The sequence below is a fragment of the Crocodylus siamensis genome, chromosome 4, assembly GCF_052110815.1.
Source record: "Crocodylus siamensis isolate JL-2025a chromosome 4, ASM5211081v1, whole genome shotgun sequence".
NCBI lineage: Eukaryota > Metazoa > Chordata > Crocodylia > Crocodylidae > Crocodylus > Crocodylus siamensis.
In genome coordinates this window covers 141557018-141627811 of record NC_143398.1, presented here as the reverse complement: position 1 = coordinate 141627811, position 70794 = coordinate 141557018, and the positions used below count along the sequence as shown (strand labels likewise).

The 70794-nt window shown below is 47.8% G+C and overlaps 2 protein-coding genes across 3 annotated transcripts; one reads left to right on the top strand and one right to left on the bottom strand.

Moving 5' to 3' along the window:
- Positions 1-28154: 28154 nt before the first annotated feature.
- Positions 28155-32833, top strand: LOC149866618 (homeobox protein NANOG-like). Its single transcript, XM_090041149.1, has 4 exons — positions 28155-28317; positions 29042-29310; positions 29980-30069; positions 30846-32833. Exons 1-4 carry the CDS (start codon positions 28155-28157, stop codon positions 31266-31268), a joined length of 945 nt encoding a protein of 314 aa, XP_089897275.1. The 3' UTR covers positions 31269-32833.
- A 9085-nt stretch (positions 32834-41918) lies between these two features.
- LOC149866617 (homeobox protein NANOG-like) lies at positions 41919-50615 on the bottom strand. Of its 2 annotated transcripts, XM_090041147.1 has the most exons (4): positions 50288-50615; positions 44962-45236; positions 43137-43226; positions 41919-42570 (listed from the first exon to the last, which is right to left on the bottom strand). In XM_090041147.1, exons 1-4 carry the CDS (start codon positions 50466-50468, stop codon positions 42208-42210), a joined length of 909 nt encoding a protein of 302 aa, XP_089897273.1. In that variant the 5' UTR covers positions 50469-50615; the 3' UTR covers positions 41919-42207. The 2 variants fall into 2 exon arrangements, with proteins under 2 accessions (XP_089897273.1, XP_089897274.1); XM_090041148.1 differs by lacking the exon at positions 50288-50615 and having other exon boundaries at positions 44962-45264.
- Between the last annotated feature and the right edge of the window lie 20179 nt (positions 50616-70794).

The following is a 70794-nucleotide window of genomic DNA, read 5'->3' as shown; positions in this document are numbered from 1 at the left end:
GCTTGTGGAATGAGGGGAGGGGAAGGAGCAGGAAGGAAACCAGGGTGAGAGGGGGAGGGTTGGAGTGACTAGGGTTAGTCAGGCTTGATCTGTTTCAAGTTCCTCAATCCTAATAAGTGTATCATTATCATTATTACTGCTACTACTACCACTAGGCTGCCCTTCCCCTAGCTTCCTTTTGCTGAGAATCTGAAAGCCCTCTACATGTACTACATCTGGTCAGCCCAGAATAGTCCTATTTCACTGGTGGGGAAAATGAAGCACAGAAGTATCTGGGTATAAGACTGACTACAGGATCAGTGGCAGAGCTAGTCGTAAAACCCAGAAGCCCTGATTTCTACTGCTGTGCCTCAGTCATAAGATCATGCCTTTAATTCAGCTAAGGGAAGCAGACACTCAGCAGCTGCACAGCTGATTTCCTCCCAACCATAACTCCCAGTAAAAGTTCAGACACTTGTAAAAACTGATTCACAGACACATTTTTTACACAGAGCAGGCTGGGGCTGGAAGCACATGAGTGTTCCCAGTGTTCAAACCACTGCTAGGTCGGTTGCTAAAGCATGTAGCCATCTCTTGGCTGCTTACTGCACTGTGCAGGGCAGGCAAATGAAAAGGGAAAGGTAATTGTCATTTTACAGATGGGGAAACTGAGGCACAGGCAGCTTGTGACTTGCCCCCTACAAGGGCAGAAGAACTCATTCATAACAGACCAGAACTCCCAAATTCCTCACGTTCGGTCCTGTGCCCAGAGCACGTCTACCACATGTTCAAATTAAAGCTGGGTGGAGACTAGCTATGGAGTTGATATTCATTTTCACACACTAGCTGTACAGGTGGTTGGCTCTTTTTATAGCCAGATGGACATTTTTATGGTGTAATCGCTTCTCGGCCTCTTGAAGGCTCGGATCGAAAACATTACTCTGTGCCTGTGGCCAGTCTAAACATATTATGAAACTGAAGAGTCAATTGCACAATATATGCAGCGTGGCAAGGGCATTGGAGCTGCACTTGTCACAGTGATAATGATGTAGAAGCACTCTGGTTTTTCAGGTCCCTGGGATCTTCCATGTTGACTGCCCTTAATGACCATGCCACTCTACTGCAATGAGGCCAGCAGGCAAGCAGTGCAGTAGCCCTGGCCTGACTCTGAACTGTGATCGTGTCCTTATGGGCCAATCACCTAGCTCCATACCTTCCCAACACCATGTCCCATGCCTCGCAGGTGGCATCCTTACAGATGTGCTATTTATTGGTGATACAGTCCCTCACTGGGCCTTCCAATCCCTTGGCCTCTCTCAGCCCCACTCTGGGCCTTCTGACCCCTTTGTCTCTCTCTCAGCCCCACTCAGGTTGCCAGACTCCTCGATCTCTCCTCTGGCCTCTCAGTCTCTCACAACCATTCTCTAGGCTACCAGGCCCCTCGGTCTTTCTCCCAGCCCCTCTCTGCCTGCCAGCCCCTTCTGGTCCCCTCATTCTGGACTCATTCATTTCTCCACTTTCCCGGATACTTCTAGGCCCTCAGACCTGTCCAGTCCTGCACTCTATTCCCAACCCCTCATTGGGCTGCTGGACCTCTCTGGTCTCACTGTGATTGTTGGACCCCACTAGAGGCCTCAGGCTATTCACTGGGTCTGACTAACCAGCCCTTTGTGACCCTCTGGTCCTGCACTTCATTCTCAGCCCCTCACTGGACCACTCTGGTCCCGCTATACTTGCTGGGCCTCACTATAATCCATAGACCCCTTGCTGGGCCTCTGGGCCCACATGGTCCTGGTAGGGTACAGTTTCAGGTCTTACCCAGGGCTGGTCCTCAGGCCTCAGGCTTGTCCCTCTCAGGGCTACCCCTAGATGTCCTCTACCCATCCTGGGCTTGAAACCAGCAGCCCCCTGGCCCTGGCTTCATCGCCACTCTGAGTCCCCCCATCTCTGGCCCCAGCTCACCTTTGGACCCCTGTCCTTGATCCCTCTTCCTCAGATGGTCTAACTTCAGCCATGGTTGACCATCCCAGGCTGCACACCCCTTCACCCCTTACTCTGAGCCGTGGCTACACAAGGACCTTCAGCCTCTCCTAGGCCCTGGCCCTGCCTTGAGGCAGCCAAGAACTCCAGACTGTCCTGTCTCTGGTCACCTCTGCCATGGTGTATTTCACTGCACAGGCCAACTGAGGTTCCCAGCCCTCTCATCAGTGTGGGTCCACCCTCTCAGGCCCCTCCATAGATCTCTCCCTTTCTCTGGGAGCACCTGGAGCCCTCTGGAAGTCTTCCTACACAGTCCCTCCTTCTCTGGGCTCATCCAGACCCTTAATAGGCCCCTGTATTCTGCCCCACTCACTGGGTTTACACAGACCCTCCACTAGTTCTCTCAAACACTCAGCCCCTCAGTCAGGGCTCATCTGGCTCCTCAATAGACCCATAGACACTCAGGCCCTCTCCTGGAGCTTGCCTGGCAGATCACCAAGGCCCCACCTCTCTCTGAGCTCATCTGGCCTCCCAAGAGGCGCAGGCATTCAGCCCCCTTCTCAGGGCTCTGGACCCCACACTGGGTCCTCAGGAACCTCCCCCATCATCTTAGGTCCTACCCAGACCTCCAGATGTCATTGTCCTTGCTGGCATTCAGGAATAGCAACTTTCGTGCTAAGTGATGTTCCTTCACCAGCTCCCAAAATGTTATAGCCAGCCCTAATCTCAGGCTCTGGGCTTATACCCTGTTTCCATCCAGCCCTCCTTCAATCAGGAGACTCCCTTAATCAGCCCATGCCTCACCTGCCAGCCCCCTGGGTCAGATGACTCTGCAATAAGCCCTGATCTGCCAGCAGGCTGCCTGGCCTCCTGAACTGACAGGTATGTCAAGTGCCCTGCCACAAACTTCAGTGCTACAGATGCTGTGCCTGAAGGCAGCAGAGACAGAAGAACATCAAGCAGACTATAGGAAGGGTAGTGACCATGTGTGCATCCTGGATGCTGAGGTCAAATCCTGTCCTTGTGGAAGTGCCAGGGTTTCATTGAATAAGTAGGTGGGAGTGGCCTTGTTGGTACTTTCTGTCTAAAAGAAGGCAGCTGCAACTGCACCAGCCTGTTCCCCCCAGCACCTTGCTGTCACATGGGGTGGTGAGTCTACATGTTTATTAATGCACTTTTGCTAATGTGCATTACATTTAGTACCTCCATTGTGAAGTACTAGAAAAAGGCGCATTAGCCTATTTGAATGAGCATTAGAGAAAGTGAACGGCATTTTCTGTGACATTTTAATGCACATTCAAATAGGCTAATGTGTATTACAGCACACATATAGACATGTCCACTGGAGTCAGGACCAAGTCAACAGCAGGAGCACTCCATCCCCCTGCCAACTGTGCAGTATTCGTGGTACCGCTCTGGGGTCACTACTGGCTCTGAGGAAGGAGCTTCACCAAACAATACCAGCCAGTGTTTCTTATGCCAGTACCAATCAGCACAGCATCCCCAGGGGCTGTGAAGCACCAGGTCAGTTCTGTAGCACTGCTGATGTGTGCATAGCCCACAAAGTATGACTATACTATTGAGAAAACTAGAGGGAGCCCTGTATAGTGTGTCACACCTAAACCCTTCCAGGGACAGAACCTGTAGTACTCCCACTGGTTGCTTGGTTATACATTACACTATAAGCTGTCTTGCACATAGATGCTGGTAATAGACTGGCCCATTTCTACACTGTCCAGTGCTACGTACACAATGGGCATTTACCTTGGTTCCCATTTTCTCTCTTCCAGCCCCCAGATCCCAGTCCTCTCTCATGTGCTGCTTGGCTCTAGGGGTAGTACTGGTAGTCTGGAGATCGAGTAAGTGTGCAAAACAGCTCTGGGCATCAACAGCATGAAAGTGATGGGAGGTCTCTTCTCAGTTTACTTATGCAGAGAAGGTTGGATTCTGATCCCCATGACACTGGCATAAATGTGGAGTGATTCCCCTAGAGGAGGCTGGGGTTACTCTAGCTAAGCACCAACATAAACCACAGTCCAGTCTTGCCTGTTGAGTACCTGCATGTTTCTTGGGGTAATCTGAGCCTCTCTACCCAAGCTGTGCTCCCCAGCTACAGGAAGACGGGTGCTGAAAGATCCTTGCAGACTTGCCTGCTTTGCAGACGTTAATCCAGGAAATACAAATATTCCGGGTGTGACACTGAGTGCAGTATACAAAGAAGGTGCTAAACCATATCAGTGTCTATACCTTATGTAAAGGACTGTAAGCTGTGATCACAGCTGCCTCATACCTCAATCACTGTAACAATCACACTGTGTATTTTACCCCCACCCTTTTTGCAGTCCCTCTCTTGCTTACTGAGTGCAGGTTCTGCTATCTCAGCTCTAAGTAACTCCACTGACTTCCATGTGGTGAAAGTCAGGGGTAACCAGGGCTGTCCCTGGGGGGGAGGGGGACAGGGTAAATCAGGGCAATGGCTCTGGACCCTGCGCTTTGGGGGGCCCCATGGACAGTGCTGTACAGGCCCTGCTGTGAGCGCTGCCGGCTGGCTCTGGCCATTCACCCCCTCCCCCCCAGACCCACACAGGCTGATATGCCCCAGGCCCTGCACACCCCTAGGTACAGCTCTGGGGGTAGCAGTAAGCACACAAGTTCACAAAGGCCCTTGTGGAGGCATTTACACCTTTGCTCCCAACTCCGTTTCCTGCCTTAATCATAGTCCTTGCTCTCTGCAGTTGTCACCTTCTACCAAGGGGTGGCTCCACATCAGCAAGCAGATGTGTAATTCCTGAACTATCCAGGCTGCCACATTCCCTGAGTTCCTACAGAGGGGAAAGTAAAACAACAAAGCCATTGTCATGATTCTTTACAGGTGACTCCTGTCCGCGGTGCCCCGAGCTGTGGATGGGCTACGGGGACAGCTGCTACCTCTTCTCCAAGGAGAGAAAGGACTGGAATTCCAGCCAGGAGTCCTGTGCTGCAGAGAGCGCTCGTCTCCTGGTGATCAGCAGCACCCAGGAAATGGTTAGCATGACAAGGCTTTTGCATTGCTTTGGAGAGGCCTCTGCAGTCTGACCCCCCGGGGGTGCTGTTGTGCCACTTTAAGACCAGTAAAAGCCTTAAACATAAGGATGGTCCCAAACTGGGCTGTGCCTTACAGTTTACATGCAAGAGGCTCCCCGGTGGACGGCTTGGGGGCCACATGAATGATCACTCAGGAAAGGACCCCCAAAAAAGAAGCTGGGAAGGACATTTCGCAGTTGCTATTTTCTGCCTCATCTCCCCCACCTAGACACCAGCAGAGCTGAAGGCAAGGGATCCTGAGCAGGAGGTTGGATGGGAGGGTACCCATGAGAGTCAGCGACAAAATCCCTGTTATGCTGCAGCCTCTGTGCTAAAATGTTCCCCAGCTTTGGAGGTGACATTTCATGCTACCCTGGCAAAGCTAAACCTTCTTCTCCCCCCTCAGCTGCAGCTGCTTGGACTTGTATGGATCTTTGTGCATTGCTAATGATTTCCTTATAAATGCATGCTCTACAAATGCCTAATTCCAGTCCCTCCTGGTGCTTGGTTGGAGCAAATCAGGGATACAGGCAGCATAAGCTCTGTACCAGGCCCTGGTTACTATGGGATGGCTCCAAGCCTGTTGAGCTTTGAAATCCCATTTTTTTGGATGAAATAAGCAAGTGGGAGAAAAAGTGGCTGCAAGATGATAACAGCTGTCTGAAATATGTGATTGGCTAAGTGATTGTGAACAAAGAAGGTATAAATGAAACACTAACAGGTGAGACTGAGCTTGCTCATTAAAATAGTTTCAGCACCCCAAGACACCCCGGGATGGCAGCTTCAGGATGAACCCTGGTCAGTTTGGCTTCCTGGACCTTTTCTATGAAATAAGAAAGAAGGAGTCAATCCACTAACATCTCCCAGCTGCCTTTAAAAATCAGGAGAACCAGGCTGGGGAACACCCTTCTTGTCAACACCGTGGCAGACAGGGATCTTGGAGTTATTGTTGACTCCAGGATGGACATGAACCGCCAATGCAAGGAAGCAGTCAGTAAGGCTAATGGCACCTCGTCGTGCATCTACAGATGCATCACAAGCAGGTCCAGGGAGGTGACCCGCCCCCTCTATGTGGCGCTGGTCAGGCCGCAGTTCGAGTACTGTGTCCAATTCTGGGCGCCGCACTTCAAGAGGGATGTGGCTAGCATTGAGAGGGTCCAGAGGAGGGCCACTTGCACGGTCAAGGGGCAGCGAGGCAGGCCCTACGAAGAAAGGCTAAAGGGCCTGAACCTGTTCAGCCTCCACAAGAGAAGGCTGAGAGGGGACCTGGTGGCCGTTTACAGACTCACCAGGGGGAACCAGCTGTAACTGGGGGAGGCTCTGTTCCCCTGGGCATCACCCAGGGTTACTAGGAATAATGGCCACAAATTGTTAGAGAGAAGGTTCAGGCTGGACATGAGGAGACATTACTTTACAGTTAGGGCTGCCAAGCTCTGCAGTGGGCTTCCAAGGGAGGTGGTGCCCTCTCCTACCTTGGGGGTCTTCAAGAGGTGGCTGGACAGATATTTGGCTGGGGTGATATGACCCTGGCACCCGTTCCTGCCTGGGGCAGGATGCATGACCTGATGATCTGTTTAGGTCCCTTCCGACCCTAAGTACTATGATACTATGAGAAGCAGGATTTGTTTGGTAATAGCTTTTATTAGACCAACTCTAGAGTTAGGGAGATATTAGATGGGCTTGTGGGCATAAAATGTCCCTGTTCCCATCACCTCACGGGTCTTACTCTATCCTCCAGGATCCGCACATTGGAGTTCTCCCCAGCAACAGGAGCAATGGGGTACCCAGCCCAGTCTCCACAACTCAGGAGCTCCTGGTGTCTTAGGGCTGGGGGTGGATCCAGGAGCAGTAATAGCAGCTGAGCATCTCTCTCTGCACAGCTATGGAGCTCCGAGTACAGCCAGTCAGGCCTCAGCTCTCCTTCACAGCAGTAACAGCAGCAGAGCATCCCTCTCTGCAGGGCAAACAAATACTGCCAATCCTCTCAGTTCTTGACCTTCATGTTCCTCAGACGTAGTAGGAGCAACCGCCAGGGCTCCAGCACCCCCTGAGCAGGGCTGTCTGGGCACTCAGCAAGGATGTCAGCTGTGAGGAGACAGCTCACAGAGTCTTCCCACTGGCAGCTGATGTCACAGCCCAGCAATACAGTGTCCTTGCCTGCAGGGACTTGATGAAGAGGCTGAGTGGAGGATGCATCCAGTGCTTGGGTCGGGTAGACCTCCTGGGGCCAGGCTGGCAGTGCAGGAGGACTGCAGGGAGGGACTGAGGTTCTGCTGGAGGCAAATGTCACTGAAGGATGAGCTTCCCTGAGGAGTGTTGTGGGAGCATAAGAGCATTGGATTAGGAGCTTCCCCTTCACAGAGGTGTGAAGCAATGTCCCCACTCGTCACCCCCACAGCCTTTCAGCATAATCCCTTGTCCCTCCCTTGCTTCTGGGGACTGCAGAGCAGTTCTGGTGCTCCTTACAGCAGCCATTCTTTCTGTTACTCCCCGCCTCCTCAGACAGCCCAACAGTATCAAGTACAGTGAGGAGTTTAGATTCAGGCTGCAAAATCCCTTGCTGATTTGCTAACAAATGTCTCCCACAAAAAGTATTGACCCCATTGCTCCAAGGAATAGCTGAGAGAGCTCCCACAATCCACCTGAAAAATGAGCTAGAGGGCATCTATTCTCCTGTATTTATATATTGTCAAAATATCAGTGTGTTATCTGGAAGGGGGTGCAAGTGCTTCCCTTGTGACAGCCCCCCATGTCATGGCTTTCTGATGATTTCCCATAGCCTAAGCCTTGCTCTGACATGTCCACACCACAACTCTGTGTCCATCCCCCTGCTCCCTATAAGCTCCTCCATTCTGGGATCTGTTACCAGGTTGCTTTGCAGAAGGTGTCATGCTTCCCTCCTCTTCAAATGCTGAGCATTGCTTTTGTGTTCAGAGGAGTAGCAAATGGGAGCCAATCCAACAGTACATCTGTATAGAGTGTATAGTACTGTAGTATAGTACTATAGTGCTGTACTTCACAGGGCCAGACAGTACATCTGTATAGAATATGCATCAGAGTGGCAACAGCTCTCCATTCCCACTGAGGCAGCATCCTGAGACCATGTGCCAAAGAGGCAAATATCCAGGGCCCCTTCATACCAGGCACACAATGGCATGATCGCAAACAGAAACAATGGCAGAGGAAGCACAACCCTCCTCAGCAGGAGACAGCAGTGACTGGCCCTTCCCAGGAACCTGCCCAGCAGGTCCTTCAGTGCCCACCTTTGCTTCAGGAGAGCCCAGCCATCCCCAGAATCTTTGGGTGTTCGAAGAAGCATTGGCCACCCTCCTGCAGCAAACTTCCTGCAGGAGGCTTTGGCTTCTTGTTGCAGGAGCTTCTGCTAATCCCATCTGCATTTCTCCCCACCTCCCTGCCTCAGGGCAACAGGCACTGATTCCAAGGTCCCCACTCAGAAACTCAAGGTTTGTCCCTCAGTAGAGTTATGGCCACTGAGTTTAAGGCATGAACCAAATTTCATCTAGTCTGGGCAGAAGCTCTGGAGAGACTCTTACTGCAGTTTCAACCAGGTTTAGTTGAGCCTATTGGTGGGGCAAAATAATCCCCTCTTAAACAAAATAGGAGCATCTACATTACACAGGGGTGTGAACCACTTTAATTTGTTTGCCTGTTGAATGCCTGTGCCTGTTTCTGGCTACATGAAGCAGGGTGGAGAGTGCTGTGCTGCGTGAGAAAGCCTGTCTGCCTTCCAGGGGAGGTGTAGCTTTATCACTCTTCTGCCCTGCCCCCCCTGGATGCCTAGGGCTGATGTTGTAGGGTGGTGCTAGCTAGAAGAGCATGAGGAGATATGGTTTGTTGTACAGGTGGAAAGGCAGTCATTGAAGACTTTAAAATGTTTGTCTGTATTTTGGAGGACAAACAGACTAAATTGGACACACAGAAGTGACACCAAAGGGCTGTTCTGGTGGGTGACACACTGCCCCAAGGGTTTCAGGAGTCATCCATTAAAACCTTCGCTGTCCTTCTCTTATGCACTGTCCAAAGGGAAGTTCACCATGCCAGCATGCCCTCTGAAAGGGAGAACACCAGTGCCGCAGCCTGCATCCCCTCCCTCCACCTCCCATGCTGAGGAAGAAAACAGCTCCATGGACCTAACTCCACAACTGCTCTTCAGAGGACACATTCCTGAAGTGCAATCAGTCTGCCAGAGCTTCATCCTTCGTGACACAGAGAATGCAGTGTGCCTATGGCACCATGTCTCTGGGAGGGGGCTGTGACTGGGGAGAGGAGCATTTGGCTTCTAGGCACAGCACTACCACAAAGCCTCTGCATACCCTTGTGCCAGGACCTGTTTCCCCTTCTATAAAAGGAAGCTACTAACCTTCACTCACTGCTGCAAATTGCTCTTCAATTTGTTGGATGGAAAAACACAGTGCAAGCAAGAGGTGATTAGTAGTATTGCAACATATTTTCTAAGATTGTTGGTAAGAAGGGAACTATCCACCATTCCTCAACCTCCCATTAATCAAAAAAAACATAGGCACTGTCCTACCAAAGGACACTAGACCATTGGTTACTCCTGTTAAATCTCCCACCTCCTCCAGTACCAGGTACGAACAATGGGTCACTTAAGAAATGCTCCACTGCAAGCACACACAGTTCAGGCACTGCAAACTCTGTTGCTGTAACAGCTCATGGCTTAAGTCAGGTTAATTACTGGAGTACTTGCCCAGCCCCCCAGGTGGGTTTTACAGCTGACACTAAGATCTGCACTGTCACAGGTTCACTGCTACAAGTACGTGAGCCAAACTATTTAAAGAAAAGCTGGGTGTATCTGCCCCAGCAGTGAAGCATCAGATTACTCATCTATCTGGTCTCTACAGTCCTTCCTCTAGAGATACTTGGATCTGCTGATTCAAATTAAGAGAATGCCCCTCCAAGCCCCACACTGCCATGCACTACACAAAATCATGCCATCCCATTTATGGGGGCAGGGCAGGGTTTCTTTCTCCTTCTCCTAGCTATCTCTGAAAGTGCTGACTTGCTCTCCAATGAAAGCCAATATTCTAGCCAGGGGTAGGCACCCCCCGACACACATGCCAGACCATGGCTTACAAAGGTATTTTGCTTGGCATGTGCGCCTCAATGAAAGGGAAGGATTTGTCCCCTTGCAGGTCCCCCGCTGTCTGCCACTTGCATGCCAACATCTTACAAGCTGAGGTTGTGGGTGTTTTTGGCACTCTGCCCAAAAGTGTTGCCAACCCCTATTCTAGGCCCAGCAGAGTCAGGAGTCAGGGTAGGACATGGGACAGGGGAAGGATTTTTGGTGCTGATAGAGGATATTCCTGCTATCAGTGGATGGAGGCCACATGTCCCTTGAACAAGGAATGCCTAGTCCTCTCTACAGCATTCAACCCCGTCAAGCATAAAGTTTCACCAGCCGTCCTGTGAGTCTGAGGGATTCACTGAAATGGTTCCAGTCCAGTCTGTATGGAAAATGACACCTCCACCTTGTGGCCCCTCCTTTCTGGAGTCCCATGACAATCAGGTTTTCTCCAGTCCTATTTGATACCTATGCACTGCCTCCAAGGAAGAACTGGTTAGATAACACAGATTCCAGTGCCAGTGGGTGAGTCTACATGAAACGCTAACTGTGCAGTAGCCTAATAACACTGCACAGTAGTGTGCCGGACAAAACCCATGCTAATACACTACTGCACAGTTAGAACCCCAAAAAACCCATGTGCTGACACTACTGCACAATAGTGCGAGTTACTGCACATTGAATTTTAGTACTTGTTACTAAGTAACTAATGACTGTGTAGCCACACCCAATAAGAAGCAAATGACACCCAGCTCTGCCCTTCGTCACACCCCACTGTGCTCAGATCCCAATCCTCAAGGCATTCAGGCATCTTGCTCTAATTGATATCAGTGGCAGGGAGGCACTTATATTGCCTTGAAGTTCTAAGCCCTAGTGCTTGGGAAAGGATGCATTTGTGGAGGCAGAACAGCTGGTTGTGGCTGAAATCAAATAAGGTGGAAGCTAAGTTGATGGGTAGAGGAAAGCTATCTAAGGAGCCTGTAGATACTGAAACTTTGGCATTGCCACATTTAATCAGACACAAGTTCTATCAAGTGTAGTATCCAGTCTCAGTTGGTGGCTTGCGTCCCCCCCACAGTCAATCAGTCCACGTATTAGGGATGTCACTTGGATCACTGATGCCAAGTTATCACATATAAGCATGCAGGATTAACACTACACACACCCCCTTTGGTTGGCTAGTGAACTCAGCCCCATCCTAGCAAATGTTAACCTGACTTCCAGTATACACAGCTTTATCATCTCTCACCTGGACTTTATCAATGCAATATACCTAGGCAGGTATCTCTCAAGCCAGAGGAAACTCCAGATCAGTGGTTCTTAACCATTTTTGGACTTGAGCCACCCCTCATTGGACTCAAGGCACTCCTCCATTGGGTACCCAATTTCAAAAACAAATGTATATATTATATATTTATATAATATTACCTCCTGCCAAGGGGCCGGGCAGTAGTAGTGGGGGATTGTCTAAGCAGGGACAAGCCTGAGACTGTGCTTCTCTCTCAGCTCATCTGTTTATCTCCTCATATTTCACTTATGTCCTCACATTTTGCATCACTCTTCAAAGGATCTGGTGGCACCCCAGGGTGCTCTGGTACCTTAGTGGACAGTGAGTACTCCAGCTGGTATAGAAACTGGCCATGAGTCTCATCACCAACACTGAATATTGCCAGCTCATCCAGCACATTTACTCTCCAAAGCTTGCTTCCCGTAAACCAGAGGTGTCAAGCCAGAACCAGCCTATGGAGCCTCTCCATCTGGCCTGCCAGGCTACTGGTAATGGGGAGGCATAGTCTTCTGCACAATCTGAGGCCATTTGGCCACATTGGACAAGGCCATTGGCAGTGAGTTTGGCTCACTGCCACCACCCCTGGACTTGATCCCCTCAACCCCTCACTGCTGCTGTCACTTCCAGACTCCTCACTGCCGCTGGCCCACTCAGTGCCACTGGACTCATTGCCACCACTGCCAGACCCCTTCAGGGATTCATTTGGGATTGTATGTGTACAGAAATTGGATTTTATATGCAAAGGGCCCAATTCTGACCCCACAGGCTTTGCTTGCAGCAGCATTATTTCATCAGCTCTTCCACTTGGGCACTATTAGGGCTGTGGGAACAATGACAGAAGCACTAATGAGGACAGGCCTCCAGCATGCCTCAGTCTTTTACACACTGAGTCCTCGAGATCAGCTCTGCTCCTTGGGGCTCGGTGACTGAAATGGCAGTGGGCAATTTACTGTTGTGCTGTCACTGAGGGGCTGCAGTAGGGAGTGGGCAATGCAACAAAACCTGAAAAAACACACTAGTGGGGACATAAGCATGCTGCAGGAAATCTGGATTCAGGCCACTGCCATCAGCTGATGTACTCCAGTGATGCTGAGGGGAAAATCCTGTCCTCTATTTCTCTGATCCTATCTACTCTCTTGTAGAAGAGTTGGAGCATTGTTGTAGCTGTGATGGTCCCAGAAATGTCTGAGAGGGAGAATTTTTTGTGATATCTTTTATGGGACCAACTGCATAGTTGGGAGAACTGTTGGACAGGCTTTCAGGACGTTGAGTGCCTTTCCTTAGGTCTAAGCTCCAACTTGAGGAAGGGCACTTGATACTCGAAAGCTTGTCCAACAGCTGTCCCAACTATACAGTTGGTCCAATGAAAGATACCATAAAAAATCCTTGCTTCTCCTATTTACACTATAAGAATGGCCCTGTTTATACATGTTTCTTCCCACAACATGTTATAACCCGGTTGGTTATTTTCCCCTGTGAACAGTTTGCAATTTTGATATACAACTATGCTATAGACCAGCTGTGACTGGAGTTAAAACAAGACTCACTATAACCTATCTTGTGCTGATACAACTCTTCTGCTTTGGGCTATAGTTTCTTACTGAAACATTTGTAATTGAACAAACTCCCCCCAGAGGTGGTGCAAGCACCTACTCTGGACAAAAAACATGTGGATGTATTTCTTGCTGGGGTCACTTGATCTCAGCTGACTCCCTGCCAGGGGTGGGGCTGGACTCAATGAACTCAGGAGGTCCCTTCCAGCCCCTAATGTCTATGAAATCTATGAAATTCTACCAGCACAAATCCTATAGTTTTAACATCCAGTATAAAAGGAGTGAGTGACACTGATATAAACACTTGTACGCACTGATATAACTGTCTGTAGTAGTGGGCTGTATTGTTTCCACTATGCCATTATGTGCCTTACTCTGTCCACACAAGCAAGAAAAAGACATGCCCACTAATGTTCTAATCTCTCTCTCTCTTTAGGGCTGTCTTCACTGCCCAAAAAGTGGTGTGTTTACACACCCAGACAGTTCTTGCTATAGGCACCAGCTTTTATTTTTACCTGGGGGGAGGAGGAGGGAGGTGGTAGCCTAAAATTTCATAGATTTCATAGACATTAGGGCTGGAAGGGACCTCGAAAGATCATTGAGTCCAACCCCCCGCCTGAAGGGCAGGAAGTCAGCTGGGGTTACAGGATCCCAGCAAGATAAGCATCCAATTTGCTCCTGAAGGTGTTCAGAGTAGGTGCTTGAACCACCTCCGATGGCAGGCTGTTCCAGACCTTGGGGCCTCAGACAGTAAAGAAATTCTTCCTTATGTCCAGCCTGAAACGGTCTTGTAGTAGTTTATGACCATTTGACTTTGTCATTCCTTGGGGCGCTCTGGTGAACAAGCGTTCCCATACTGGTGGTCACCCCTGATAAACTTATATGTGGCCACCAGATCACCCCTGAGCCTGTGCTTTTCCAAGCTAAAGAACCCCATGGCTCTCAGCCTGTCATCGTAAGGTCTGTTTTCCTGACCTCTGATCATGCGCGTGGCTCTCCTCTGGACTCTCTCAAGCTTCTCCACATCCTTTTTGAATTGTGGAGACCAAAACTGGATGCAGTACTCCAGCTGTGGCCTCACTAAGGCCGAGTAGAAGGGAAGAGTGATGTCCCGGGATTTGCTTGAGAAGCATCTATGGATGCAAGCCAGCATTTTGGTCGCTTTACTAGCCACAGCATCGCATTGCAGGCTCATGTTCATCTTGTGGTCAGTGATGACCCCCAAGTCTCTTTCTTCCATAGTGCTAGCCAGTGTAGCACTGCTGAGCCTATAAGGATGCTGCAGATGTGGAACATGTGGAAAGATGCTGGACATGTGGAAAGTTTTACACATTTCAGGTGACAGCCCGAGGGAAGCCAGGGCCCTTGGGCCGCCACATACTTGGCACCTCTGGTTCTTGCAGTAAAATTCCAAAAGTAGCGTAGCCTACACCAGTGTTTCTCAACCTGTGGGTCGTGACCCAAAAGTGGGTTGCAAGAATATATGAAAAGCCAGGTCATGAATGAACTTTAAAAATTAATCAAAAAAACTTTAAAAATGGATAATCTTTTAAAGGAGAAAAACATGGGAAACTGTGGCTTTTCCTTTGTAGGCTGCCAGAGTTTCCAGCCTGCAAGGGGTTGTTTGCTTCCCCCCTCCACCTGCTTCACACACTGGGGGCACTGGGTCAGGAGTGAGGGGCACTGGGTTGGGACTGGCAATCACTGTTTACAAATGGGCCCTGGTACAAAAAGGATTGAGAACCACTGGTCTAAGATCATTCTTATCTTGATGTCTCTCGCTGAGGGCAAAGCTATACCTCCCCCTTCCTACCTGGGATTGACCTCAGCTAGCAGGCAAAAACTTCAGGCTGGTAGTCTCTCCTCATCTTTCCCTTCCCCCAAGCCACCCATCTAAATATCTGTAAACAAAAGCAGGTAAATCTCCTTCTTCCTTCAGTCCCAGACAGGTCCACCTGCTGAATCCATTCCCCAGCCCCCTGAGTCTTACCTTTCCTCCAGGTCTCCATTCAGATGGAGAACAGGGGTAAGCCAAGGCTCCTCCGCCCCCCCAGGCTCTAGCACTTGCTAATCCTTCAGGAATGCCTGTGGAGGAGCCAGGGGTGGGCAAGGCCGGGCAGTGTGGGGGACCTCCTGCAGGCTCAGGGGGAAAACGGGCATTGTCTGCGGTTTAAACCTCCAGGCTGGCACAGGACAGGCAATATGACTAAAGTATAAGGCAAGTGGAAGGTGTTCGACCACCACATAGGGTCAAATATAAATGGGTACAATGTGACTCGCAGACCCATTCCATCTGTGCCCAAAACACCAGGAGTCAAGTCCACCCTACCTATTCCTCCTTTCTGCTCCTCAGGCCTTTTTCTGATATGCATTAGCCCTCACAAGTGGAAGAGGATCAGCCTGGGTCAAGGCTGGAGTGAGAGATGCAGGAAAAATTACAGGATTGAGGACAAGTGACTCAGAAAGAGGCATGCTTCCTTCTAAGTCGATATGGGGATCCAGGCCCTGATCCTGGGCAAGGAGTGCTGCAGGGAGAGGCAGGGCTGATTCAGGAGAGGGGAATGTGTTCCTCTGAAGCAAATGTGATATGAAATGCCCCTGCGGGGAGTAAGGCTTGCGTTAGAGAGACATGCTGGATTTAAAAGGAGATGCCAGAGCTTTACAGCAGAACTTGGTGACTCATGTTTTTGAGAAACCTCAAGGTATTTCTCAAGACTGTAGGATGGGCTGATATTCCAACAGGACATTAGTGCAAACCAGGGGTATCAAACTCATCCCACCCCCTTCTGCTGGACATGGACATGGCGGTGATTGTGCAAGGAGTGACAGGGTGAGCAGCAGTGGCAGTAGGACAAATAGAGATGGCAACAGGGGGTAACACAGCCATCACTCATCTCCTGACATGTATCTCCAATAGGCCTTCAAACTCTGGATTTGGATGACAGGCCCAACCCCGGCTCACTCCACTGCCAAATTTGAAGCTCCTCTGGCTCCATATGCCATATGCTTGGCACCCCTGATAGAAACAATTGTTTCCCTATCTGCTGCAGTTACCTGCTGTCTAGTATTGCCCTATGTTGGCATACCACTGAAGAGAAGGCCTCCTCTGGGGTGGGTGAATGGTCTTGATCCGAGGTATTAGAAAGGCTGCCACAGAGTTCTCAGAGCAGAAAGTCCTGGAATCGAGCACTATGTTTTTGTCTGGGTAATACAATGGCCTTTGAGCAGGGTGGCCAGTCTCCAGACTGAAGCCCTTCTATTCCTAATTTTTTTAAGGAAGGGACCTGGAGACTGTGAGGAGCTGAGGAAATTCCTTCTTTACATAGACACACACAGTAGTCCCGCTGTGACCCAACTATAACACTGAGGTTTACTACAAATGTTAGCTGCACAGGTACTTTTCCTGCCTGGAGAACAGTTCAGAAAATGGCCACATCATTATGCCACAGTCAGATTGGCATGGACTGGGTGTCTTGCCTGCCTCTAAAGCAGGGGGTATGATCCTCTTCCTTGGCTCTCTCAAGTGTATTTAAAAAAAAACAACTATTTCCTGTCCTTGCAGTGACAACACAGAGAGGGTACCTTCATTCCCCTGCTTTACCTGTGCCAAGTTAGGCTGTTCTTGGTGTTTTGGGGCATTGTGCCTGGTAGTTGTACGAGAGGGTTGTTTGCATAGCTGCAAACAACCCTCTCGTACAACTACCAGGCACAATGCTGTGTGTGTCTATGATAGTCACAAGACTAAGACAGATAAACACTTGTCTAGGACAGTTTAGATAGGGGTGATCCTGACTATCAGTGGTTCTCAACCTTTTTTGTACCAGGTCCCATTTGTGAAGATGGATGGCAAGTCCCGACCCAGTTTAAGTAGGAAACACACAAGCATTTTGGCCCCCAAATACTTATTACACACTACAAATTAAAGCTCGCCAGTCTTATAAAGACAGAAATTAATATCAAGAGGAAAACATTAACAGCAATATCAACATGCGACCCTACACTGCTGCCAAGTGACATGCATATTTTTCTACATTTTTCCGTGATTGTTTGCAACCCTTTTGTATATTCTTGTGACCCACTTTTGGGTTGCAACCCACAGGATGAGAAATGCTGAACTAGATGACCTCCTGAGGGCCTTTCTAGCCCTACTTGTCTTTAATTCTAAGCACCTGATAAAAACACTATAGTTTAGTGCCATGTATTTAATCAGGACCCTGTGTAAGGGTCCTCAGTGCAGCATGCCTAGGGTATATGAGGCAACCCCCCTTCATGGCAGTAATACAGGTTAAGGATTATGTCCTGGGTGAGAGCTGGAGCACCTGTGGGGTCTTTCTACATGAGGAAGGGAGGACCCACGATTCCCCACAGGTGCTGCAAGTGGTAGGAGCTGTAGCTAAGAAAGAGCTTGATCAATTTTCTGGCTATGCACCATCCAACCCTAAGTAGAGAAAGTCTCACAGATCCAGTAGTTGCACTATTGGTCTGCATAAACACACCCAGTGTTGCTGTCCACAGTGATTCCAGGTTGGAGAGAGGAGAAGGGATCGGGAGAAGGGGCAGAATTTCAGGAAATCCTCAGTGTAGACTGACAGAGAGAGATCACATCATAGCATGCTTCTTGCCTACAGCCAGTACAAGACTCCTTTCTTATATGCTGTCCCAGCCTAGGTCCAAGCAATGCTGATTCTAAGCATTCCTGGGGGGAGACTGTTCCATAGCCCAGCTGATCGCACCTCACATGTACAATCAAACCACTTGTGTGGGTGGGGGTAGGGTCAGGGTGTCAGGAAGGATGGCAAGAAGAAACCACCCCCCAACCCCTTGATCTTGTAGTCCATTTATTAACCCCCAAGCCCACATCTTTTTCCCACTTTGCTTTTCAGGCCTGCCCAGGAAGGGCTGGGTTTCATGCCCCTGACTCCTTGCCTGAGTCTGCATCCCCACTGCTAACAAAGGGCCACAATCATCCTGCACTTCTCAGGTGATCAGGAGACTGAGATGTTAATGGGAGGAAGAACTTTGTCCTTTCTCTGACCTGCTCCCTGAGGAGTGAAGAGAGGGGAAAATGGGATTTTAATATGAATGAGTGGCTAATTTGTGTTGTTCTTTCTTGACTGCCTTCCAGCCACACGTATGGCTGCACAGTTTCAGACTCAGGCTCCTGTAGCCAGGCCCTGGACCAGGTAGGGAAAGGGGGGCTTGAGAGAGTCAAGAGCTAAAATAGGTGGGGGAGGACTGAGTTAGCATGGAGTTGTATTAGTAAAGCTAGGGGTGGAGAGCCCCAGACTGAGATAAGAAGGTTGGAGGAGGGAAAAAGTCTGCAAGGCACCAGGAAGAGGCAGTAGCAGAGCTGTGGGAGAAGTCCAGGGCTGGGATAGCTGCAGGGCAGGGCTAAGGTGTTTTCCTTAGAAATCAATTCGTAAGAGAGTATGACTTTAATTGTTTGACAATTTATGGCCTATGAAACGCACAACTTGTCTTTGCAGGTATATTTTATTGTATATGATTTTATGCTTCTTCTGGTAAGTGTTTTTTTCCCACAGAAACAGTGGATCACTGCCTTAAACTCCTTGCATACTTTCCTAGTCACGCACTCCTTGTTTAGGCCAAAATCCTATTCCAAAGGCAAGGGCAGCTGGATTGGTTAGAGCTGGCTCTAACCCCTGTACATCCAAGTTTTAGCATTTCTTTACCTCATGCAGATTTGGCAAGTTGGGAAGTTCTTTCCTACCTTGGCAAGACTCAACATAAAACCCAAGAAATGATTCCTCTCTCTGCTAGAGCAAAGCCCTGCACGCATACATGCCAAGTGAAACTGTGAAATCATTTTGCATTCACAGCTGTAACTACCCAGACTGCAGTCATGTGAAAACAGATTATTGTCTTGGACCAGTGGCATCAAACTGACCCCATGCCCCCAGCGGGATTGGATATGGTGGCAGTGCGGCCAATAGCTGCATCAGTGGCAGCAGTGGGACTAGTGATGTAGCCAGTGTAGCAAGCGGCTGCTGCCAACTGGTTGCAGGTAAGTGGGACTGGGTTGGCACAGTTCTAACTTGACCCTCTTGCCACCAATGGACACATCCAACTAGACTGCATAGCCCTGGATTCAGTGGCACGGATGTCCCCTGCCCCCCCCCCCCCGCCATAATTCCTTGGCCTGCCAGGAGCCCCATGAAAATGGCTGCATGGGCCACAGGCTGTATGGTTGACATCCATGTCTTAGACATATAGGAGGAAAATGAAAGATTGTTTTACATGAACTCCAATGCTGAGCCCTGTTCAGGTCCTTTGTGTTACAGAAGATCTACTGCAAGGTGGCACCACCTCATACACTGAACACATGACTCACCCTTTGCTCCTGTCCCTCCTACCACTGAGCCATAGGCCCTGATATACCATGATTAAAAAGTTATGGTTTCATTAGGACCTCTGCATCCATAAAAGATTGTCTCTTTTGGAAAATCTTATTACGTTCATTGGCAACTGTGAGCACTTGAGTTTGCTGGCATGGTTAACAAGTAGGTGGTTGCCTACAAAAGCTTACGCATTCCTGAATGAGGTAGTCACTAAGGTGCCACGCTGCCCTGGCTTCTGCTTGACTTCAGACTAACATGGCTACCTCTCTAGCTCCTCCTGTGTAAATTCTAGACTAACCCAACATTCATTGTGGTCTATCCTGGTCTACCCTGCTGCACAGTTATGATGAACCTGGAACCCACTCACACAATATACCACACTGTTGTGTTCAGATAGGTCAGAACTAAATACAACTTTGGACACTTAAGGTCCTTGGATCTCTGCTGCACAGCTCCTCACTGTGGCTGGGGTATCTTTGCAATGTGGACAGGCCCCTGACTTGGGTCCAGTGGTAATGTAGATAAGTCTTTTTCTAATGGGTTATAGATCTAGTGGGAATGATCAGGTGAAGGTCCAGTTCCAGATATGAAATTTTGAAGCTGAGCCCATTTCTGGCCATATATGAGGGTCTCCAACACTGATTGTCCTAAGCATGCTAAATTAGCAGATATCAAAGATATTGGGGGTGGGAGGGGCAGATTGGCTGCAACAGGCTTCAAGGGCTGGGGTGGGAGGGAGCTTCTGCATCCCAGGCCCACCAGAATCCAGATGCAATCACTGCTAACAGCCCTCCAAGAGTGGCTTTCAGTTCTATTCCCCTTGTTGCTGAAGCCAACAAGGTGGGACAAGGCTTGTTGCTGTGTAGGATGTGGCTCATGATGTACTTTCACTTACTTGTGTTATATACCAGACTGCTGCAATTCTGGGTCCCGGAGCCTCAACATGAAGTGATCCCATTGACTTCAGCTAGAAACGCCTGTGTGTGGGGTTGTTGGATCAGAACCTGCCCCACACTCGACAGCTTCATCCTGCTGCACGGAAGTCAAGGAGACATTTGTCTCTCATGTTAAATTACTTTGGATTGAGCCTATTTGGGGCTTGCTTCTGACCCAGGGACAGTCCCATTGACATTAGCAGAGCTATCTTGGTTTTCCCTAAATGTTTACACTGAACATGCTTTTTCAAATTGCATTTTAAACTTTATAGTTTAATTGATATGTAACAAGAAATATTATTTCTTTTAAATCTAATGCACATATAATATGTCCATCATCGTGGCTATCATGACTTGCAGCATGACTTGTAGCTGGTGCAGAACATGGCAGCCCAACTATTGGGGGTTGCCAGGTATATATAACTCCAGTGTTGCAGTGTCTGTGTTGGCTTGCAGTAGCTTCCGGGGTGCAAATCAAGGTGCTAGTTTTAACCTATAGGGCTCTAAATGGTCAGGGCTGTATGTACTGAAGAAGCTGCCATATCCTTATGCCATATCACAGCCGGAAGCAACCCGAATTATCAGCTTGTCAAATCTGCTTGACAAAAACACATGGGAGGTGTTCTGTGCCAGAAGTGTAACAGAGCAGCTGGGTATCTGAGGCAGTGACAAGGCACAGGGACAGCAGTGAATTTCTGCTGCTGGCAAGCCATGCAGCTGTATCAGCATAAGCATTTTGCCTGATGGCACTCTAAAGAGCCATATGTGCCTGTGAAAGTAACAATCCAGACCCAAATACATGAGGCTGTTTGGGCATAAAGCCTTTTGCCAATTATTGGTGTTGTTTCTTTTACTGATACAACTCTTTCAAGTTTCACAGGCTAACATTTTGACAATACATCCTTAGTGGGGTTGAAACAGCTAGAGTCTTATTCTTTACCAGAGTAGACCATTGACATAGCTGTACATTGGAGATAATGTGTACCTTTTTATCTTATCCTGCTGTTGTGTTTTCAAACTGTAGCACATCAGGATAACAAGGACTGCTCCATTCGTGTGGAAAATATGTGATGATAAAAGATTACTGATGATAATTAGGTTGCCTGTTTATTATTAAAAACCCTTGAAGTTCAAGGGAACTGTGACTTTAATGAGACTAAGATCAATGCTCCCCAAATAAATTTATTTAGATCAGGAATGCAAAGAATCCCTCATGGGGACTCATCTGGAAGGACTGTGGAGAACAACTCCTGTGCTCCATGTCTTTTGCCTGCCAAGGTGTCCCCTAGATTCCAAGATCTCTGTTCCTCTGGGTCCTGTTTTAACTTTAGCAATCCAATTTACAAACACATTCTCAATTAAGAGATCAAGATCATCAACGTGGACCAGATGAGGACCCTTGGCACCAAGAACACCAGCACAGGGTTTCTTAAAGCTTGTTAACATTCTGCCTCCCTTAACCCTGGCAACATATCTGATGTATTTAACACCCTTTCCTGGAAACCATTCTCCACCAGAGCCCTGTATTAGTAGATTCAAACCCCTCCCCGCCCAGTTGCCTGCCTTAGTACTTGAATGAGCTGCTGTTCCAGGCTGGCTCAGCTCCACAAAGGGCTTGCCCCAGCATCTTGGTGGGGGTTGTTTATGTCTGGGACTAAAAGGGGGCTCCCTTTTTTGTTGTCTTCCTCCATTTCTAGGGTGGTGGGGATACCTAGTACCAGCTTGGGCTTATACTCTCCTTGAAATGATTTGTTTGGGAGGTAGCTGGGGAGGGCATAAAATATGCGCTGCGGGAGGGAACATGACATCAGAAGCGACTGTGTCTGATTCTGGGCCAGCTGAAGTCCACAGCACTGATGTCAGGCCTGCAGCGGTTTTTATTTTTCCTGCAGATTTTCCTTGGGTGTGGGGTTTTTGAATGTGTAATGTCAGATTAGTCTTGCAAGGTTTCTCCCAAGAAGTCCTGCAGGAAATTGCTCCATAGTTCCTCCCCCACCATGCCAGTAGATATTAGCATGCACTGACTGCCAGAGAGGAAACATTTCCCCAGTTGATATGTTTCATGTATTTATTTTTTTCAGGAAATTGAACCCTAATACCAATTTCATTTTTTCCCCTTTCCCTTGGCTTTAGGTGTTGAAACTACTCTATCAATTCAGAAATTCTTAGAACTTTGTGTCTTCTTTAAAGGCATTTGGATATACATTGATAAGGGATCAATGATCCAATTAAAGCAAAGTCAATGATCAGGAAAGTCAATTAATCAAAAGGTTTTGTATTCACAAAACCATCAGCCTGCATTGGCTTTTGTTTGTTGACAAAGCAACTGTGCATTGTTTAATTAGTAGTAGTGCTTTGATATTTAAAAATATTATACAGTACCACACATTTATTTCTTGGTGTTTGCTGTTCCATGTGGACTCTAATGATACTGCTAGGCGTGACTTTGCATATATCAAAATAACCATATGGCTCTGGAGGCAAGGGTGAAAGGGGTAAGGGTGGAGGGTCCAGGTGGTATTCTCATCAATCCTTCCAGTCAAAGGTAAAGACCCAACAAGAGGCAGATACAACCTAGAGATCAACTTATGGCTATGTAGACAGTGTTGCCAGCAGGAATTTGGCTACTGTGACCATTAGGTAACATTTCAAGAAGATGAACAGCAGGGAAGGGATGGGCTCCACCTGACAAAAAGAGGGAAGAGTATTTTTTTTATACTGGCTTGCTAGCCAAGTGAGGAGGGCTTTAAACTAGATTCATGGGGTGGGAAATGGAGACAAAAGCCCAGAAGTATGTTAAGAGCCTGGAGACCTGGATAAAAACTTAGTAAAGGGAAGCAGTAATGGAAACTTTAGCAATGTCCTTAGGGATAGGATAGGGCAATAAGTTAGATACTTGAAATGTTTATACACTGATGCGAGAAGCATGGGGAATAAACAGAAAGAACTGGAGGTCCTAATACAATCAAAGAATTATGATGTAATTGGGCTTATGGAGATGTGGTGGGATAGTTCATGTGACTGGAGTACAGTCATAGATGGGTATAGCTTGGTCAAGAAAGACAGGCAGCAGGAACAGGAGGTGTTGCCTTATATATAAAGATGATGTACACAAGTTCAGAGGTGCAGCACCAAGTGGAAGATAGATCTTTTGAAAGCCTCTGGGTGAAGGTCAGAGGGGGGAGCAGCAGGGGGGATGTCATGGTGGGCATCTGCTACAGGGCATCAAACCAAGAGGTGGTGGTGAATGAGGCTCTCTTTAAGCAAGTATCAAAAGCTTTCAAACTGCAGGACTTGGTTCTCATGGGGGACTTTAATTATCAGGATATCTGCTGGGAGGGAAATAGCAGTGCACAAGCAGTCCAGCAAGTTTTTGGCGTATGTTAGGGATAACTTTTCTGATTCAGATGGCAGAGAGGCCAAGCTTCAGATACAGGGTGGAGAGCTCTTCTTGATTTACTGCTCACAAACAGGGTTGGTTGAGACTGTGAAGGTAGAAGGTAACTTGAGTGACAGTGATCATGAAATGATTGTTCAAGATCCGAAGAGGAAGAAGGAAGGAGAGCACTAGAATAAGGAGACTGGACTTCAGAAAAGCAAAATATAGCAAAGTCAGGGGCCTGGTAGGAAGGATGCCTTGGGTGGCAAGTCTGAGGGGAAAAGGAGTCCAGAAGAACTGGCTATACTTTAAGGAAGCCCTTTTAAGGGCTCAGGAGTAAGTTATTCCAATGAGGCAGAAGAATGGAAAGAGCAATAGGAGCCCAGGTTGGCTAGAGAGCAATCCCTTCAATAAATTTCAACTAAAAAAGACATCCTATAAAAAGTGGAAATCTGATCATAGTATTAGGCAAGAGTATAAGAGTACTGTGAACATGCAGGGAGAAAACTAAGAAGGCCAAAGCACAATTTGAGATGCAGCTGGTAAGAGACGTAGAAGACAATAAAAAGGGATTTTATAGGTATGTCAAAAGTAAGAGAAAGACCAGAAATGTCATAGGTCCCTTACAGAATGTGCAAGGCAGTCTAGTCACAGATGACGCAGAGAAGACTGGAGTATTTAATTGCTTTTTTACTTCTATTTTCACAATAGAGACAGCTACCAGCTAACAAGTGCAGTTGGCAGCATAGATGGGGAAGGAGTGAACAGCCTAGAATAGCGGCAGACCAGGTTACGGATTATTTATAGAAGTTAGAGGCTTTCAAGTTGGCAGGGACAGGTGGGATGCACCTAAGGGTACCTAAGGGAATTGGATGAGACAATTTTGGAGCCATTGGCTACCCTTTTTGAGAATTTGTGGAGGTTGGGCAAGGTCTTGAGTGACTGGAAAAGGGCAAATATAGAGCCCATCTTTAAAGGGAAGGAGGAGGATCCAGGGAAATACAGACCAACCAACCCAGGGGTGGGCAAAATCCAGCCCGTGGGCCGAATGTGGCCCACCAGGCCATTCTATCTGGCCCACGGGGCCCCTAAAAAATTTAGAAAATTAATATTAATCTGCCCCTGACTGCCTGTGATTTGGCCCTCGATGGCTTGCCAAAACTCAGCAAGTGGCCCTCCGCTCAAAATACTTGCCTGCTCCTGAATCAACCTGATCTCTATACCTGGAAAGATCATGGAATAGGTCCTAAAGGAATCCATCATGAAGCATCTAGATGAGAACAAGGTGACTGGGAACAGTCAGCATGGACTCACCAACAGCAAGTCATGCCTGACCAAGCTGATTTCCTTCTACAATAATATGACAGGCTCAGTCATTGGGGGAGAGTGGTGGATGTGGTATAACGACTTTAGCAAGGCTTTTGACACATTCTCTCACAATATCCTCATCAACAAGCTATGGAAATATAAACTGTAAGATAGATACATAACTGATTGGATGATTGTACTCACCGAGTATTCTCAGGTGGGGTTCCTCAGAGATCTGTCCCAGGTTCAATATTGTTCAACATCTTCATTAATGATTTGGATGATAAGATCAAATGTACACTTAGCAAATTTGCAGATGGCACCAAGTTGTGTGGAACTGTGGACACTCCAGAGAGCAGCACTAGGATCCAGAATAACCTAGATGTCCTAGAAAAATGACCACAACCAACTAGATGAGATTCAGCAAGGACAACTGAAAAGTCCTGCACTTGAGACAAGATAACCGCATGCACAAATACAGACTGGGGGAAGACTGGCTAGGTACTTCCTAGCCAGTCATCCCCCAGGTCCTTCTCTGCAGTACTACTGCAGAGAGGACCTGCGTGTTATGGTGGACCATAAACTGAATATGAATCAACAGTGTGCTTTTGTTGCCAAAAAAGCTTACTGGATTGTATTAACAGGAGTGCCACTTGCAAATTAAGGCAAGTGACTCTTCTGCTCTCTTCAGCACTTGTGAGGCCTCATCTGGAGTACTGTGTCCAGTTTGGGGCCCCTCACTTCAAGAAGGATGAGGAGAGTTTGGAAAGAGTCCAGCATAGGACAACCAAAATGATGAGGGGGTTGAGAGGCAAGACTTGTGAGGAAAGGCTGAACGAACTAGGGTTATTTAGTCGGGAGGAGTGAAGACCAAGGGGGATTTGATAACAGTCTTCAAATACCTGAAGGGTGATTATAGAGAGGATGGAGATGGGCTTTTCACTGTGGCTGTAGGGGACAGGACTAGGAGCAGTGGCCTCAAGCTGCACCAGGGGAAACTTAGGCTGGCGATTAGAAGAAACTTTCTGACTATGAGGGTAGTCAGGTATTGGAACAGGCTACCTAAAGAAGTTGTGGATTCTCCATGCTTGGAAACTTTCAGAAGTAGGTTAAACAGACACTTGCCTGGGATTATTTAGTTAGGGATGATCCTGCCCCAAGCAAGAGGCTGCACTAGGTGGCCTTCTGAGGTCTCTTCCAGCTCTGCTTTCCTTTGATCCTAATATTTACTGTACAGTACAATACACAAAGTATAGTTTTCAGCACTTCATACTGTGTTGTTTGATGATCCAAAAAATGGTTATCCAGAATGATAATACAACTTATTCTGGACAATCAACATTCTCCTGCATTTTTATAAAGCTGATTTTAATTGGTGGGGGAGGAGCAGGGAGTAGTAGTAAAAAACAAGCATATCTCTTAAAAAGAAAGCAAAAATTAGACAAAGGGGTAAAAAGAGAGGAAAATGGATACATGCAGAAAAAAGGGAGAGTTGGGCAGAAAAAGCTGGAAAAGAGAGAAAAATCAACAGAAAATGTACGATTAAACTATATCCACTCAGACAGACAAGCAAGTGCTGCCTTTGTATCATCCTGCCCCGGGAAACTGAAAATAGTTTCCTAAAACAGTATAATTTAGGGAATTTGCTTTGTTTTGGCTCTGTCTTCCCTCAATACATATATTTATGTAATCCTGAGAGAAAAAGTCTGCCAATATTTGTGCCAAACGTTTGCAATTATTACGCTGAAAAAAATTCTGTTTTTAAATCTACAGTTTAAGTTTGCATGCACACTTTCTTCAGGCTGACAAGTAATCCATAGGTCTGAGCTAGTTCTTTGCATTCAGGAGGGCAGTGTCTACACCATTAGAGGACATACGCCACAGGTTTCCCAAACCCACTAGGCCATTTGCTTGTGCCCAGAGCCCAATAGGAGAAGATAAACAAGTCAGGCCTGATTCTGCCATTGAGTTGAGCAGGGGTTTGTCAGTGAGTCAAGCCACACCTATAATCTATTGCTAAAGAAAGACAGATGTTTGCATGGGTTTCCCTAGGACAATGATTCTCCACCTTGAGGTGTCCTGAAATCCTTTCAAGGGGCCTGGGGCGTGCCACTGTGTTAGCACTGTTAGGTTTACAAACATGGTTTCACATGATAAACCCAGAGGATTTCAAATACAGATCCATCCCTGTGGGCTTTCTGAGTTCTCTGCAGCAGAAAAATGGCTTGGTTTTCTTTCTATAGTCAAAAGAAGCCAGAAAACGAAAAGCTGGCTGTCTCAAGTCTAAGCAAGACGGAGAACCACTGCTCTAGGGAAAATAACCTCCCTAGGACATTTCCTCTGACTTCCCTCCTGTGTGAGGCAAGAGCCTCAGGACGTGTTTTGGCACAGAGCTGCGGCACTGTAGCTTCATCCTAGCGTCTGCGTCACTTTCCACTCACACCCATGGCTTGCTCAGGGGCTGCTCATTTGGGTGACAGGCAGGGGATCCCCCCACATGCCCTCCAGGTACCTCCCTCCCACAGAGAAGGGCCTTCCGAGCCTGATGCCCTGCACAGCTGCTGCTCCTAAGCAGGGGTGCCAGCTGTTTGGTCTGTTCCTGGAGATTTCCTCACGCACCACAATGGCCTTAATTACGGCACGAAGAGTTCATGCCAGGCAGGCAAGGGCACGTTGCTATTCTGTTTTAAAAACTCATGAGATTACTGCATTTCAGATTTGCTCACACGCTGCAATGACATTAATTACAGCACGCAGACGTCACGCCAGGCAGGCAAAGGCACCTTACTATCGCCTTTTAAAAACTCATCACACTACTGCATGCATCAGATTCAGCATCACCTCTTGCGGGCTCAGATCAAGTGCATTTTTTTCCTTGAACAAACGCCGGTCATTTATGTCCCGGGTGCCTCTCCGCAGTCTCCTGGGTTGGCAACCCTACCCCTAAGCCACCCCAGCCAGGCGCCCACCCGCTCTTCTGGGCAGCCTCCAGGGCTGAGCGGTGCCCTGTGAAGCAGCTGTGGGCACCGCTGCAGCCGCACACCTGGGGCTGGGGGCGTGATTTGCACCTTCCCCGGTGCAATCTGCCCCCTCCCCTGTCCCGCCCGGCGCCCTTCCCCTGCAATCAAGCGCCCTTAGCATGACAATGGCCTTGACCACCGCAGCCCGGGGCATAAAGCGCGGCCCGGCCCGCGCCTGGGGGAGCCATGAGCACGCACCTGGCCGTGCCGGCGGCCCCGCGCTACGGGGGCTACTACTGGGACTGCCCGGCCGAGCCGGCCGCCCAGCCCCAGCCCCAGCCCAGCGAGCAGGACGCCGCGGCCCCGGCCCCGGCCCCGTTCCCGGGGGACAAGACCCCCCAGCACCCAGGTAGGCGCCAGGACGGGGGGACCTCTCGCGCCCCGCGCCGCGCCGGCCTGCAGCGCAGAGCTGCCCCTGGCGCTCCTGCCGGAGGCGAAGCGCTGCCCCTGGTCGGCGGGGCCCGAGCTGCTGGCCCCGGGGGTCGCTCCTTCCCTTCCCACCGCCTCTGGCCTCGGCTGCAGGAGACGGGTGACTGCATGGAAGGGCTTTGGGGGGGCTTGGCTTGCAACTCCTGCCTGCCTGGAGGCTGCTGGGGGCTTGCAGGCCTGTTCCAGTCCCGATATCTGCTCCTTGGAAGCCCTTGCTGGCCTGTTGGGGAGACCCCCCCCGAGTTTGAAGACTGAGCTTTAGGACGTGTTGGCTTTTTCATTCAATTGGCCGAGGGGACCTCAACAAAGGATGCTGTGAGGAGCCCTGTAAACCTCAGCTGGAGGAGGGAGAGGCCAGCTTGGGTAGTACATGTCTGTCTGAGACAGCCAAGAAAGTGATATTGTTTGTTGCAGTTGGGTCCATGCTCAAGTCTGATCACAATCTACCCAAGGCAGCCTTCCTCTAGAACAGTTGCTGCCTGTGATTTGGCTCCCTTACCACTGCTTCCCTTAACTTTGCTCAGTTTGACATGACCTAACTTAATGCAAACATGTAGACCTCTGAGGCCAGGTAGGGTGTAATGGAGGGTTACACTGTCTCTGCAGCACACTGTCCTCATACCTGTTTTGCTTTCCCTCCCTAGATCTCTCTCCAGCTTCCTCCAGCTCTGGGATGTTCATTCAATACACCCCGGACTCTGCCACCAGCCCCAATGCAGAGCCCCTCTCCCCAAACCTTAACCCCCAGAGGAGTGGGGCAGGAGGTGAGGGAGGAGTGAAGAAAGCCAAGATGCGGACAGCCTTTTCCCCAGAGCAGCTGCAGATCCTCCATCAGCGCTTCCAGAGCCAGAAATACCTCAGCCCCTACCAGATCCGGGAGCTGGGCTCGGCCCTGGGGCTCACCTACAAGCAGGTGAACACGAAGGGTCTTATCCCTAGTGTGCCAGCCTTGAAGGGGCTGAGCTGCACCTACGATTTGAAGTGGTCTGCCTGCTTGAGCTGAAGGGGCTGAGCTGCATGGTCAGTTTGGGAACAGGGAGGCCTCTGGGGCAAACCCCAAGGTCCAGTGAGTCTCTTGCTCTCCTGTTGTAACTTGCACACACATGCAGAGGGAGAAAGATGCCATGCTGTATGGTTTGCACTTGCTTTTGCACCAGCCACCTACTTTGCATGGGTGTTCAGGAGTAACTTGGGAGTGAGCAAGGAAGAATGGCAGGAAGCATTTTCTAGTGTGCCCTGTTCCTTGAGTTGGAGCCAGCCTCAGCATGGAGGAAAGGGAGAGTAGCCTGTAAAACAGTAGGAAGCACTCTCCACTCTGTCTTGTTGAACTGGCTGTTGTAATACTGGGGTCTGTGATACAGGAAGAAATGTGGGTGGCTTGTTTGGTTTGTGGTGTGTTCTTTTTTTTTTTTTTTCATTGACGGATGTTCTTCCCTCTACCTTAATCTGAACCAGCCTGTCAAACGGCTGAGTGGGGGGCAAAGGGGTGAATCTGCATTTCGGTAGTAGGTGAAAGTGCCATGTGTGCTTAAAGCCTAAAGATGGATGTCCTACTTTGTTTCCTGTCCCCCGTCCTCTCTAGGTGAAGACATGGTTTCAAAACCAGCGGATGAAGTATAAGCGATACCAGAAGGAAAGTCAATGGATTGAGAAAGGCACATGCCTCCCTCAGGTATGAAGCCTGGTGGGATTCCACTGTCTTCACTATGGGTAGTTATCAGAGGGGCCTTGATAATATCAGTTGGATAGTTGTGTGTGTTTTATATCTTTTAGCTAATACGGGATACTTATGAGCTTCCCACCCAGTAGTTACTCCATACTTTTTTGCAGTATTAAATTTACTTTATCCCCTATGGCACCATATAAGTCTGTAGTGTGGACTAAGATTAAAAAAAGCAAAAAAAACCCCTTCCATTTCTTAGCAATTTAAGCTAGTTTGTTTTCCAGACTATAATGGACTGGCATATGGGTCCAATCCAACTCATGGTACAGCAGGTCTGTGAGGGGATTTGGAAACATGTACCTCTAGATTAATAGTGTCATGGCAGTATGCAGAGCAGTGGCTCTCAACCAGGGTGCCTTCTGTAAGATCCTATCAAGGGTGCCACGTAGTATTAAGTGCAAACTACACGTGATTCTTGCAAGACAAACCCAGATATTTTTAAATTGGAATCCAGAGTGTCTAAGATCTGACCTGTTGTGGCCTTTCTGAGTTGTCTGCAACATAATTGCTCTAGTTTCCATAGTCAAAACAGGTGGAAAGCTATGAGGTGGCAATACTCAAGGGATGTCTGGAGTCTAAGGTTTTGGAAAACCCCTGACCTGTGGGCTAGGACCCTGTTACATTTTGGTCTGTAAAGAAAATCTTGTCCCTCTCCAGAGACCTTGTATTGCATGTGTAGTGAGTGCCCCAGGGTCCTGTTTTCATCCATGATCTCTCTTTCTCAGAATGGGTTCTATCAAGCTGGATACCTGGATGTCGGCTCCGGTTACTACCAAGGCTGCTCTGTCAGTGCCAACAGGAACATCCAGACTGTGGCCAATGTGCATCAGGCCTATAATAGCAGCCCGGCCTACAGCAGCAGCCAGAGCCTGTACACATTCATGGCCATTGAGGATGAGGGGACGTTCTTTGGGAAAGCTGCAAGTCCCTGCAACACCCAGCAAGCTGTGGGCTTCCTCAGCCCGCAGAAAGTGAACTTCTATCATGGCTTCCCCACAAATGTGGATTATGCCAGTGTGGAGTTAGAAGAAAGCTACAGTTTCCAGAATGCCCCTGGCACTCCAGTGTCCTTCCCGGGCTCTGGTGTGCGGCAGCCATACCAGCCGGTCTGGCACCCTCAGGGCACCCAAAGCAATTACAATTCCTAGGCCCTTTCTGGTTCCTTTTCTGCTCCCATTTGTGTCTACTTTCTCCTCCTTTTTATAGTCTCTCAGGGTCCTGATCCTGCCAGGTGCCTAGGACCCCTAGCTACAGCAGAGGTGCTCTGTACTTTGCAGGATCCGGCCTTCTCTTCCTCCTTATCTGTAAGAGTTGCCTGTCTGGTTATGTCCTGGAGTATATGTGCTATGTGGCTTGGAAGCTGCCTTTCATCACGTTGGCCCTGGCTGGCTCCAAGAATGGATTGTTGAGTTTGCTGATAGAAAACCATCTGTGTGCGTGCGTGCGCTGGAGATTGGAGAAGGTGGGTGGAACAGGCCAGTTATGCCATTAAGTCCTCTCCTGATGTCTTTGTCCTGTACAGGAGGATCTACTCCTATAGGTCCTCTCCAGAGCTCTAGTGAGTCCTTGGTCTACAGATCCCTGCAATAAAACTTCCCTGGAGAAGACTCCCAGCCAGTAGCAGAGCATTTGCTGTGTAGGCGGGGAAACTTTTGCTAAGCTTTTAAACTCAAACTTCCCTCTCTTGTCTCTTTCTTCCTTTCAATCCTGGTATTTCCTCTACCAACTCCTGTGCCAGTTGCATGATGTGCCTTATCAGAGGACATGTGTATGCCTTTTCTGAGGGCTAGATAGGATGGTCCCACTGCATTCCCAGCTAAAATGACTCTAATCCCTTTCTCTCATTTTAGGACCTGGGTGTCTCATGCTGACAAGGGTTTACAAAATTCATTATGAGCCCAATCCTCAGATGCTGCAAGTCAGGTTATGTACTGTAGATCTATTTTCAGCTAAGCATCTGGCCCACAGGTTGAATAGTAATCTAAATTACATTCATGCTGTATATAAGGACAGAGTGGAGAAAGAAAAAGAAAAGGAGACTGGCCTGCCAGATCAGTATCATCATCAATACACTTAGTGTTTGCAAAATGGTTCTGTCTTGTGCCTGTTGGTTTTTAAGGTTGTGCCTTTTGGAGACTTCCTGTCTAGCCAACTGGCTCTTCAGTTCTCTAATTGTTCTTTCTTATTCTGCTAACCCAACACTTTTGATTGCTTTAATACCTTGCCAGGGATCTAACACCAGCATACCCATCATGGTGAGAGCAGCAGATGTCCTCAAGTACCTGTCTAGTTCTCTTCTAGGTAACTCATTATCTAGGCATGAAGGATCTCTAGCACTTCACAAATCACAATGCAACACCGCTGAAATGCAGCCACCTCTGTGGTGGAGCATGGCAACCAGGTAAAACACCTTAGTTGTTTCAAACCTGATGTTTAGGTCACAAATAAACTAGAAATGAAAGGGTAAATTCCATTAGGCCTTACTAGCCCACTGCCTACAGAGCCAGTGCATCATGGCTTCTTACAGTCGCTTCTCTGACCCTGGTCTTGAGTAACTTGATAAAGGGGGGCTTTTATCAGTTCCCTAGGGGGAGATCTTTCCCCCCACATCCTAACTGGGTTTTCGTCTTGCATCAAGGGCAGACACTTGAGTTTCTTCTGGTGTCAGTGTTGGTTCTGTAGGGGAAAAGTGGGTGGGCTTCTTTTAAAAACGTTTTAGTTGTTGGGTTTTGTTTATAAATGTTAATGTTTTGTTTTGTTTTTGTTTTGTTTTTAAAAAATAAAACCTCTAAAACTAGCCAGTCACTAGCAAATCTAATGCCAAGCCCGGTCTGTTGCTTGTGAAATGGACTGAGTGGTCCCAAGCCTGCTGCAAATACTTAGCATCAACTGAAGAAAATCAAATTTACACACTACCAATTTTTCTACTATTAATAATGTTTACTATTATTATTGGTGGCCAGTGGAGAAGTCTTTTTACTTGTTAATGCATTTGTTTTAATCACTGTGACACATGCAGTGTTTGCCAGAGGATTTTCTGTTGCATTGAAATTCTAAATGCAAGCAGCTTGAAACAGCTGGGTATGAGGCAGGGGGGGGAAAACCAATTTGCAGTGACCTCTGACCCTTACTGTGTGTGTGAGCATGTGTGTGTATTTTCACATAATGTTTTTTATAAAACTGGTGCTTTTTACATTTTGAAAGTAAAATAAACTAAGTTTGCATTTAATGTCTCCCCCTACCCCTCCTTAATGTGATAACTTCACTCCCTTCATCCAGAAACATGAGAAGCATTCTACACTGACTAATCCCTTTTACAGAAGGAGGCAAAGAACAAACTCATTCAATCATGTCAGCTGGCAGTAGTAGCAAAGCATGAGTCAGGCCCACAAAATCATAGGATACCAGCATTTTAAAAACAGTAGGTGCTTTTCTTCATCTCCAGGGGAGGATGGCTTCCTGTTTGCAGGGCTTTCTCCATAGCCATAGAGGCTAGAACTTCTTCCTTACTGGAAGCAGAGGTCTTGCTGCAATCCAAAGATTACAGGAGTTTATCTTTAAGGAAGCACAAGAATTGACAGTTCTGCACAAGCTCATTCTGGGTAAGCGCTGATGCACTGCAGCTGTTTCAGGGTGCGCTGTGCTTTCCAGCTGCCTGCATTATGAGGTGTCCCTGCTTTTTGAGGCCATGAACAGGCATTACATGTTGTGCCAGGATTTTTTTTTTTCTTCCTTCAGCACAAAGGGTGAACAGAGAGGTGTTCAAGCACTTCACGGTGAAAGGAACCTAGGGCTCCTGCAACAAACTAATTTTTTCAGAGAGCAAGTTATCTCATTTGGGAATCTTTCTAGTACAATGTGTAATGCCTGTATACTTATGCATGGTACACTAGGTTCCCTAGGACCTCCATTATCCCACAGTCCCTAGGTTTAGCCACTCAATGAGTAGTTGGGGTGCTTATCCCAGGTTCCCTTATCTAGAAGTAAGTTTGGGGAGGGTGCTGTGTCCCTGCACCAGAGCTCTGTGGTTAGCTAGTGTGACTGCCTACAGCCTGGTGGCTGCTAATGCACTGATACTAAAAGCTGGTTTTGCCTGTGCTCTCTTAGCTAAAGTGAGAAGCCTTGCAGATGTTCTAGCAACAGGGCAAGTGCCTGTGGGCCGTAGGTGTGAGAACAGTCATCTGCCTGCAGGGCAGGGCAGCACTGAGTAGAGCTGTCTTCTGTCCTGCATGAACTGGCATTTTTGATTGCGTCTGAGGCCAGTCTGGGACCTAGGGCAGCAGCTACAGCTGCAAGCACAGCACCTGGGTTACTGACAAGGGCAAGAAGCATACCTCCTGCCTCTTCCTGGCAACTGGGCCTGCCCCTGCCCTGATGCCAAATTGGTATCGGCTGTAGGCAACGTGCTATGAGGTCAGGGGGAATGAAGCATTGCCCCGTGGCTGGTGAGCTTGCCTTTGAGGTGATTTCCCTGCTGTCTACAAGGGGACTGGAACAACTGTAAGCCAGCTTTGCAGACTGCCTGGAACTGTGCAGTGCTGGGAATGAATGCCTGCCCCTAGCCTTTGTCTGTCTCCTGCTTCTTTTGTTTCTCTCCTTGTACCTGGTGCCTTCTACCGAGCTCTCCTACTTGTTCTGACCTGTGTAACCTGCCTGGTCTAGGGAGACGATCAAGTATGGGAGAATAACCAGCTCAACAACCTTAGGCAACAGAACTGTAATGAATGTTTCCCTTCCCCAGCAATCTCAATGCTGCTTCAAGATAATGGGTTGAAAATTGAGGGCTGATCAGGCTGTGCTGGTGGAGAGATGGATCATCACAGCCCCCTAGTGGACACACCATTTGCTGGCATGAGGATCCCTTCTTACCTGTGTAACTTAACCTTCTCCCTGAACCCCTAAGCTAGATCAGCTGAAGGACTCTGACTACTGCATCTTGTATTTACATGGGGGCAAGGGAGGGGGCTGTGGCCAGAGCTGTCAGGCAGGAGTCTGACCCCTCCCTCTCCTTCCTGCCCACCATACTTCTAATGGATAGCTCTGCTGATTAAAGCTTTCTGATATGTGTTTGGCTTCTAGTCCTCAACTGCTCAAAAACCAATATGGGGAGGAATAAGGCAGGCTTCCCCAGGCTCTCAGTGTCCCACATCCAGCCAATGGTGATTGGTTTCTTCCTGGCTCCCACAGTTGCTTGTGCCACACATGTGAAGGATGCTCAGTTTCCACAGCCTGTGCAATCTTTGGCCCCTTACTGAGACTGTTACAAATAAAAGAAGAGGCCAGCCAATACCAAAGATGAGGGCAGTGTTGTAGTCTAACCATTATATGGTTAGCAGGGGATTTTACTGTTTTCTTTAAGGATTTAAGACTCCTTCAGTCTCAAAATCTTGGAGGAAATGAGCACCATTGCTATTTCACCAAAGGGACTAAGCCCCAAAGAAGAAAAGACATCATCCAGGTCACACAACACTGAAGTGCTAGAACCTGGACTACATAACCTGAGCAGTTGCACTCTCAAGCTGGGATGGGAAGAGCCTTTATTCTGAATGCTGAATGCTGCAGTTTGGATGCTGCTGGGATTTAAGGAAATTTTTTGTGTCCTAGGTCAAATTTGCCAAATCAGCCAGATCAGTTCCAAATCCTATGAATTGTTCAAGAACCATATGTGGCCCTACTACTGGCAAGTATCCTCCACCCAAAACTTTTCAGCCTGGGGCTTCAGATAGTTTCAAATCTTTTGGCAGGCATCCTACATGCAGGCCCAAGCCCAGAAGCTTGGGATTTGGATGCCCCTGAGTTTCTCTTGCCTTGAGCCATATGGGAGCAAGCTAGGGAGGAGTCTCCTATTTCCACAAAGTCTACATATAGCTGAGATCTTCCCACTGGAAGCTGGTCAGTGGGAAGCTAACTATGACACTCTTATAGGGAGTCCTGTCCACAAGCAGACAAAGGTGCACCCCCTACAACACAAAGCCATTTTAATCGTATTACCTTGGTCATGGTGTTTCCCCTGTTGCTGAGATTCAAGATACTTAAGTTTGTGTGCCTCACAGCCTGGATCTAACAGCAGCTTACCCTGTGCAGAGCCCTAAAAGGAAAATCAAGCAAGTCTGTTGCTGACTTCAGTCAATCGAGTGCTTATGTCATATTGTGACATAATCCTGTCTGCCCCAATAAGAGAGTGGGTTACTCTGTAATTATGCATCACCTAGACATTTTAGCAATGTGCAAACACTGCCATTAGGCAGGCTTGTAAGATTAGAGCTGTGTGGCTGATTTTTTTTCCAGTTTCTGCCTGAATGAAAAATGAAAGAGGATAGACTTTTCTTTGGATCCATAAAAATGATCTTTGCTGTTGCTTTTTCCCAATAAAATAGAAATGTGTTAGGGGCTGACTAAAATGTTTCTTTTAACATGGAAACATTTTGTTTAGTTCTCAGGAATTTTGCTGCTTCCCCTGCTCCAAATTCAAGTTCATTTCAAAACAAAACATCCCTTTGAAATAGGAAAAAAGGGAAAATACTATTCTGGCAATGGTTTGATTACCTCTTCCCTAAGTTTTCAAGGACGGGTGCTGAATCACTTGCCTGGAGGCCACATATGTCCCCTGGCATCATGTTATGAGGCCTGTGGGGCTGCTCATGGGTCCAGAAATTTGGCAGCAGCGGGGGTGGTAGCAAAGGCTAGGTAATGCCTTATCTGGGGTGTGATGGTTAAAGTACCGCGTGGGGAAGCAGAAGCTACAGGTTCAACACCTCCCTCACTCCAAGATACAGAGGATCAGGAACTCTAGTTTCCTGCTTCCTGTACCAGTGCCTCCCCAGCTCTGCATTGTGATTATAGGTTTTGCCAGATTCAAATTTCAGGACTTACATGTATAAGCAGATCTCCATACCTGTGGAAAGCACTGTGGGCTGGATAGCATAGCCTTTCATGCAAGATTGGGTGTGCAGGGCAGCACAAGGCCTGGCACATGTGGCCAGGCAGGGGTGGCATGGGGCTTCAGGGCCTGATTCTGATGCATAGGGCCAGGTGAGAGATGTGGGGCCCAGGGCCTGTTCCTGGTGTGTGGAGACCCAGTCTGGCCTATGCCACTCATCTGGTCTACAGGACCAAAGGATTAACACACAGGCCTGGGTATGCTCAATAGGCTGCCCTTTGGCTGGTCAGCTGCAGAATGAAATAGGAGCACCAGCTTATGCATGTAAGTCCTGAAATTTTTGTCTGGCGAAACCTATAGCCATAAGGAGGAGAGGGGAAGCAAGCATTTATACAGGGAGCAGGAAACCAGAGTTCTAGGGGCTCTCTGTACCTTGGCGGGGGGGGAGAGCAGGTATTTAACTTGTAGCTCCTGCTTCCTCACACAGTACTTTAACCATCACACCATGGGTAAGGCATCATCCAGCCCTTTCCTTGCAGCTGGCCATAACCAAGAAAAGGATATATAAGGGACCACATGAGAGCATCTAGAAGGGTTCTACCATTAGCAGAAACTTGAGTTCATTTTATCCAACGAATGTAAAATGCAAGATGCATTCAAGCACCAGCTTCAAGGGGCAAGCTGAAAACAGCTTTGGTCAATACCTAGCCTGTGGAGACTATAGAAGACTATTTTGCTGGGGAGCAGGAAATGTAGGTTTAAATTTTCTTTGCGGGGAGGCCAAAACCCAGGTCTTCCACATCTAATGCAAGTGCCATGACCAGTGGATCTCAGCCTTTTTAAACTCTCCCCTTGGAAAATGTCAGCTCTTACCTTTCACTTGTTTTTTGTGTGTGGAAAACTATGAGAGCAATTCTTTTGTTGCAATGAGGAGAAAGAGCACAGCGGGTCAGAAGATTTTTGACACTCTGGATTCCTGATCAAAATCTCAGGGTTTGTCTTGTGAATCTTGTGTTTGCACACCCAGCAGTGCTAATATTACCTGGCATTCCATGGCAGCATTAAAATGATCTCATGGGACCACAGGATGCCATGGCACTAGGACTCTTGGGCTAAAAGGTGGGAGAGCCCTTCCTTCCTCCACTTTACCTGCAGTGGGTATGTGCACAAGGTGATTCTACTTCATCATAGGAGGAAATAGAAATCCAAACTCTGCATAAAAACCAAAGAGTATAGATAGGCAGCTTTTTATGTTCTATTTAGACACATAAAGTGGAATAGGATTCTGTCATTCTAAAATTGGTGTTTCTTTTTGCTAATAAAGAGGACATGCTACACATGTGCATCCTTGTTTAAGCGATTATAAAACTTAACATATTTTATTCCAACACGAAAAGACACAAAGTATTGTTTAAAGAAAATAATTATTTCTGTTAAACCATCTCATAAGTTTGGGCACCAGAGCAGACTCATTTTTTAAATTTTAGAGTCAGCAATATGTCAAGTATATATCTGCAGTGTATTTCAATAACAGTTGTAACAGAAAGACATTGACAGTGCCCTCATCCCCCTCCCCCTCTGTATCAAGTTAAGATGTTGATGTTTTAGTGCATTGTACCTCACAGTTGTGTAGCAGGGTTGTTTGTACTTTCAGGGATTGGCTAGACAAGTACTTGTATAGGATGATTTAGAATAAATGATCCTATCTTGAGCAGGGTGGCTGACCTGGGTGACCTCCTGAGGTCTCTTCCAGCCCTACTTTCCTATGATTTTTTATGATATTACACTGCAGAATTGGAGCCCCAAAGTCAAGCATTCATTTTACACCTGTTTAACTAAACCATTGTTTAAATCTGTTGGAGTCACAGTGGAGCTGACACCTAGCAGCTTGAAACATTTTTTTTACAAACAGTTAATTAAATCTTCTGAAAACCAATTCTCATCAAAATAATAGAGGGTTTTCCAGTCAGTGGAGCATTGTCTGCACTTTACCTTTAGTCAGCTCTGCAGCAAATTGAAGTGTTTGGTATAAGCTCTGTTGATATAATGCTGAAATAGAGACTCTTTTGGACCAATCACTGGAGAAAACATTGTTAGAAAATATGGAGTGCGGTGTTTATTAAGCCAAATCTTACAAGACTGCAGGAATCAGGAAATTAAACTGACTTGAAGTAAAAGGAAAATCAAAGAGCTTGTTTTCCTTGTTGATGTATAAATAGGAGGGTCAGGCATGAGAAGGCAGTTAAGAGCTTTACCATTGTTTTGACTACCCACTGATGCACCACTTTTTATAAGCTCTGTCTACACTGCAGGCTGCTGCTGGCAGAGTTGTGTTGGTCAGTGGCATATAGAGATGGGGTCCCTGACTAGTGTAGTTTAGTATAAATGCAGGTGAGGCAGCAGAAGTGCACTATTGCCAGTATAGCTTGCTCCGCATCTGCCAGGGAGATGGTTTTACTATTTCAATTCAAAATGTGGCCTTGCTAGTATAGTTGCATCCACAGGAGTGCTCTGTGGGTTGGAGTTTACCAATACTCCTATCCCAGTTAAATACTTCTAATGGAGATGTGACTATTGTTGAAATGGGACAGCTTTCCTAGTGTAGGCACAGTTAGGCTTTGTGTACACTCGAAAGGGTTTGCCCAAAAATCCAGCCCAAGGGAACCTGCAAACTAGTCCTTGCAAGGGGTGTGCCGGGGAGGCTGGGAGGGGACAGGTTTCCAGCAGTTAAAGGGATAAGGGAGGATTCCACCACTAAGTTCTTCACCCTGCTTCCTTTTCCCTGCATATAAGGGGGCCTTCACTTACTCATATGCAACTCAGGCTCCTCTACACTTACAAAACTTTGCCAGTATGTCCCCTCTCACACACAGCTCCCATCTGAGACACAGATTGTACCAAAAGAACGGGTTCTTTTCCCAGTGTAATTTATATCGGTTCCATGTCTAAACTAAGCTATCCCAGCAAAAACATAGGCTTTTATCCCTTTCCTGGTAGAATTTCTGTTCATATTAGGGTTTTTCTTGGTAAAGCAATGAAAGTTGGGGGTGACTTTTTTTCCTGCTCCTACCCCATGTAGTTGTGCTGGCAATGTTTTTAAGTGTAGATCCGGCCCTAAATCCTTATCTTTGGTATTGCTATTCTCCCAGAGGAGGGAATGCACTCTACCGGTCTGTGGCACCTTCACATTGACATACTGGATTCACCCTAGAGTTTCTGCTGCTCTAAACATATTAACAAAAATGTACCTCAACTGAACTAGCTATACACCATCATCTGGGTGTAGATTCAGTCTTATTTAGCCTCTAGTCTTATCTGCACCATAGATGAAGATATGACTGGCAACTTAAGTGTCCCCTTCAGGCATGCTTTATCGTTACATTAGTCATTTAACCCTGTTGCATGCATCACAGCTAACATGGATTGGGAAGCCTTAAGCGGAGCAGGGGAGTTAGCTTTGTACTCAACATTTCTGTTACCTCTTGTCCTGGTCTTGCTAACCTCAACTTTGCCAGCCCCAGCAATCTCACATCAGGACTCTCATTCCCCAAGCCATGGGAGTAACTTTAATAACAAGATTTTTCTTTTCCTGATGGGGCATTTCTTTACTTCGCCCTCTGGTTACTGAACCCCTCAGCCATGCTCAGGGCAGGTTTCTGAGCTTCCTTTGTAATCACACAGACTAGAACCTTACTTAAAGAAAATAAAAGCAGATTTCTCCAGTGATCATATGGCTCCAGGAACTGGTGTTTTACCAACGACAGCAAATACCACATGGGGTATGTGAAGATCACAAATGGAGCACTACTGGCTTAGGTCCATTTCTTTCAACGATATGGGGAGCCCCAGGGTAGATCAGCTGCTCCCAACAATGGATCTAGGAGTTTGAAAAGGGAGGTGCAATCAAAGAGTGGGCTGGGTGTCATAGGTGCCTCTGCCTGCCTGCCCCACTCAGGGAGATGGCCTGGGCATCCCAGCTCTAACAGGATCTGGGTCTCTTGGGTCCCACAGGTGGCAGGAATGGACGAGGGGAATCAAAGGAGGATGCAACCATACCCTCACACCCCATCCCTGAGCTCCGCCTGTCTTACCAGTGTCATCCTGGTTTAGAACAAGGGAAGACTGAGATGAATGAGGCAGGTAACATCCTAGAGCTTCTTTTTTGTTGTTGGGGGAAGACTCAGGCAGACAACATTACATCAAGTTCCATTCGAGTCATGTTTCAAAGCTTTGCTTTGCAACTGTGAGAGCTAAAAAGTTCCACTTAAAGTTGAGGAGTTCCATTACCAAATATGCACATGCACCAAATTGATATATGAATATGAGATAGATGTATATTACATGACTCCAAGAGCTGGGGCCCTGATCAAAGATACTGTTAGGTATAAGGTTTCCACTGAAATCATACTAAATTATTAAACTCCCTTTGAAACCGTCCTGAAGCATCTGGAGCATATTTATGTCTTAACCTGGTTCATGCATCATCTAATGTTGTGTAGTGCAGACCTAAATGAAGAGGTTCATAAAATGCTGCAGTTACCTTTGGCCCATTTACATTAAGGTTCCCAGTGTTTCCAACATCAGTGGAGCTGAACTGGTATTAGAGCTCATGGGACACTCCTTCCAGTGACCCTGGGATGCAAATCCATAATAATGGAATATGGGAGGCATGGTTGGTTACTCTTTCTACAGTATAGTTTCCCAAGTTACAATAGCCTGCTCTTTGTTCAGATGTGCTAAATACAGACAAATCAAAATACTTCAGCCAGGGAGCAAAACCAAAATAAAATTAAATAATAATCCCCTTTTATTTTGTTTGCCATATTAGAAGCATCTTGGATCCCTTGGCTTCATCACCTAGACGCAGAAAACCAAGAACAAGAAGGGAAAATTATATAACTGCCCAACAATTCCTGCATCAAACCCACCACTTCTGGCCAAGTGGGGCTGTGTCTTTTAAGTAAACCTCTCAACTTGCTGCACAGGAAATACATGCAAGTTTGCAGATGGTTATGGGTAGATGCACACTGTTTTTTGTAAATGAACGTGTGGGAGCCTGTACATGAGCATAAGCCAGAGTGTCTCGTTGTAAGAAAGATACACAGCTGTAGAGCTACCACCACACAGAGAGAGCACAAGAGGTACAAAGAAAGGAAGAGAAAAGGAAGCTGAGTCATGGTTGCTTAGATCTTCTGCATCCGTCCCATTTAGGTATGATATAGATGGTGCCCAGAGGTGCCTGGGAAGGAAGTCACAGCAGCAGAGGCATGGTGGAAGCTATAGCCATCTCCTGTCTTTGTGCCAGTGTATTCCACAGTTCCAGGGAAGCCATGATAAAAGTCTACTTTGTGCTGGGCAATGAACCCCACTGTCTGTTGCACACTGCAGGCACCCCCAGCTTTGCTGAAGACTCCCCCGTCATCGCTGGCTACAAATGCATATGAATTCTGGCTGGGCCCATAGTTCTGACGTGAAGTGCCCATCGCTTGGATGTTTCCAGCCGTGCTGATTGGGTAGCCCTGATGGAATTTGGGGTGCACTTCCAGGTAGCCACTGGGGTGGAACCCATTCTGAAAGAGAGGGAAGGCGAGTCATAACACAGGGCAGCTTCCCTGGCACTCCCAGGACTGACCTGTAGCAGGACTATCAACTGTGATTCTTCAAGCTGTATTCTGGTCATCCGCTCTGGGCAGGAGGGGACAGCAAGAAATTTTCCCCTCCTTATTGCATAGCACTGGACAAAGCGGTGCCTTACAAGAGAAACAGGTCTCCTTCTGAACAACTAATCTGAGCCACTGGCACAATGGTATCAGGACCTGGCTCCTCCTTATTCTGAGTCAGTAGTACAGAAGAAGAAACCCTACACCAGACACACCATTGCTTCTTGCCACATGGCATTGTACTGGATGTAAGAGATTGAATTAGGTGCCATTTGTGCCTCCTGGTATGGCTGGAGACTTTGGGCTGAATGAACATAACAGCTGGGCGCAGAAAAGGTGGATCTATATTGTGCTGGAGCATGGCAGAGGTAGAACACCCCATCTGATGGACCACTGTTCTGTTCCAGGCCAGAAAGGGGTAAAGGGAGTCTGAATGAATATGCCACTAGGTTCATTCCTTGATGTTAGGTCCTTACCTGCATAAGACTCTGAGCCCGCTCTGCCCACAGGCCATGCTTCTGACATCTCTTCAGCTTCATCCTTCGGTTCTGAAACCAGGTTTTCACCTGCAGCCAAGGATCAGAGAGAGGGAGGTGAGGGCTCAGGGGATAAATGGATGGGGCTCAGCCTATGGCATTTCTCACTGCCCAGTCAAACAGGTGGCAGTGAGCTGGGACTGAGTAACAGAACACTCAGGGATCAAAGAAACAGAGCAGAAAGCCTCCAAGTGGGCAGGGGGCAGTTGCTATGATCATTCAGGTTGCAACACCATAAGCAACTCCATAAGCAACACCATACTTATGGTGTTGGGAACACTCTTTCCACTTCCAAGGGGACGGGTGTCTGTCTGATGCTCATTGCTATGCCCACTGCCAAGATAGAAATGGATGAATGTTGTCATTGACTGGCACGAATCAAGCCCAGCTTGGTCTCTGTGATCCCAGCTGCTGACTGGCCTGAAGTCCCTCCTGATTTCAGGCAAGACTGAGCAGAAATCACATATTTGTAAGAGTGTTCGTATCAGTCCCTAAATTCCAGATCCCTGATAGGGATGAATTCCAGACCCAACTGCCCCCTGGGATGCATCTGGAGTGCCAAGGAAACCATTGCACAGATGTTGATTGCAGGAAATAACTGGTGTCTCACCTGTCCTGTTCCTGGCAGAACAGGTTTGGCTTGTATGGGTGTGTGCCTGTGCACGTAAAATTGGCTAATGGCTGTGGCTGTCCCAATTCATGCTAGGACATTTGGGACACCTAGTCAGTAATGCCCAGCACTGTCCCTCATCCCTATCCAACCCCTTGGTGTGTTAGACCCAATGGAGAAGGAGTTGCTGGCAGATGGCAAGTGTAGGGTTTGTGGCTTCTCATCTGCTAGAGGGAAAGACCGCTGCAGAGACTCCCATTCAGCTGAACCTGAGCAAAAGACATCCTCCTCCCAGGCATTGCTGCCTCCTGGTACCAGCCCTACTATCACCCGAACCTTTGAGGGTGCTGTGCATGGAGCTAGTGGCACCTGTACACTGCCTGATGTCAAGCCACTGCAAACACTAGACCTTTAAACATGTTTTTTGCCTAGTGGTGATAGACAGTGGTGATAGAACACATCCAGCAGTGGGGAAAGATGGCTACAACTTCCCAGTGTCTGGCAGATGCCACTGACTGCTCTTGGGGGAATGATCTCTGAATGAGTCCAAGCCAGGTTATTTAGGAACTTATGGCAACTCACTAATGCCTGAAACTGCACCCAGCAAAAGACCAAGAGGTCAGGACACAAAATGCGGGAACATCTGGTGACTCCCCTCACTGCTGACACATACTGTTCACCCAGCCCCACAACCTTTTATCCCCAGGGGTGTTCCTTTTAATGCGGTTATACTATATTTTTTTTAAATTGTAATTTTGGGGACTTTCAAATGCATTCATAGCTCTTCCTCTTAAACCAGTGTGCTAGAAACTTTAAAAAAAATTAAAAATGAGATGCTCACGTGACTTCAGGTGCTGGAGCTTTAAAAGCACCAGGTATTACCTGATTCACAGTATGCTTGTGAGAAGTGGCAACACAGGAGGCACCAAGGATTGATCACATTCTCCTGCTGCTTCTCCCCGCACCTCATGGTACCCTGACACACTTAGGATAAATCTGCAGCACTGACCTCCAGGTACTGTCAGCCAGTACCAGGCCCCTTACTCCGTGCCCATCACCCACACCTCCTCTTTGTCTGCCGCTTATCTTTCCCTCTGAGTAGCATTCACCAATGATAAGACAGGTACCCTGTGAGGCAATGCCCTCAATGCTCACCTGCTTGTAAGTGAGCGCTAGTGTAGCAGCCAGCTCCCGAATCTGCTGGGGGCTGAGGTACTTCTGGCTCTGAAAGCGCTGGTGCAGGGTCTGCAGTTGCTCCTTGGAGAAGGCCGTACGGCTCTTGGCCTTTTTCACCTCTCCCGTACTTTTCTCCCCACCCTTCTGGGACTTGGGAGTAGGTTGTGGGGAAGGGGATGCTGCATGGGGGCTGGTGGCGGAGTCTGGTGCGAGCTGGCTGAAGTTCCCAGAGCCAGAGGAGGCAGGGGAAAGATCTAAAGACAAAAAAATATAAGAGAACATACACCGTAATTCTCTGGGTCATGTGTGCCATCAGAACTGCTTCTCTATGTGGCTAACAGCACAGAGAAATTTGCATTTAGCTTGAGGGCTTAAGAGGCTTTTCAAGGGAAAGGTTGTGGTATTGATTTATGCTACCAAAGGCAGGCTGTGAGTGGCTGGACAAGGCTGGATGATGATGCCTTTTAACATCAAAGTTAGGTGAGCATTTTCACATGGTGATCTCAAAAGTGCTCTGCAGATGGATGAGCAGCACTATTATTCTGTGACATAGGAGGAGGAGCTGGGGCAAAGAGAGGGGTGTGACATGATCACATAGCAAGTCCAAGCACCAGAATCTCAGGCTTGTCTTTTCAAAGCCTGCTACTGATGAGACACCCCACAGGGCTCTGATTTTCTAAGCACAAGTACTCAGAACTTTATGAAATTCAGACGCCCTCCATTCTGGTGCCCCAGCACATAGGCACAAGGAACCCACAGCCATTTTTTGAAAGTAAAGGCCCCAACTGCTTAGTTTGGACTCCAGCCATTCCTGCTGCCCCTTTGCAGTAATGACACCATTCTAGTCCCTCCTATCCATGAAGTAAAAGAACTTTGCAAACTGTTGAATTGATCCTTGACTCATCTGAGAGATATCAGTATGATCACTGTGCGTAATACAGGGGGCCCAAAGAAGCAGTGACAAGCAGAAGGACCCCATGAGATGGTCAGGCCTAACCCTAAATTGGCTTACTTGAAGCAAGCTGCTCAAGCTGGCACTAGGCTTAGATGAGAAACAGAACAGATGAGACACAGAACAGAGTATTATGCTGATGAGAGTTTGGAGCAAGGGAAAAGGAGGAGAGAGATGGTGCAGAGCCCTCCACAAGAGAGATGGTTGACAGCTCTCTAAAAACACCCTGGAGGAAGCGTTCAAGGGAAGAGCAGGGGCTGAAAAATCCCCTTCCTGTTTGTCCTGGCCCATGTCCTAAGGGAGTCCTGGGTTGGAGGACAAAAATGAGATTACAATCTCAAGGAGAACTTCCTAAACTATCTACGCCACTAGCCCAAACAAAACCTCCTGACATGCAAAGTCACCGAGGCAGCCTGAACAGAAAAATATTAGCAAGTGTAATTACAAGGATAGCTGTCTCCTGGGTATCTGGTATGTCTGTCAGTACCCAGCACTAGGGCTAGAAGCTGGGACAAATCCTTCCTTCTCCTGCTCCTCTACTCCCCGCCCGCTCAACTAATCTTTTTTTCCATATTTCTTCCTCTGCCCCGCAAAATCTGTAGCTGGATTTTAACCCCTGCCAATCACCATTCTGCCTACCAATAAATTGGGAGGGAGAAGGGACAACATCCACTTGTGAGTAGTGCAGTTTTGGAGTTGGTAACAGAGCTTATCCTGTCCTTAACAGCCCCCTACCTCCCAAGAACCTGAACCAAGGGGCAAGAGAGGAGAGGGCCATTTCCTCTCCAGCAGGTACCTCAGCCATGACTACTTCCCTATATAACTCTCCTTTCCCACTGTGGGCACCTGGGTGCTGCCCCCACCCCCAGCTGAAGTGGAAGAAATCCCTGTGTTGGAGGAAAGGTCAAGTGAGCCTCAGATGTGGGCCTTGTTCCCACCTGTGTCATAATGCTTCCTGCATGACCTTGGGTCTCCCCATGCACTGCTTCAAGGTCAGGCACCTACAATGTGAAGTTACTTGCCCTTCTGTAACTGCCACAAAGGGGGAAGGTTTTGAGCAGGATTAAGTCAGGGAGAGTTTAGGGGTAAAGACACAGGCATTAGAGTCTGCCCAGCTGCTTTGGGAATGAGCACCACAGGAAACCCCATAACTAAGAGGTATGCAGCAGGCATCCATCTTCCTATTATGGCTTCAGCAAGACCCCAGCACTCCCCACCAGCAATTCTGTCCCCATCTTGCCATTGCTACCATGGTTTCAGTCCCCTCGCTGCTTCTGTTCTCTTTCCACTGAGCACACCACTTTCAATACACCTCCCAGGCTTTTCTTTCTCTCCCTGGCTTCTCTCAATAAGAAAAAGTTTTGGAAACCTCTGTTCAAAGCAAGTGCTTCCCCTCCACTTGATTTGCTTCTCAGGTATTGGCAACTCCTTATCCCTCAGAGCTGGCAATGTGAACTGTGGGCTATAGGAGACAAGGAGAGAATTGGGGCAGCTCTGCAGCAGTGGGGAGTTGGGTCAGATGGGCTGAAGAGGGGTTTGGGCTGCAGGGAGGTAGGTCCTGGCAGAGTTGTAGCAGGGCAGCCATCATGCATGGGGCAGTGCTGACTCCTGTGCTGATGGCAACAGTGCTTTCAGCTGTTGCTGAAGTGGTAGCTATTTTTGTGCCCCCCCCCCTTTCAGTGATACTACTGAGTCATAAAGTGATGTGTCAGGCAGGCAACTGGCACCAATGCCTGCAGATATAGAGCCTCTGATGCAAGGTCGGGGGAAGCTGGATGATATTGGTGATTGTAGACAAGAAGAATGGTGAACGCAAGCCAGCTTTTAGGCCTAGCTGAGGCTACAGGCTCTCCCCATTACTGGGGGAACAGAAGCACAGAGCTATGCTGCAGTATCTGTAGTGAGATGAGGAGGCTTTTAGGCCCTTCCAAAGCTAAAAACCACCCCTGCTAAGTGGGGAGTCCCCTCAGGCCCCTCCTGTTGCATTTCCCATGGAAAGAAGGAAGGCAGAAGGCAAGCCTTCCCTGACTGGGATACAGCCTGGGCCACAACAGTGAAGACAGCTGAATCCTAACCATCAAGGAGAGAGGCCTAGCTGGGGGCCCATGTCTGTGGGGTGGGGTGGGGTGGACCAGGGGGTTATGTGGGGCCCGTGTCTTCAGGGCTGCCTTCAATGGGAAAAGTATGTTGCAGACATACTTCCTTCAGCCAGAGCTCCTCTTACTCCCTAGAGTCTGAACCATCTCAGTGTTTGGAGTAAAATCTGCACCACCACCCTCTCCCCTCCTAAACAAAGCAGAAGAAAAGCATCCCTTGCAGAGCACCCCATGAAAGAAAGTTTAGGAAAAGGACAGGTACCAGCAAACAGGAACACCAGCCCAAATGTACCCTGCCATAAAACAGAGATGGGCCCAAATGCCCTCAGCCCCTGATCTCTGGTCCTTCGTCCAAAGCCCTGCATGTCCAAATGTTCCAAGGTTGTGAGAGGGAAGAGATGAGAGGGGGTCTGCTCAAAATTAGGATCTTAATTCTGCTGTGTTGAACCTCCAGAGGCATCTAATGCATGATCGTCTCCTTGATGGATTTCTGGCCTGCATAACATGTAAAGAAGCTAAGCCTTCTGCTTAAAGTAAAAAACAAATCCCTACACCTGGCAGTCAGTATAGCTTTCCAAACGAAAGCAGGATCCCATGCACCATCCAGCATGCAGACAGCCTGAAACAACCACTCAGATTCTTGCTATGACTCTAAGAGGTGTAAACTCTCCTACACCTCTGTAATGGAAACTGTTTCTAACTCTTAAGATGGTTCAGCATCAGAAGAGATTACCTAGAGAGGCTGTCACTCTGTCACTGGAAGCTGTTAAAACCATGTTAGACAAATATTTGAATGGACTTGTTTAGAACAGCGGTTCTCAAACTTTTTCTTATTATGTACCCGCTTCCAGATTTACTAGCTGCCCAGGTACCCCTACCAGCCTATATTTTATATTTATTTTAATCCCTTAAATGCCAATTATTACTATAATGAAATTAAATCTGCCATTACACAATGTCTCCCTTGTACTCGCCCCCCCAGAGATGTCTTGTGTACCGCCACAGATACGCATACCACAGTTTGGGAACCCCTGGTATAGAGAGAGCTAATTCTGTCTGAAGCAGGTGAGTGGACTAGATAACCTCCTTAGGTCCCTTCCAGTGCTCACTTTCTAAGATTAAATTTAGTGGTGTGTTGACTCTGGAATATAACAATGGCACTAAGTGAAGATCTATCTTCCTTAGTTCTTTTACTGCTATTCATTTGTGTAGATGGGATACAAAGGGGACAGGACTAAAGCCCATGGAGACAGGAGTTTGGAGTTTGGTTGCAATGATGAAAATGTGGAGGAAAGACAGAGGGGGAGAAAGGACAGATGGGGGCGGGGAGAGAAACAAGCAGATGGGAGGGGGATAGAAACAAAGAGAAGGAACAGTGATGGATTCTGTCAGCGAGTGGGCTTCGTACAGGAGAAATACTGAATGTGACTTACTATCTATACTTATCCCAGAGCCTGATGAAGGGACCTTGATCCCGAAAGCTTGCAGAAAAGGACAATTTTCTTGCAATTGCCCTGTTGGTCTAATAAAAGGTATCATTTTAGAACCAAGAGTTCTGGTTTTTTGTCTGTCTCCTTGGCAGATAATAAAACTTGTAACTAAAAGCATAGCTCCCACCTGAAGGCCTTGACCTCTGAGCAGAGCCAGTGCTGACAGTCCTAGGGACTCTGAAGGGAGCAGAGGGCAAAATGGAGTCCCGATGCATATCCTGCCCCACCAAACATAATGAAAGGGTTCTGGCCCTCCCTAAAAACAAATCTGACAGCTCTCGCTAAAAGTGGGCCTTGGACAGTCTTGCACTCCTTGGCTATCAGCCTGCTAAGATATGTCTTCCAGCAAGCTTTTAGATACTGCAGCAGGGACACAGACAATCCTGCTTTGCATGTCTGTTATTTTATAGCTGAGGCTCCCAGCGCATGTTGCAAGCATGAATAAGTCAGGCTCACGTCCTCATTTTACAGAAAGGTATGAGAAGCATGAAGAGGGGAAGTGGCTGCTCATGGTCCCATAGGAAGCCCAGACAAGAACTGGAAGAACCCAGGAGTCCTGATTTTCACCAACCCCTGCTGTAACCATTGGACTCTACTGCCACTCTTTGCCCTGCTGGGTCAGGAGTAGTGCTGTCTCTGGTTCATAGATGAGGCACAGAGAGGGAAACTGAGTAGCCTAAGCCCAAGGTCACCCAATGAGTCAATGACAGATCTGGAATTAGAACCCCGGTGTCCTGACGCTCAGGCCCTTGACCTTGATACCTTACCTGGGTTCTCATTCTTTTCCTCTGGCTCTGGAAACTGGACGTTACCAGCTGGTGCTGCTGCGCCTCCTGGGCACGGATCTCGTTCTGCCTCCCCTGCAGAGTTCCAGTAAAACTCCCTGTAGCCTGCACCAGCCCCACTTGGGTACGACTGGTAAGAGGGCATAGCCAAGTGAGCAAACATGGGTCGGTATGAAGGAAAAGTTGGTATGAAGAAAAAGTGACTCCTTTGCTAGCTCCCTAGACACTACACCTTGCTCAGAGGCTGAGCTGTCGGGGGGAGTCCCCTTTATAGCAATCAGTTCCTTTCTCTGAAGTACAATATCCTCCATCAGCCGTGTTTTGTCATGTTAAAGAGGGCTGATTGGTGGGGAGGGGACCTGTGAGACAGACAGGGAGCTGGGACCAGGAAGGGGAAGGAAAGAGGCACATGGCATCAGGGTTAAAAAATGTCCCCCTGAATTCCTGGCATTCTACAGCTCCCTCAATGCCTCCCCTCCTCCTCCAGCTCTGCCTGATCCAGCACCTGAGGAAGTAGTGCAAAACCTTCCACTGACTTCACTGGCTGCCGCACTAACCTCCTACAGGCATTAAAAAGCAGCTCTCTGTCCCATGGGAAAGGCTGCCCATGGGGGAGAGGCATACTCACAGCAAAGGGAGATGAGTCCCAACTGTCCTCCAGGATTGGGAGGAAGGGGAGTGCACCCAGGTCTCCTCAGATGGCCCTTTAATGAAGGCAGCTAGGACCTCACTTGATGTTTAGGAAAGGTTTTGCAAGCAGAGGGCTGAAGCAGTTTGTAAAGTGGGTGGAAAATGCCACAAAATCAGAACAGTAGCACTTTATGCCTTATTGGCCCTGGTCAAAAAGGAGGCACAGGGGGCAAGTCAACTGGGAATTAAGGCCTGGTGGTTGGAAACCATCTTTTTGTCTTAACATGAAATGCCCAGTGTTGGGACCAGCAGCTGGCATGTCTGCCTTCTGATGCCAGATCAAATCCCAGAGCTGCAGGGAAATATGCACCTGGCACCCAATCCAGTTTTGCAGGGCAGGCCAATCAATACAGGGTATCGATTCATTTCTGCATGTGTGCCAGAAACATTTTTGCTGTATCACACAGTGGCTATAGATAGCTCATCTCCACACAGGGTGTCCTAGGAACTGCTCCTCAGAGCTCAAGTGTCTGGCTGGTTGTGAAGTGGGGCTGGACTAATAAGGGTTGAGTTGATATGGTGCAACAGATGGGGCAGGTTGTGCTGTCTTTTATAGGTGGTCTCCTTTAATATGTGCTTCTGTTTTATGTGCTGATGTGAGAAACAGACTATTGAGCTAGAAGGTCATGTGATCTTACCCAGTATGGAAGTTCTTATTCCCAGGAGCTAAGACTACAGGTAAGGTAGTTAGGGCCAAATCCTATTCAATTCTATGTGCCTAGGTGGCCTTTAAAGTCTAGTTTTTGGTGTTAGCCTCTGCCCCTAAAGAGGCAGAATCTGTTCTACTCCTGTTGATATAGTGATTATTATTAAATGTAAGGCCTTTTGGTGCAGTGGCTAGACCCCAGTCCTCCTCTCTTCCAGGGCATTGACTCCCCCTTGCTCTGCCCTGCTTGCCTCATCCTGGACCCAGATATCTCCCACTCTTGGCTACCCAAAGGCCAGCTTCAAGAGGGCCCTTGCCTGGTTATTAGAGCACTGCACTGGGAAACAGGAGATGCAGGATCAAGCCCCTGTTAGTAATGGGGCATTAGGTTTGACTTAGGCCTTTGGTACTGAACCACTTGGTGTCCCAGGTCAAATCACTGAAGCTTCTTTTACCCATCTGTATAATGGGGTTGCAGATGCTCCATTGTCAAGCATGGGATTGAGCTCTCCTGCTGAGCAGCCCTATGTCAAGGCAAAGCATCCCCATTGTTTCTCTTGTTGGGCAATTGTTTATTAACCCCGCTCTCACCGGCTGCCCATTCTCTTACCTCTCCTATTCCACAGGTTTGTGAGGCCTCCCTAAGGGAGAGCATGAGGTTGTAGGAAGCTTGGTGCTGCCAGAAGGAAGGTGACACCCAGAGGTTTAGCTGCACTCTTATGCTGTAGTTCTTATGTTCCTTTCATCAGACCCAGAAGCTGTTTTGCAGGACAGGTGTGAGAACAGACCCACTCCAGACAAGTTAGCTTATCTGTGATGTAGCAGGTGGCAGTGATGGCACAGACATTAGCTGAGCAGGCTGGTAGCAGGAGAGTGCTGCCAATCTCTATTCTAGTTGCTCCTAGGTCCCTGGGGATCTCCCTGGGGAGGAGAAGCACTTTCTTCCGTCTATTGTGGTCTGATGTCTCAGGCATTCACTCCAGCAAGCACCTCTGCACGGTATTCAGACTAACACAGCTAGCAGCTTTTCTTAGCCAAGCCTCTGTCATGCCTGTGGCGAAATGCCGGGCTAGTGGTTCCGGCACCGCTTAGGGGAGCTGCGGGCTTTGTGGAGTTGTGCGAGCGCGTGGCTTGTGGGGCGGAATTGAGGTAGCTTTTTAGCCGCCCTCGAGGTTCGCCGAGTTGGCACAAGCAGACGACTTAGAGTAAGTAGTTAGTGTCTCTTAATCTATAGGGTGTCCGTTGGTTCACGAGGGTCCAGAGCCAGCCCTTGCTCTCCAACAGTGGAGCTAGTCCAAAGCTAGGTGCGGCTGCCGGCTCCTTAAGTCCCAGAACTGGTCAACGGCTCATTGAGATGGAATGTTAGTCATAAAAGTTATTACACAGTAGATATAGAGTAAAACAAAAAGATTTTATTCACTCACCTGGCCTCACCCTCTTACGAGTAAGAGGGGAGGCCGGTTGGAACAAAGATGCAGTAGATACAAATATAGCGAGCGTAGATATGCCGTCTAAGCTACGATGAGAGGCAGTCGAAAAGTAAGTGGAGTCTCCGATGTTTCTTCAGTTACAGTACGCTAGATATAAAGGGGGTCTGTTGGTTCACGGGGTTCCAGAGCCAGCAGCTGCCGGCTCCGTAGTCCCAGAACTGGTCAACAGCTCATGAATGGGGTATACAGCACAAAACTGTAACACGGTGAACCGTTGTCAGCTGTTAAATTTCCGAGGCCTTTGTCTTCGCTGGGATACGCCCAGGCGGGGAGGCTGAGAACCGGTCTGTGGGGTGATTGGGCCCACAGAGTTTTCCAGTTGTCGTCTCTGCTGCTTCCTGCTTCTTTGCCTCTTTTATAGATGTTCGTTGGACTGCCTTTATGACACTAACTATGATATAGGCTAAACATACAGAGATAGACTAATTTTCTTTTACATAATAGTTACTAGGCAGATTTTCTACACAAGTTTCGCTTCTGCAATACTGACACTTTTTAGATAAGAGGTAAAATTTGTAGAGTACAGGTGTGGGGCCTACTGCCGACAGAGCATAGTACCAGGCACTTGTTTAGACTAACAGTAAAACTGCAAGGCAACAAAAAGCGGTACCAGACACTTGCTTTGGTTAACAGCACAGGCCTCAAGGTTACATAAATGTGAAAGTGCCACACGGCAGTTATACAAAAAAGAGAAAATAATATAAAATATATGCTTTTATACAAAGATAATATAAAACAGTTATATGTTAAATAATATAAAATAGTTACAATGGCCACCACTGAATTGATTCTTGCTTGAGGCTGTCATTCTGAAGGTCCAGCTGGATCTCCTCACCCAGAGGAGCTGACTGAAAGGAACATAATATTATGCAATTTTCCCAGTCATTCCCAGACATATTTGCCTGGCAGTTGGGATATTCATGTTCCCTCGGTTTGGAATTATCATCCTCCAACTCACCCCAAACCTGATTTACTTGTCAGGGCAGAGACCAAGTTCCTTTGGCTCTTCCCTGGGTGCCAGGGATTGACAAGCTGGGGTAGAATCTGTTCCATTGAACATCTGTCATTGAGATGAAAGATGCAAATAGAAGGCCAGATCTTAGTCCATCTTAGTCAGATGGGGGCAGATCTTAGTCAGATGCCCCAGTGTGGCCCTATTTCCCCCTGGTCAAGTCCACCCATCTACTTTTGTAACATGCCATCTTCTTTGCATCAAGTCTAAGTTACAAAAGGCAGTGAGGAGGAAGAGGAGGAGGACTCACCCACTTTTCACATTAACTCTTTCTCAGGGACTAGAGAAGGGTGGAATGGAATTGCACTTAGGCACCTATGCCCATCTGTGCACCTAACAGGGTGGCCCAAATTATTGTCTCTGTGCCTGTATATTGTGTGTCAGTACAGGGTATAAATCAATAAAACAAATGAATCTTTAATGAAAAAAAATTGAAAGTGCCCAATGCATTGATTGCACAGATCACTGGGTGTCATTTTTCACTTGAGATTTTATATGCACAGAAGCCAGGAAACTCCATAGGAGTGATCTCACACACAGTGTTTAGAGGACCCAGGTGAGTTTTAGATGAATTTGAGTCCTGTAGTCACAAGTCAGAACCCAAAGGCTAGTGAACCTGGGCTGAATTTTGAGCAGACTCAACTGCAGAGTCAAGTGAACTTGGATCCAGTTTGGAACAGTGTCTTGCAAGCCAGGGACTGGTTTGAAGGGGGTGGTGCAAACACCACACAGCAACTACCCTGCACCCCAGAATCGCTCTGTGTTTTGGAGCCACAGCAGAGCAAGAGTTTGGACCTTCTGGGTACAAACTTCTCTTAGACAAAATGCAACTGGGGAAGCCTCAGGCCCTGGTTATCCGAGCCACAAATTAGCCCTACACTCTTCTCAAGTGACACACTGATCCCCTTAATGCCCAATCTGCTGCTCTGCTTTCTTCTCCTACCCTGTGCTCCCTGTTCAATTTTCTGCTTTGATTTCTTCTTCCCACCTTATCTGTCATTGAGCTGCCTGTCCTCTCCATGATCTACATAAACCGCCTGTGTCACTTGTGGCAAGTGTGCCACAGGTTGGCCACCCCTTTGTTAAACTACTTAGAAGTTAAAGTTACTGCAGGTGCAGTAAGAAAAACCTTGCAGCAAAAAATGTCTCTGAGGGAAGCCCTGGAGGCCTCATCAATGGACTACAGTAAGACTAGACACAGCGGTGGGGCAGTGGTCTCGGGCCTTTTTGGAGCACACACTGGTGGTCTCCGTGGAGCTAAATGTTCATCAGTGCTTGGTGTCTGTATTGCTGGCTGCTCCTTCAGATATCCATGGTTTTCACTGCAAAGCACCCAGAGGCCAAGACAAAACCTGCCCAGCAGCTTGTAGTAGAAACTGCTGGGCTGCTGCATAAGAAGCAAAAGGAAACGAGCTGCTCTCAGGAGCTGAGCCAGCAGTGGGACTGGAACTGCCAGCACAGGAGGAATGTGCAGTGGTTAAGGGGCTACATGGCAAAGGAGCAGAAATATTGTGCCTTCTGCTGTGGAGAGACCTTCCCCTTCCCGTCATTCCACTGCAGACCTTTGATAAACTGACACAAATGGGGACTGAGTTCCCATTATAATGGGCCAGTTTTAGCCAAACCAGCCCCTGTCTTGCTAGGCACTACTCCAAACTGGACCCAGGTTCACCTGACCTTACAGTTGAGTCTCCTCAAAATTACACCATGTTTCACTAGTCTTTGGGCTCATGGACCATATGACTGACACAAGTGGCCAAAGGACTCTAGCTAATCTGAAACTCAGCCTAGGTGAATTAAATGCCATGTGCTTGGGCCTGCATGTAGGATGCCCGCCAAAGGATTTGGAAGTATCTGAAGCCCCAGGCCGGGGTGGAGGATGCTTGCTGGCAGCAGGGACACATATAGTTCTTGAATGACTCACACAGATTTGGAATTGATTTCGCTGACTTGACTTGGGACATGAAAAAATGTCCTTAAAAAACAAAACCGCCATGTGTAAGATCACTCCAGCCCAGTCAAGGTGAGTACCACGCTGAGGTCAGACTCCTTCCAAATTGTGAGGAACTTGTAACTGAATCTCATGGATGAGAGACTGTTTGCAAAGCAGCTTCTGAGGAAAGGAGCCTCAGATGTGTATTATTGGTATTATGAAGCACACCTGAAACCAGACCAGTCTCAGGGCTCATGATCTGCTGATATAGTGATTATTAAATGAAAGGCCTTTTGGTGCAGTGACACACAAACTCTAATGGTTTGTATTTGCAACCCAGAGCAGGATAATTGGGATAGTTGAGTTAGTGATCAGAGAGGGCTGTGATGTCCTGGAGTGATAGGCACTGGCTGGGGAGGTGCAAATGATAACATTCATGGACAAGTCCTAGGCTCCTCAGATCTGGTCTCTTCCCTGCATCAGAGAGGTATGGGATCTTCTGACTTCAAAAGCCCAGGGGAACTCCCACAAGCTGGGAGCAGAAAAGAGCCCACACAAGGAAAAATGACTGAGTAGACAGCAGGGATACATATATCTATTGGCCAGAACCTCACAAAATAACCCATATTTAACACTGCACTTCAGTCAGGCCATTCCAAAGCTGCCCTCTTCCAAGAATCCTCTATAACTGAGTCTGCTTTGAACTTAAGGTTTCCTCAGGCCCCCAAGTTCAACCTAAAATTCAGATAGGGAGGCATGTACCTGGAGAAAATATTCACAACAGCCCATGCCCACAAGTTTGCCTATGGATCTGAGTGTTATCCTGGTCCTACTGATAAGGGAAAAAGGCACAGGGGGGTTATAGCTACAAAGCTGAGTCACTGGCAGGCGGTTTCTCATTGCAGACGACTGAGTCCGAGGTAGTGGCTTTCTTACATTCTAATTACTCTCTGGCTACAAAAGTACTTTCTGCTCTGGGCAAATGCTCCTCACTTTCCACTAACACATTTTTTTTAGTCCTGGCATTTTCCAAGTTTTCTCCCTTTCCAGAGATTTTATTGAGAGCTTGGACAAAATCCCTTCACCTAATTCTTTAGTTCTGTGAAGCTGAAAAAACCCCACACAGGCTTCCTGTTTGAAATGCACGGATGAGCCACTGCTGCTGATGACAATAGCAGTGTTGCCCTTACTCAGATGAGAGCAGCCCCAAAGGCTTGAAATGTGTCTTAATAATGCCATTTGGGAACCTTTTTCCACCACCAGCAGCAAACCCCTTTCCTTAAAATGAACAATAAAGCTCTTGTAGCGAACATCTGGGAAGACAGTTGGGCTTTCCTTGCTGGAGGAAGCAGGTTTAATGGTTAAGGCAGAAGCCTGGGTTTGGTTTCCTGACTCCTTGAGAACGAAGCTGTGGCCATGCTGAGCTCAGGACAAATGGCAAACCCACCCAAAAAGCTGGGGAAATGCCCAGTGGACTACACTGTACAGCAGCAGCTACACTGTCAGCCACCCTGGAGCCAGCTGATTTAACAATCTCTTGTGCATGTGCAACCCCTGCCATGACAAGGGACCATTTTGACTTCACCTCCCTGTGCATCATGAAACTCATCTTCAGCAAGGAGATACTGACACTGAGCTGTTTGGAAAAGGATCGCTGGGATCCTTTTTCTATCAGGAATGTGCTGCACCTTGTAGCTTCAGCTCCTTTGTATTAGGGGCAGCCTGTAAACATGGAAAGCTATAGGTCCAGATTTTGTTCCACTTTCATAGATTTCATAGATTTCATAGACATCAGGGCTGGAAGGGACCTCGGGAGATCATCGAGTCCAGCCCCCTGCCCAAAGGGCAGGAAGTCAGCTGGGGTCATAGGATCCCAGCAAGATAAGCATCCAATTTACTCTTGAAGGTGTTCAATGTAGGTGCTTGAACCACCTCCGCTGGCAGACTGTTCCAGACCTTGGGGGCTCGGACAGTAAAGAAATTCTTCCTTATGTCCAGCCTGAAACGGTCTTGCAGGAGTTTGTGACCGTTCAACCTAGTCATTCCTTGGGGTGCTCTGGTGAACAAACGTTCCCCCAGATCCTGGTGGTCACCCCTGATAAACTTATAGGTGGCCACCAGATCGCCCCTGAGCCTACGCTTTTCCAGGCTAAAGAGTCCCATGTCTCTCAGCCTATCATCGTAAGATCTTAGTGGTTGTCTAAGGCAGGTGTGTCAAACATGTAGCCTGTGGGTGCTTCTCCATCTGGTGCTTCTCCATCTGGCCTGCGGGGCTTCTGGCAGGCCAAGGGGTTTGGGCAGTAGCTGGCAGAGAGTGTGGCCTGACACCGGGGTTCTGGTGGATATGGCCATTGGCAGCAGGAGGATGAGTGAGGCCTATGTGTTGGGACCTTCTGAATTAACAGCAGAAGTAGGCTGTGCAGCAGCTCTTTTAATCTTGCAGGTTCTCCTGTGCCCCCATTCTCCCTGGCCCCATTGCTGATTGTTTATGTCCCCAGTGGCCTTGCTGTTTGTTGCTGACTGGCCAGGAGCCAAAAACGGCACCATATTTAAACCATGGTTTTCACCTCCCTGCTGATCAGGAGTGAGCAGAGGGGCCACTCTGCCAATTGGCAGGGGGGTGGTGCATGGGAGAACCTGCAAGATTAAAGGAGCTGCCATGCAGCCAACTTGCTCCATGTATTCAATATGTCCCTACACATAGGTTTCACTCACCCTCCTGCTGCCAGTGGCCACATTTACCAGGACCCCAACGTCAGGCCACACTCACTGCTAGCTACAGCACTACCTATGCTCTCCACTGCCATGCTGCTACTACAGCAAATGGTGCCTGGCCTGTGGCTGCTTGCCCCACTGCTGCCACGGTGGCTGCCATTGCCACCCTGGGCACAGCTGCTGCTACCACTGCTGTAGTTGCTTCCACAATTCTTGCTACCTCTAGCACCATCCTGTGCCCTAAGTCATACCCAGCCCACAAAGAGTCCCATTGTCTAGATACAGCCTTTTCAAGACGCTGAAATTCATTCATAAGAACATAAGAAGTGCCATAGTGGGGCAGAGCAGTACTCTATCAAGCCAGTATCCTGTCTCCAAAAGTGGCAGGAGTGAATGCTTCAGAGGGAGAGGATTGAACTGAATATATCTAGAGTGATCTATCCTTTAGCCATTACCCTCCCTGTCATCCACCATTATTGGTTCAGAGATGCCTGAGGAAACATCTCCAACCATTCTGTTCAATGGCTATTAATAGATGAATGTCTTGTCCCTTTTTGAACCTAGTTGTACTGTCTGTCCCTGACCTCTCCTGTAGCAATGAATTCCACAATCTAACCATGTGTTGCATAAACAGTACTTTCTTTTGTTAGTTTTAATCCTGTCACCTACTCATTTCCATGTATGTCTCCTAGTTCTAATATTCCTGGAGTTGGTGAACAACAGTTCCCTGTTCACTTGGTCCACACCCCTCATAATTTTATAGACCTCTAGCATATCCCCCCTCAGACATTTCTGTTCCAAACTGAAGAGTCCTAACTGTTTTAGTCTCTTCTGCTATGGCAACTGCTCCATACCCCTGATCATTTTGGTTGCCCTTCTCTGTACACTTTCGAACTCTATTATATTCTTTCTTAGATGTGGAGACTGTAACTGCGCAAAATATTCAAGATACGACATACCATGGATTTGTATAATGGCCTGAAGACATTCTTTGTTTGTTTTCAATTCCCTGGTATAGGCTTTTGCAGGGACCAGGAACCAGAGGACAAACCCTTCAGGCTGAAAACTATAGCTAGTTGCTAGTCTGCTGAAGGCTGGGTCTCTTTGCCCTCATTTCTATTGTTATCCAAGCCAACCAGTTTAAAACGAGCTGGGTGAGCTACAATCACACCTCCCAAATGCAGTGCAGACAGCCCTCTAATTGCTCTTGCAAACACACCCTCAACCCTCAGGGCCTGTCTACACTGTTAGGGGCTTGCTGGACTCACTGCATGACAGCCTACCTCTCAGACACATGGCTCACACCAGCAGCAGGGCTTTTGCACTTACATGTGTTTAAGTTAGGGGTTTGCTGTCATAGTCAACTCATCTCAATTAAGGGTTGGATTGCTTCAGAACTCCCAACCAACACACCTACCTAGCAAAGCATTCATAAAATCTTAGAGAAGTAAGGCTGGAAGAGATCTCCATAGATCACGTCATCCTTGTACAAGACAGGACCATCCTTGTTTACACCATTCCTGACCAGTGTTTGTATAAACTGCTCTTCATGGGTAGCTAGCCCTGGCCTTAATTAAGCCCTCCATCACAAGACAGCACTATGGCAAAGGTGCCAAAGGTACCAGGCAGCCAGCGTTCTGTCCTGATTCTGATCTCCTGTGTGACACTGAACAAGTCATTTCACCTCGGTGGGCACATCTACATGTTCATTAATGCACAGCAGTTACCACACATTTAGTTTAGTATTTGCTTACTGAATTGCTTGACTAAATGCACAGTAACTACAGTTATGGCTATTAATAGATGAATGTCTTGTCCCTTTTTGAACCTGGCTGTGCTGTCTGTCCCTGACCTCTCCTGTAGCAACAAATTCCACAAGCTAACCATGTGTTGCATAAAAAGTACTGTCTTTCACAGTAACTACAGTTACTGTGCAGTAGTGCTGGCACAAGGCTTTTTAGTGACACTTACTACACAGTCACCTAATACTACTGAGCAGTAGCACATTAGCACAGTTTTTGCCCAGCCTGCTACTGCTCCGTGTTATTAGACTACTGCACATTAAGTATCTCATGTAGACATGCCCACTGGGCCTCAGTTTCCCCATTTGTAATATGGGCAGACTAGTACTTCTTTGTGGTTAAGCGCTTTTAGGCCTTCAACAACAGCCAGCTAAACGTAAATATTATATATGGCCTAAAATGAGACTGGACTGTCTGCCAGGACCTAGCAGAGTGCGTGTACACGCACACGTGCACGTGCATGAGCACACACACACCCTTTTGTCTTTCTTCCTAAGCAGGCTGGGCTCAATTCCTTGATGTTTGTAAAGGCCTTTGAAGAAGACAAGAGCTGGAAATGTGCTAACTGTTATTATTACCAAGCCCCAAGGAAAAAGCTCCTTTGTTTTTCTTCTTCATTAAGAGAAAAACGCCCTGAAGGTGTCAAGGGCTGAAGGTAACCTCTCTAACTCTTGAAAGTCTGAGAAATGTCCAGCCTGAAGAAAACCTGCAAACTGGATGCTGTGAGGGGTTTGGCAAGGTGGGCTGGGAGGGGGCTGATTTTAAACAGCTAGAAGGTAAGGGAGCACTCCACCCTTAAAATTTTCCACCCATCTGCTCTCCACTGATGGGGGTCTTCTCTGATCCTGACCGGCCTCAGCCTTCATTACACTTCAAAAGATCACCCCCCAGCAAAGCACTTAGTAAAGACTCTGCCTACACCAGCCAAAAAAGTCCTGTTGCTTGTAGGTTGTACCAGTGCCTGAAATCGAATGAGCTGCGTTGGCAAAGGGACTGCTTTTAGCTGGTAAAACTGGTGCTGCATCAAGGTTTCTACTGGCACAACTATGGCCAGTCAGAGGGATGGTTGTTTTCATGCTCCTAACTGGCACAGCTTGGACTGGCCAAAGGGCAGAGCACACCTCACTTGTTTCATGTTGGAGTCCCTCCCACACCTCAGTTCAAGAGTTCCTCCTGCTGTTTTTCACTTGTAATTTCAGTGGAATACCTGGCCCCAGAAAGGTTAACGTGGCACAGCACCGGCAGTGCCTTCGGCTCTCTGCTTTTCCCTGTGGCAGGGTGCAAGGTGCTTTTGGTGTTCCTGGTTCGAGGCCTGGAAGCTGTCTGTGAAGATCTAGAGTTGTGATTTTGAAGACTCCTTGGATCAGTGGCTGCCCACGGAGGCAAGGGTTTGAGTTTATCCAAGAGGCCCCTTCCAGTCCTGTATTCCTATGTGACCCTGACAACGTACAACACGGGGCAGTTAAATGTGGTTCAGGGTTTGAAGTACAAAGACCTCAGCCTGCTTCATCCTCAGGCAACAACCCTCATTATAAGTCTTTGTAGTCTTATTATTAAAGATAGGAAAATGAAGCAAAGCCAAGTACATCATGTGAAAATGTAAAGCATTTGGGTAAGGGGTGTTGGCTGTAGCAAGCATTTGGGTAAAGCTTTCTTTTTAACAGTGCCCTTTAATTCCTTTCACTTTAGCTGGAGAAGGGTTTTAAGGGGATAACACCCTGTTTGATAGGCCTTAGATGGTGTTAAAGATAGTAGTGACAGTCCTTTCCAGGGGAAAGAGATAGAGTGAGTGATGATGAACAGGAGCTCCTGTGGTTGCTGCTTCTTCTATAGTCGCTGCTTCTTGCTCAACTCCAGGCTTGCTTCCTGGAAGATAAAACAAGGCAAACACACACCAAAGAACAGCAAAGATATTAAATCTCAGTTCTGTTTCTGCTGCTGACAGTCACTCCACTTTATATGCTGCTTTCTGCACATACTTTCCCAGGATCTGATGAAATGAACTTGGGTTCACAAAAGGTTGTGCTCTCTATGTATATTTTATGTAGTTAGTCTATAATGATGATCCATACCTACCCTGCCTTCTGACTGCCTTCAGACTAACATGGCTAATGTAACTACCTCTGTTCCCAGCAACCTTAGGGTGGGCACAGCACATGGACATTTCGTAGTTTGCCACAGTCTTCCAATACCAATCTCAGGGTGGTTAAGGCATTGCTTTCGAATGCCCTTCTGATCGTGCAGTGAGAGACTTGATATCTGGTAACCCCAACAAACAAGCAATTGTTTTCAAGTGGGTATAAGAAACAAAAATCCTTGAGCATGTAGAAGGTGTTTTGGGTTAAGTAAGTAAAGCAAATTGCTCCTGTTTTATAAATAAGGGGTTTAATAATTGTGTCTCTGCTTCATTTTTAATTATTTTTAAACCATTATTTTGTTTTATTTCTGTTTGTTTGTTTGTTTGTGTGTTTAAAGGTTTACAGCTTGGGGACTGGTTCCACAGCCCATTAGAGGTTTAATAGAAAGGCATAAAAAACAAAAGCAATACAAATAAAATGTGTTGACTTGTAGGCGGTGCTACTTCATTTGTGCTACTTCATTGACTATAAAGCTCTCCACTTCAAAGTCAAGGTAGCAGAATTTTTTCCCCCTAGATTGTTGATTTTCTGGGTTCTGTTTTAGCAATTTTTTTTGCTGTCAGATTCGTTGACACGACATGGTACTAGTGTAGCGCTCAATCCATCTGAGGATTTCCATTGCCACAGAGGCCTCCCTGTCCTCACAGGCATTGGCAGCAAGCAGGTGAGTCGGGGCAGCCTTAGCCAAGCAAACAAAATGCCTGCATATTATTACTTACTTACCATTGAAGGGGTTGCAGATGGCTGTGAATGCAAAAGTGACGCTCTAAGGAGGAAACCTGGTGCTTCTTTTTTTTAATAATGCACAATGCACTTGAGTAAAAAAATTATGGAAGAGCCAAAAATTTCTCTAAGTAACCACTTGTATATGTAATATACTTTAAAATACAGTGAAGAACTTTTCCTTTATGCAATAAGATTTCTGTTTTGCAAGAGTAATACACAGACCAACAATACTCAGAGGATTTTGTTGATAAAGGGAGGAAGCCATGCCAACATTGCCTCTGCCACTACCACAGCCAGTGGCCCTGCTGCAGTTGCCACTTGTCCTGTAGATCTGGCCTGCGGGGAGCCCCACAATCTGGATCCAACCCAGAGTATTGATACCCTTAGACTCACTAAGCCAAATAAAACGCTTGCTGATATTACCGAGAGCCTGTTTAAGATTCTGTCTGGTCAATGTGATAAATATGGAACTGGAAATCACTGCAACAACATTCAAGTATAAAAAATTAATTCTAGTGTGAGAATAAAATATTCAGAAGATGGACTCTTCCACACTTTGCCCTGGTGGGGGGCCCTTACTTTGGTGGGGTTCCCAGTTGGATATTGAGGCCAGGAGACCAGATAGATGGAAAGGAATGACAGCTGTCATCATGGATTCTTCCTTTCCCTAGTCCCACATTCCTTCTCTGGGATCCACTGTGATTACCACTGAGCCTTTGCTGTGCTGGTTCAAAGAGACATCCTGATAATGATCAGGCCAAAGAAAGTGACCCATATGAAGCAGGATCAGGCTTTAATAATCAGCAGCAACAACAACTGCCTGAGCCTATTTCAACTAACAAGAGCTCATTTCCCAAAATGGACACTTATTACCATCTTTAACACCATAAAAAAGACTATCAAAAAAGGTGCTTTCTGCATACAAATTCTCTCCAACCAAATGGAAATGGAGCAAAAGACTTATTAAAAATGAAAGCTTACCTAAGATTTTAATTTTAAAAAATATGTTCATTCTTTTCCTTTCCTTTTCTCTATCTTTAATAAAAGTTTGTGCAATGTTTTAGTTGTCAGAGTTGCAGGGTGTCTGCGTGCAGGATCCCAAACCACTTTAGCTATTTAGGGCTGTGCAGTGAGGGTCAAGATAACATTTTTGACTTGCTGGGCCTTCTTATTCACTTGAAATGAGCATGGCATACCTCCACAGCATATGACACTATTCCTAGACCTTCATATATATCAACTCTGCAAAACATAACTGCCTGATCCAGGTTCTTCAGTCTCAAGATCCCTGCTCAGCCCAATTCAGTGGGCTGTAGTGCTCCTGTTCATCATGCCAACCTACATTCCTGCTTCAAGAACTACTCTCTGATCACTTTATCCAACTAATCCACTGCTATGCATGTCTATGCTATGATTTTGACCATTGCACCTGAATGTCTCAGCTTGCTCCCTCAAACATTCTCCATTTCCCCACTACTGGATGTTCTCCATCATAAAAAAAAAAAATAACAGCATACTGGGCTGTATTAACAGGAGTGTCACCTGCAAATCAAGGGAAGTGATGCTTCCCCTCTTTTCAGCACTGATGAGGTCTCACTTGGAGTACTGTATCTCGTTTTGGGCCTCACACTTCAAGAATGATGTAGACAATTTGGAAAGAGTCCAGGGGCCTGGGAGACAAGACTTATGAGGAAAGGCTGAAAGAAGTAGGGTCACTTAGCCTGAAGAAAAAAAGACTGAGGGGAGGATTTGATAACAGTCTTCAAATTCCTGAGGAGGATGGAGATGGGATTTTCTCTGTGGCCATAAGGGACAGGACTAGGAGCAACGGCCTCAAGCTGTAGCAGGGGAAATGTAGGTTGGAGATTTGGAGGCACTTTCTGACTATGAGGGTGGTGAGGCACTGGAATAGGCTGCCCAGAGAAATTGTGGCATCTCCATCCTTGGAAACTTTCAGAGCAGGTTAGACAGACACTTGGCTGGGATATTTTAGTCAGGGGTGATCCTGCCTTAAGCAGGGGCTGAACTAGATAACACGTGAGGCCCTTTCCAGCCCTACTTTCTTATGACCTATGATCTCCATCTGCCCCACTTCCTGGCTGCTGGATGCAGACACAAGATTATCTGATAAGGAACTTGCACTTGTTGGCTGAGGGGTGGGTGGAACCAGGAGCATCTGGTATGCAATTCAGTTGGGAGGAAAGGATGAAGGAGCTCAGAGGAGGGGAACATAGAGTCCTGGTGGTGGACTTCTGGAGGGTCCTAAGATACAGGGAGAACAGGTAGCCTCTTGTCAGGGCAGGTGGAGGAATGGTAGGGGTGGGGGCAGGTCTCCAGTTCCTCAGATTTGCTGCAGACAGAAATCGGGCAAATCCCCGCAAATGCCTTCACATATTTAGGAGTGACACAGGAGTGTGGCACGTGAGGCTCCATCTCCTGTTTCAATGATCAGCTCAGGTATCTGGGATTCCGCCAGACCAAATGTGCCAGGAATTAAGTCTTTGGAGACAAAGGCAGATAACATAGCTGGGTTCTGATCAAGGAGCCTGATATCAAAGGGACAAATCTCCAAGCCCTGGGGTTGAATCATCACAGCATTTCTTCCAGTCTTTCTCTGCTTGCAAGTGTTACTAATTGAAAACCACCACAACAACACAAAAGCCCCTGTGATTCTGGGTGCAGCATACACAGAAGAATCAGGATTCGGGAGCAGTGGAATTCACAGATGATACAGTAGTGGGAGGGTAGTGCAAATACTGGGGAGAACAAAGCAATAATGCAAAGAGATCTAGAAAAACTAGGGCCTGGGGAGTGAGGAGCAGATTCAGCTAAGGCAGTCACCAGCTGGTGTTGCAGCTAGAAAAGAACAATCCCAGAAACCAATAGTCAATGGCAGGGAGACATCTAGAAAGCAGGGATGCTAATAAAGCAAACAAACAACCTAGGAGTGGGAGTGGGCAGCTAAGCAGATGCACACTTGCAAATAAAAATTGCATGTTTGCCTAAACAATAGTATTTCCTCCTTACACTTGTAGAACTGCTGGCTATCCACAGCTCAGAAGCTATTTACAGAGGTAAGGATCACTCTCCTTTTGCAGGTGGGGAAACAGTAGCACAAGAGAGGCCAAATGACCCCCCCAAGCTAATATAGGGAAGGCTGGCTCTAGCTTGGCAAAAGCACTGGGCTGCATCTGCAGAAGTCTGACGTCTTGGAGCAGAGGGCGAAGGGGACCCAGCTGCAGTGAGAGGGCACAAAGAACATTGTGTTCCATGTACCGCGCACTCCACGAACAAAGGTACCAACCAGCTGGGATCTCCGGGAAAGCAACAAACAGGATTTAACATGCAGCTCTCTGTGGCCAAGAGAGAGTACAAACAGCATCACAAGAGACCCCACACGCCTGGTTTTCCCACCATTTGTGTTCCACTTTCCAGTTAAAAGGGGTGGTGGATTTTTTAACCACCAGCTAACAAGCAAGCACGAGGCAGGAACACAAGTGTGGAGGATTGAGTTTGCTGTTAGGAGACCGACCCCAAGTCTGAATTTTGTGTAGATCAAAAGACACCAGGTTTTGCACAACCTTTGCTAATTCAGTTCATCCCAACACAATTTTCTAGCTCAATATAATTTTGTAACTGGAGACAGGCCTGAAGTTTGAGCATTTTTCTTATTAGAAACAACCCAAGGGTGAAGCCTTCTCCCTATTAATAACAACCCCACAAGGCAATTGATGTCTTTAAGGAGTATGGACAGGTGTCACTGGTTACAATACTAGAATAATAATGACCTTGCCCATATAATGCCTAGGTAGAATAGCTCTAGACTCTTAGATATCTCTCCCAGCTGGTTAGTTGTGCAGGCCAAACAGGAGGGGGAAAAAAGCAATCTGTACAAAAACACATTTGTTGTCATAGCTTGCAGTTCTGGCTCAAGTGTGCCTAGAGAAGCAGTGTGAATGACGATGATGAAGCTAGAGAGAGGTCAGGTCATTTTTGCAGAGTTACTTTAGAGAGGAGACCCATACCTTTGCACAGGTACGCTCAAGACTATTGGGTTGTGGAGGGCAGCCAATTATTTATAGCTAGGCCCAACTGGGAGTGAGGTAAAAGGATCTAAAACAGTGGTTTTCAACTTTTTCTGTACCAGGGCCCACTGGTAAACATCAATGGCCAGTCCTGACCCAGTAAAGAGTGTAAGTAGAAAACAGCCGCCAGGCCCTGCTGCCCCTCACTTCCAACCTAGAGCTCCCCACCCTACTTGCCCTGCTGGTTCCCCTTGCTCCTGACCCACTGCCCCATGCTCCCAGTCCACCAGTGTGTGGGGTAGGGGATGTGTGTGGGAGGTAGGGAGCGGGTGTGTGGGGCATGGGGGAACATATGGCCCTGCCTCCCCCTCCAGATTTGTGCACCCACAGCAGGCATGAGGCTGCAGCCTGGCCAGATTGCCATAGGCAGGAGTTGGCTCTGCGGCCCAGTGGGTAAGACCTGGTGTGGGAGGGAGAAGTGTGACGGCAAGACTCATTGCTGCTGCCACCACCAGGACACCCACACCAGTTGCGCCAGCAGCATCATGAGAAGAAACAGAGAGGGGAGTAGAGGGGGGCCAGGCTGCCCTCACCTCCTTTCACTACCAGCCAGTTGCTCCTCTACACCACCGCCATAGCTTGCTTTTTGCTGCCACTCCCTTCAGGCCACCAGCACTGCCTGCCGCCTCCCCTCCCCTCTGGGGTAGGGTAGAGCTGTGGCCTGAGAGGAGTGGCGGCAGCAGCTGGGCCATGGTAGTGGGGTAGAGCCACAGCCTGGCATGCAAGTGACTGGTGGTGGGATGAGGTGAGGGCAGTGTACCCCTCCCCACCCCATCCATTATTCCTCGCACTGTTGATTTGCTGGTGAGACTGCTGGCACAGGAGTCCTGGATGTGGCAGCAGCAGCAACAAGTCTCACTACTGCCCCACTCTTCCCTCCTGCACTGGGTCTTGTCTGTTGGGCCCTGACCACTGAGCCATGGAGGCAGTTCCTGCCCATGCTGGTCTGGCCAGGACGCAGCCCCATGCCCACTGTGGGTGCACAAATCTGGGAGGGCACGTGCCCCTCTGATGTGTTGCCTGTGCCTCCCCAGTGGGTCATCTATGCCTCCTCCCCGCCCCATAGACTTACATGTGGGAAACTGCTCTCTCCATGCTGCCTGGCTGCCAGGTACATGCATGCATATGAATGTGGCACCCTCTGCCTGATCTCCTTCCTTCTGCTCCCCCGGCCCCAAGCAGCCCCTTGCAGGCTGGAACTCTGCCAGTCTGCAAAAGGAAACCTATAGTTTCATAAGTATTTTCTCTTTTCAAGCTGAAAATCTATATTTTTCAGCAGCAAATGGAAAACCCAGATCCCTGTTTATCAGTATGGACAGCATTAACATATAGTGAAGCATAAGCAGCATCTATTTTTTTTAAAGTATGCAAAATATGATCCATTTGTAAAGTTTGCTCACAATCCTTTCATATATTCTTGTGACCCATTTTTGGATTGTGACCCACGAGTTGACAAACATTGATCTAAAAGCTGGAAAGCAATGGTGCTGAAAAATACCTGCACAGACAACATGCATGCAGTAAAGAAGAGGTGTTTCAAATGGGATATGGATGCAGTGGAGGGTGGTATGACCCAGAAGCAGTAAATCACAGGACTGGGAAGCTATCTTCCTCTATGGCAGCTCATCTGTGACTTCATCTGAGCTGTTGTGCTTATCTGATAGTCTTGCTGTTAGACAAACAGCAGAGTTGGGAGCAGAGCCACAAGCTGATCTGTGTCCCAGTGGGAAGAGGCTAATGACCCCGCTTGGCTATAAGATAGATTTTTTTGGGGGGTGGGGATGGATTTTTTGTGTTCCAGGTCAAATTAGCCAGGTGAGTTCCAAATCCTTTTGACTGAACAACACTCAATCATTCAAACATTGTATGTGGCACTGCAACCACCAAGTATCCTCCACTCCAGACTTTCAGCCTGGGGTTTCAGATACTTCCAAATCCATTGGCAGGCATCCTATGTGCAGGCCCAAGCCCAGAGGCTTGGGGTTTGGATGCCCCCCGAGTCTTACTTGTCATCACGCAATGACCACAGGAGCAACCTAGGGGGGGTAACTGAATGACCAGAAACACATTTGGGAATTGAAAAAGGTTTCAGTATGTTTGAAACAAAGATGTGTTTGCTGCCAAGTAAGCGTATCCATGCATGCTTGTCTACACTCGTGTCAATAAGACCGTTTGAGCAGCCTCTTCTGTAAATAGAAAGTGGTGCTGGAGGGGCTTTCTTGTGACCACCCCACTGGGAGTTGTACCACGGTCCTCTGAACCTTTTTAAAAGTGGGAGGAACACACCCATGTAGTGCTCCCTTCTGACCATCTGGTGGCACCACACCACACAAGTTGGTACCTAAGGTAAAAAAGCAGCATGCCATTTTCCCACTCAGGGTTGGGAATAGCCCCCACAGCAACAGCACACAGCATTCACAGAGCCCAGGGTACAGGACCCCTGAGAGGGCAGGAGCGAGGGAATCCTTGGAGTCATATTCACCCACGAGCTCAGGTCTCTGTGCCATGGGGCTTTTCCCCTACCAGTCCCCTGGGATAAATGAACCCATGGGCAGAACTGGGAAGTATGGGGGATAAAAGAAACGAGATGAGAGATTTATCTCTGATGTTACGGCATCTTGTACATACTGAGCCTCCAGATCCGTGCTTGCACACCCTTCCTCTGGCATTTTCCACGTAGTATTACAAGTCCTGAGAGGAACCGAGGCAGGAAAGGGAGTAGGAGTAAAGGGTGGGAGTGGGCAGATGGATGACCCTAGAGGAGGACATGTGGAGAGAAGAAGGTGGAAAGCCAACCACTGGGGAATAGAAATAAAAGAGATTTGGAGCATCTGGTGATGAGGGCAGGGGGAGACCCATTGGGACGAAATGAAGGTTGGGATGTGGAGCTCCAGATGGGCTGGGAGGGGGTTGACAGTGTTTTGTAGGAGCTGGGGCAGAGAGTCTGGGGAACAGGGGGAGTGAGGGCAGGTGAGAAAAAGCAGGTGTGGGAGGGAGACTCCTAGACTCAGACAAGCCCTTAAATGATCAAGATTCCAAGTTGCCAGGAGGGAAAGTGGGGTGTGAATATCTTCTCCCCCCTCCATGATCTGTTGCTACTGCTGTGGGCAAGCTTGGGGCCTGGAGGGGCCCCTGTGTCGGGATAGGCCTGCTTGTGCTGTTGGCAGGTATAGCTGGTTCTGGCAAGAGGAACCCCAAGGAAGTGGCAGAGAGTAGTGCTGTGGGGAGAAGCAATGTGGGGAGCAGGAGAAC

What these genes read in the sequence shown, in the direction of transcription:
- LOC149866617 (XM_090041147.1), bottom strand. Translation starts at nt 50,468, where the DNA reads ATGTTTGCTCACTTGGCTATGCCCTCTTACCAGTCGTACCCAAGTGGG. An exon ending in TAGCGCTCACTTACAAGCAG is followed by an intron (nt 43,227 to 44,961) that starts GTGAGCATTGAG and finishes CCTTGGCTGCAG; the next exon opens with GTGAAAACCTGGTTTCAGAA. An exon ending in GGGCTCAGAGTCTTATGCAG is followed by an intron (nt 42,571 to 43,136) that starts GTAAGGACCTAA and finishes CCTCTCTTTCAG; the next exon opens with AATGGGTTCCACCCCAGTGG.
- LOC149866618 (XM_090041149.1), top strand. Translation starts at nt 28,155, where the DNA reads ATGAGCACGCACCTGGCCGTGCCGGCGGCCCCGCGCTACGGGGGCTAC. An exon ending in TGGGGCTCACCTACAAGCAG is followed by an intron (nt 29,311 to 29,979) that starts GTGAACACGAAG and finishes CGTCCTCTCTAG; the next exon opens with GTGAAGACATGGTTTCAAAA. An exon ending in AAGGCACATGCCTCCCTCAG is followed by an intron (nt 30,070 to 30,845) that starts GTATGAAGCCTG and finishes TCTCTTTCTCAG; the next exon opens with AATGGGTTCTATCAAGCTGG.